Below are 72,089 nucleotides of genomic sequence, written 5' to 3'. Positions count from 1 at the left end.
ATAGCATGGTGGAAATGTTGTCATTTGAAACTGACACTGCTACAGTGCAAAATGGCTTAAATATCTGGTTTAAATATCTATATTATGCAAAGAAAGGCAAAGCACATAATTTTTAGCCTCTGGTATTTATTAGTGCTGTTCAGTGAGGCACTACGTCCTGCACTGTCTGTGCTCTGGGCATGAGTGATACTTCAAATCATTCGGCTTATCGAGGAGACAACTTGGTGTGCTGTTACTTTTCTAAGTAATTTAACTAATATTTTTGCCTGAAAGATGAGAAAATTACAACGTTCGAGAGATCCAGGCCATATCTAGACAAAGATATTGAGTATAACAAGATTGAGCACCGTTATAGGGGTTCTGGCTAGAGGGGATACAGCTACGGCCAAATCTCTCTATGTTGGGTTTGGTGGTAGGATTTAGGGATGGGCACGAGTACTCGGTTGCTCGAGTACTCGAACGTGGCATCGATGATCGATCACGAAAACGATGATCATGTGGGTTTATTTATTCATTTATTTATTTGTGGTTATGGCGGAATTTGGATGTCTGGTTAGCATTACTTGCGCCTGTGGTAGTTAAGACTGGGTGCGTGTTTGACGTTGTGTTGAGCTACAGACCGGCGTATGACATTAGTAACGTAAACATGCATGATTAAAAAACAAACAGATAAAGTCCGCTCACCCAATATTTTTTAAATAAAAATATTTTCATTTTCATCATGCCGTATATGCCCCGCCCCCAGTTAATCGAGTACTCGTTTTTCAGACCTATGGATTAATTGTAATGAAAAAATGACATAAATGCACATCCCTAGTAGGATTAGGATGAAAAACAACCGTTCTGGCTAAATATGATACAGTTATGGCATAAAACCTGTGAAATGTTGGGGTTAGGTTTGGAGGTGGGACTAGGATAAAAACATCCCTCATACGGCAAGATATCATAAGACAGTCCTTCCAGAAAAACATGTTTTTTTGTGATTGTTGCGGGCAAAAATCCTTGATCTTGCTACACTCTTGTAAAAAAATGCAATGGAATATGTGGATATTTATGCAATTTTATGCGCTGAAATTGCGGGAACTTGCAAAAATTGCAGGAACTTGCAAAAACTGTTTGCAGCTTTTGCAGCGTTTCAATGATGTTCACGTCACATAATCACGTCACTTCATAACGTTCCCATGGCAACAGGGGACATGGCTGCGCTTGTGTGAAGTAAATGCAACATTTTTTCTTCTGCTAAGATATATGTGATTTTTGCTATGAAAATGTGGGGATTATGAAATCATGCAAGCCCCGCTTATTTTGCGCGTGGAAATCTGTAATTTATGCTGCAAAAGTGCGGCATATTTGGAAAAATGCGTCCCCCCGCATAAATATGCAGACTTTGGCTGATTATGCGTTGAATTATGCGATCGCATAATCGCATTTTTATGGAGGGACTGATAAGATTTTAGCCGTAGCTGTATCCCTTCTAGCCACAACCCATTATAGACCGTTTCAGCAGTAACAAAATAAACAAGCGGCTGCACGTAGCTTCCGGTAAACTCCGCTAAAAATAAATAACAACAAAGTTCTTTAAACGTAGTTTATTTATATAACAAGCAAAAAAAATCACATAGATTACCTAGGAAACCAAAACATTTGTTCAAGAGATCAGTTTAGCAACTAGATATCAGGTTTAAATGTTAGTGGGAAATATGTTGTTTGGAAATATGTTGCCTTTTTAAGTAGATAGGACTTTAGTCTCGCATGACTGAAATATCTTCCCGGAGGCATTGCAAAGATGGCCGCCTAGTTGGGTGAGTGCCTAAAAGACTTTGATCTAGAGACCAGGTGCCGGTTGCACCAGCTGGGCGTAAACACAGTTGTAAGACTAGTCTGGACGTAAAATGCGCTTAACGTCTGACGTTGCACCCTCGAGGCGTAGCACACGTCTGAGAATAAATCTTACATCTAGCCAAGGGTTCGCTGAGCTTGGCTGCGTCTGGTCGTAGTTTCAGATGGTACAACAGGCGTAAATATTTTTAACAAAGCCATACACTAAGCCGATGCAGAGCTAATACCCAACTGTTTTAAAGCTGGTGCAACCGACCCCAGGAAATATGCTGTGACACATCATAACACCCTAGCAACTAATATCCTGTTCAAATATGGCTGGGTCAGAAATACTTCCCTCTACCCCTAAATAGTGCACCATTTGAGTGACAGCCATATGTAGTGGTGCCCAAAATTATTATGGACGTTATCAAGTGCACTTATTCAATCCCATAATGCATGCAATAATGAGCGTTCAACCAATGTACACTTAACGGCTAGGCGCTATCCCTTCCCTGTGAGTCACGTGCCAAATGAACGACATTTGAGATGAAGCCTGCAGCACTTCCAGTGCTTAGTGTCCGAATTCACTCTCTCGTTTTATTCACACATTCAATTGGACTATAAATGTAGAGAATAGGGAATGATGATATAGGGGACTATTTCGGACACACCCTATGCTTTTAATAAAAATATACTGTATTTGCCTTGTATACAATTTTTATAGCCATTAATGTACAATAGTGTTTTGTGTACGTGTATACAAACAACATGCATGTGGATGGCTTAAATAATAATATATTTCTATTTTACTAGCCGGTCAATGCTAACAACGTGCACATCAATAACAGAATGTCAAACGTTTGTGTCTAAACCACAAAGAATAGAGGAGAAAATAGAGAGCGGATAAAAATTTTATGGCTCATGGATGACAAAAACACAGAGGCCGTAATCATGAACAAAGGTGGAAGAGGCTACTCTAGCCCTGCAAGAGGGAAATCAAGTGAAGATTACATGATTTCAAAAGAGAGGATGATTGTAGAGAACAACAGTAATTTTTTGTTGTAGACATAGCAGGGTGACGGGCACAGGAGTCCTTCATTTTAACTGGGTGTACACTGTATGAGAGTCACATATTGTCAGGAATCCTAAAATCCGACAAAATTGCCAGTCTTGGATTACTTTGTGTGACATGCTCATTGCTGGACGAATAATTGTCTCGGGATGGTAGTGTCATACATTTTGGGGCACAGTGTGACTATTTTTACGACATCCATCAATCAAAGAACCAGTAGGAGCATAGCAACTGAAGACATGTTTACAATTCGTTTATTATTGTACAACCTGTTCTCATTGAAAACAGAGGTGTAAAGTACTCAAGTTTTTTTACTTTACTCAAGTACATTTTTCGAGTCTCTTTCTTTGGCAAAATTTTATTATAGTACATTCCCATGCATAACACTGTATTTTTTACTCTGCTACATTTCAAAAATACAAGTTGTTGTTCTTATCCCTTTGTTCACCCCAATATGAAAAGTTGTTCCAGACCTGTATACATTTATTTGTTCTGCTGAACACAAATGAAGAGAAATCTTAATAACTAAACAGATCTGGGGCACCATTTATTCATAGTATTATTTTTTACTACTGTAGAAGTCAATGGTGTCACAGATCTGCTTGATTAAAAACATTCTTTAACTCTTTCTCCGCCAACTTTTTATAAAAAGTTGCCAGTCAGCGGCAGCATTTTTCATGATTTTCCAAAAGTTTAATGCCTTACAGAAAACGTTTTTAAATATATAACATACAATATATCAAATGAAAGAACAGACCCTCTGTTTTCAAAGAACAACAACAACAAAACATTTAATTCTACCTTCATTAGTTCTCTTTTTATCACTTCTCAAATATGGGTAGGTTTCTTCAAAAACACCTAATTTTAAGCAAAAAGCTGGGATAATCTTCAAAACAGACACGGACATACATCTGTTTGCTCTAGGGTGATACTTCCGGGTTTTATAAGTTGTGGAAGAGCTCCACCTGGTGGATAATAGCGGTTTTACGGATTTCCGGAAATATTCGTCATTGGCAGGGAAGTGTTTTCTCTTAATTGACGAAATAACTCGTCAATAGCGGGGAAAGAGTTAAAGATTGACAGAAAATCTTTGGAGGCACCAGCAGAAACACTAAAGACTTTGACTGTTGCCATCATAAGCTTGATTTTATGTTATGTTTTTTACTCATTCTTGCTTTTAACTGGGAAGTAGAAGGCTGTAGGCCAAACCGGCCGTTCGCTGTAGGCTTTCGCTGAAGAATTCTGCGAAAGAAAATATATCGCCTGGTAGTGAACTTTGAGCTTTATCATTTTGCAGGTATTATTTAGCTCTAACTGCAACATTACACACTAACTAAAGTTTGAAAACTAGGATCAGGAAGAACGGGACCTTTAAATAAACATTCATGTTATATATTTTGGTTGCATTCATGAGTTATTAATGGTTAATTTGGTTATTATTCATGAGAAAAATGTAACTGCTTAACTAGCCTCGATCATACGGAGCCCCTAAGCTAAAGTTTAGTTTCAACGCAATAGTTTCATGCCTGCGCTAAACTATGAAACTAAACTTTAGATTTTTTTTACTCCAATGTCACCTTAGGGGCTTGGTACGATTAATATTAAAAGTATCGAAAAATGTATTGTATCCAATCGTAAATGCATCGAAGAAATGTATGATGTATCGAGAAACATTGCATAGCTGGTGAAGATAATCGACACTGTATTGAATTGCAATGAACGGTCTGATAATGTAGTGAAGTGAAAGAGAAACACTGAAGTACAGACACTTGAATAAAGTAAACATACTTGAATACTTTACACAATTATGGATACATTTGTATGATGTAAATCTTACAAAAATGTACGGTTATTAGAAAAACCAACCATGAAGCTCCACCCCTAAACAAAATCATCACTGGGGCGAAAGCAGATTGTAAAAAGTGTTTGGATGAGTTCAGAGAAAGTTATATGAATTTGCCACCAATTCGTTATAATGTAAAATAGCTTTGAATTGCCATGAGATTGTGTTATAGTACTGTGAAAATTAACTCGAGTTGCCTTTGAGAAAGAGCACAAATTTCTTGCACTCAGTCATGACCCATGAGATTGATTTATGAGATTCATGACTTTGTATCTTGCTTTAAATTCTTTTCTTAAGCAAAACCTTGCCAACAATTTAATATGTAAGCGCAAGACCTTGCCTGGGTTGGTCTGCACTGACAATGTTATCCTAATGTCACATAAGTCAAAAATCGGTTAATCAGTGCGGTCTAAAAGTCGAACACATATATTATAATGGACCGAAGAAGCGATGCACAGTGTACACCAAGATTTAGACTTTAAGCCCGTCTACTGTTTGTACAGCTAGGACAGTGCGCCACTTAACAGCAAATAGCGATTTAAACCAACCCCACATGCATCTTTAGTGTGAAAGATTGCTTTGCTGTTGTTTTTAGATGAAATTTTCAGAGCGCTGGCCCTGTCTTTGCCAGCAATGCGCACTTAATTACTGTCAGCTTTGCTCTTTGTCAGAAGGACCTTTTCCCGCCCGCACAGCAAGAGTTGTTAAAAGCCCCTTTTCAGGCGCTTCTCTCCCAATCTGACGTTAATTACGGTATCAGTACTGTTTGTTAGGTCAGTCTGAAGCTCTGCTTCACAGAGACGAATTGGTCATTATGATGATCTCATTATTCAGAGATGTGCTTCAGTCCTCTATACTATAAGCTTCTTTTCTGTCTCATTTAAACTCAGTTTTCATCTATAAAGGCATATTTTCTTAGGCAATACAGCCTATGGGAAGGTGCAGGCCATTATTGTGGATCATGCATGTGGTCAAGCATGTTGCACATACGGTCGGGGTGGCACGCCACGTAACAATTGATAGCTGCTGGCATTTATACTCATATCCGTGTTGTGGTTTGTGATTTGCAATTTGTGATTTGTTAAGGCATAATAATGGTTGTGACAAAACAACCAGAAAACGGATAGCAATTTCGAGTCTGAAGATAATAAAGAGAAATGTAATATATCTGATTTAACATGGAATGAGGAGAGGAAGAAATTATAATTTTGTTTCCTTTTATAATAGTTTGATTGAAAGACCGCCAAATTGGTCAGAGGACTATTCAAACCCATTTCAATCATGTTGTGCAAATGAATGTGATTCACACAGAAATTAATTTTCCTTGCGTTTCATGATTTAGGCCCAATGTGAGGACAATTCTCTAAATAAAGGTGAAGTTTTCCTCACCTGTTTATTTAGATCATTTATAATATAATGTAAATGACCCATTCTGGCATAATCTAATGTGGTTTGCTACTGTATGTATTTCACTTATTTCAATGATGCAGTTGTAATAAAAAAAATATGGTCCAGCCATTATGGTCTAGAGATGCACCAATTGACCGGCCATAAATCAGAACTGGTCTGTTTTTGCTTCGCAACATGTGATCAGCAACCAGATGGATTTTTGCTTATTTCAGCATATCTGTGTTAAAGGAATACTTCACTTTCATAAAAATCCCAATAATTTACTCACCCTCATTTCATCTAAGATGTTTTTCTTTGTTTAGTCGAGAACAATTACCTTTTGAAAAAAAATCCAGGATTTTTCTCCATATAGTGGACTTCAACAGTTTACAGTTTTAATGCAGTTTCAAAGAGCTCTAAACGTCCCATTCAAGGATATAAACTTTTAGTTTTCTTAAAAAAAACTTCATTTCTTCTCGACTGAACAAAGAAAGACATACTGTAAACATTTTGGATAACATGGGGGTGAGTAAATTATCAGAATTTTTCTTTAATATTCCTTTAAGAACAAGAAGCTGTTATACTGTCTCATGAAAAGTCTCAATCACCCACTAAGGAGTGCGTTTCCCGAAAAACGACCTAACTCACTGCTGAACCACCATAGTAAGATGCATAGTTGGAGAAACTAACTACCCTGTCAAGACACGAAAACATAGTAACTTGGTCGCACATTCGTTGTTTGAACCATGTTGGTTCAACAACATTGATGATGTCACGTGGGAGGTGGACTACTAAGTAATCTGTTTAAATCGATTTAATGTCAGATTATTGCTGTAAATAACGTAAATTACATCGCAAGACTGATTTTGTTATCGTGCTTTAGTCCTCTTTTGTTTTATTTCAAAATATTTCATTAATGCGCACGTTTGCGAAAGCACCCCAACTCCGTTAAAACTTTGTGTCTGAATTGGCTCCCAATACCCTTAAATAGTGCACTGTTTAAGGGGACAGCCATTTTGTAGTGGTTTCCAAAATGATTGTGAACATAATCAAGTGCACTTATTCAATCCCATAATGCACCCCAATAATGAGCGTACAGCCGATGTGCAGTCAACAGCTAGAGTAGCTGCTATCCCTTTACGGTACATTCACACGGGGTAAAAATGTTAACACTTCTCATTTACTGTTAATGTGTGACGTCATGCATTGCCGAACTGAATTGTGGATCCGTCAACGTCGTGTCACTGCCGTTGCTCGTGGAAGAATTTGAACGTTTCTCAACTTTTAATGCGCCAACGTGTGCGTCAGCCAATCAGATTGTCTTATGCAAATAACCTAGTGCTAGCCAGCCAATTACGTTTATGCAAGAATGGAGCATGTGTTGCGGCCACTGTGATTGGCTGCTGGCCACGCTTCAGACAAGCCTTCCGTCAAGCGTTAACGCTTTCGCCCCGTGTGAATGTACCGTCACTGTGAGGCACTTCCCTAATTTGCTGTGACATTAGATGCCGCTCGCAGTGCTTCCAGTGCTTAGTGTCTGAATTTACTCAATCATTTTCATTCACTCTTTCAAGTGGACTGTTAATGTAGGGAATAGGAAATGAGGGTATAGAGGTCTATTTCGGACAGCCTAAGTGAGTGCGGTTGATTTGTTTACAGGGTAACCTTGGTAACAGCTTAATTTCTGCTGTTAAGCACCATTTACTGTTAGAGAGCGAATTTCCTTTTTTATTCAGCCATGTTTTTGTTTTGTGCAGGAGTTTTGTTTTAGTCAGATCACTCCTTAAAAACTTGAAATTTTAGAAAATTTATAAATATGATACATACTGTCATGATCCTGTCAGCCATTTATGTCTTTTTACGTGTTTCATGTGACAGGATCATGGTAGCCCTTATTATTGTTGTCTTGTTTTGTGCAGAGAGTCACGTGGGGCATGTTCAAGTTCAAAACGGTGCGCAACGTTTTGCTACGGTTTTGCAACTGGGTATCTCAAACCCGGTTGCACACCGGGTTGAACATGCTATTCAATCAGTTGTACAACTGGATTTGAGATACGTTTTCTCTTGTTTGGTGGGTGTATCGGAACTGCAGTCCAATCAGAAGTTAAAAATAGATTAAGCTCCCCATTTTGCGGATTCATAGATTTGACAAGTTAATTAATGCTATTAAAGAAGTTTTGGGTATGTTGAAAGAAGTTCATTTAAGCAAATTTCCATCACCTGGATTCCACCTTTTCTGTAGAATGACCCATATACATTATAGGACAATCAAATCTAATTTAAAACAAAACTTTTGATGCCACACATAGGTTGCATTTTTGAATATTGTATGCATTGTTGTCTCTAATTTTAGCTACATATTTTTAAGGCCAATAAAGTCTGTTAACAAGAAAAATTTGTGTACTCTTTCATTCTCTTTTGTCTATTGCTTAAAGATAAAACTGGAAATTCGTATCTGCCCATTTGTTTGTAAAAATCTGCAATTGGAATCTGCCATGAAAAACCATTTGCGTCAATGACAAACAATGCGTAGAAGGTCTCAGACATTGAAAGCCTTCTGCTGTATTGCCAGCATCTTGCATTTCAACTCCTCGTCTTGAGCATTTCAATGCCCGGTAAACCTTGAGTACCTCTGTGCAAATAATAAATAAAACAACTTGACTTGACACTACTTGTACTTGGGAAAACCACTCAAAAAGTCTGAAAACATCCGAGACCTTGATGTGAATTTTAGAACTTGCGGTACCACAACTTACTGTCATCTGAACTGACATTAGGTCAGCGAGAAGATAGCGTCACGACTGAACAGATTACTGATTCAGGTGGCTAACAGATCAAATCTGCATGCACACTGGCTAGAGGAAAAAGAGGAAAAGCATGCATTTAAAATGTTCTGGGGAATGAAATGAGTGTTGTTTCATCTCGTATTTTTATCAGTTAGACTCGTAATGATTGCCTCAAGGGTGGCTGGAGTTTCAGAAAAATAATTCTGCAGCGAAGAAGGGATTGTGTTGAAATATTTATGACCTATTGTTTTACATTTGATTTTCAGATAACATGTTTCACGCATTCAAAGCCTCAAAGTTTAAATATAATATAGTCTTGACTGGATGAAGTTTCTATGCTAAAGGAATATAAGTGTATGCCAACCGCCATGACACCTCATGATGTCACTTTTTACGGTGTTATTAAACCACACCACACATTAATTCTGGAACATGTGCTACCGTGTGAAATACATGGCTTTAAAAAATTTTATGCTGATACATATGTATGTTGTATGTGTTATTAACACTTGTCTAGTGTTACAAAACTGAATCAGGAAGTGCCTCTGGACCAGTGTTGTTTCCAAAATGGTCTATTATGAAGGTTCAGTTAATCAGACCATAGACCCAGAGGTGCCCTGTCCTCTCCAATGGCTCTGAGACACAGACTTTGGCTAATTAGAGTGATTGGAGCAGCTGGTGTGGCCATGGGGGCCAAGGGACACCTTGTGACTCAGTAAAACCTGCCAGTGACACACCTGGATCATACCAGCAGGGTGACATTGAGTGTGAGACAGACACAAAGAGAGAGACAAAAGAAGAAAATATGGCAAAACATGATGGGGAAATGTTTCTTTGGTCAGTTGGTCTGGGAACCAACACAAACTAGCACCAGTTAAGCTCTGAAACTGAAGTTGAGGCCAGCCAGAATTTTAAAAGACCAGGCAGACTCTATGCATGAAAGACAGCAAAACAAAGACAATGAGAAAAAATGTGAGGTTCTTTTAAGCCATGGCTTGGTATCATATGGACAAACCCAATTGCTGAGTTTAAATAAACCTGGGTTGGACATTTTCTAGTTTAATTCAAACCAGCTGTTGGGTTTAACCCAGCAGTTGGAAATAACCCAGCATTTTTTAAAGGGACACTCCACTTTTTTTGAAAATATGCAAATTTTCCAGCTCCCCTAGAGTTAAACATTTGATTCTTACCGTTTTGGAATCCATTCAGCTGATCTCCGGGTATGGCGCTACCACTTTTAGCATAGCTTAGCATAATCCATTGAATTTTATTAGACTATTAGCATCGCGCTCAAAAATAACCAAAGAGTTTCAATATTTTTCCTATTTAAAAGTTGACTCTTCTGTAGTTACATCGTGTAGTAAGACGGACAGAAAATTAAAAGTTGCGATTTACTAGGCAGATATGGTTAGGACTATAATCTCATTCTGGCGTAATAATCAAGGACTTTGCTGCTGTAACATGGCTGCAGAAGGTGCAATGATATTACGCAGCACCTGAAAATAGTCCCCTGCCATTGGAAGTAACCAAGGACCTATTTTCGGGCAGTGCGTAATATCACTACGCCTGCTGCAGCCATGTTACAGCAGCAAAGACCTTGATTATTACGCCAGTTTGAATGTATAGTTCCTAGCCATATCTGTCTAGAAAATCGCAACTTTTAATTTTCTGTCGGTCTTAGTACATGATGTAACTACAGAAGAGTCAGGTTTTAAATGGGAAAAATATAGAAACTCTTTTGTTATTTTTGAGCGCGATGCTAATGGTCTAATCGGATTCAGTGAATTGTGCTAAGCTATTCTAAAAGTGCTAGCGCCAGACCCGGAGATCGACTGAATGGATTCAAAACGGTAAAAATCAAATAGGGGAGCTGGAAAATGAGCATATTTTTTTTAAAATTGAAATGTCCCTTTAAGATTGTAGGTTCTGGAACGGAGCTATAGATTTTGCAGCTGTACATATTACGATCATAACCAAGTTTAAACAAGTCCAACTAAGTATTTGGACAAAACTGACACTTTAAAGCGCCTCAGATAAAAACTGCTATTTTACAGAGTACAAACTGCAGTATAGCGAGCGAAATGGCTTGGCCACAGCATGTGATACAAAGCTAAGAGCCACCTTGATTAGGTGTACTTTGCAAGCACCATATGGCCACAGAGCCTGATGGGCCCAGAATCATGGCTGCCGCGTGAAGAACGATGGTGCCGGCAGAATAATGTCAGAGCCTCACCTCTCCAATGTGTGAAACGCAGTCATATCTGTGATAAATTCCTCACCAACAATAGCCACAAAACGTCTTCAATTTGGCAACGTACCAAATGCTGAAAACATGCCATTTTCAGATGGGAGGAAAACAAGCACAACAGCAGGTGATGTGTTTGCCAACCATCATTATCTACTTGCGTTGCCAGAGCCTCTCAAGCCAAGAGTAATTTCTTTCACAGCTAATACTGCTGGACAAAGTCACATTCCATTCTAGCCGAGGCATAACGCACGTTGGTGGCCGATATTGTCACCATATGCCTGGCGCAAGCAATGCATCACTGTAATCACTGACCCAGTTGTATTGTGCTAGCAAAACAATACTAGATTAAAACATTTACTGAAGGAAACGCGAGTGGTGCCAGGCTGTTTTTGTTACGTGTACGCGAGCATACACGCGCGGTCGAACACACAGCCTTGCAAAGCATAGTTTATTTGATTGTATGTGTAAACAGACCTTCTATGCATGCGCATTGCAACAAAATTCAATGCATCTCCTGGGCTACATACTACCCTCTCCTGTAGGCGCATGTGTGACCTATGTGTATAAAGTACATGAAGTTTAAAAAATCAGACAGTGTGCATACAGCCCATACGGCAAAAATAAAATCAATTTCTCTGATCAAAAATATGATTAAAATATATGCTAAATACACTTTTGTAGAAAGTTTTTATAAAAATGTATAAAGTACAAGTATAAAATATAAAATTATAAGTATATTTTTGCAGTTGAAAATATATTTTAAAAGCTTTTTAAAAAGTTTTCTTCCAATGCGATGTGAATATTATGTATCCCCCTAATGGAACATGGAGCAAAAATTAAATAAAGTTTAGTTTCGCGTGTGCACGTGAAACTATTGCGTGCTCACATGAAACTATTGCGCGGTCACGTGAAACTATCACGCGCTCACGTGAAACTTTCCCGTGCGCGTGTGAAAGTTTCACACGAACATGCGAAACTAAACGTAAAAAAATCTGCACATGAAGGTTTCGCGTGAGCACATCAAACTAAACTTTCGATTTTTTTACTCCAATGTCACCTGGCTTAGGGGCTCAGTAGGATATAAATGCTTTAAAATTTATTTATTTAAAAAATATACAAAAAATGGGCAAAAATATATTTTTGTAAACATATTTCAAAATATATTTTAGCACATACATTTTTGTATATTTTGAAATATATTAAAAATGATATATATTTTTTGGCGTATGGGAGTACATGCGCACTCTTTTGATGACGAAAATTGTGTCAACCTAAGCAAACACAGCTAACTATACAAACAACTCTTGGTGACTCTTTTTTAATGCGTTCGCAAGCGTATCTTTAATGAAGTATACATCATTCAATGCATGCGTATTCAGACAAATAACAGTACCTATCCTAGCCTACATACTCCTGTTTGCACATGTGCGACCTGCGGTTATGTGTAAAAAGTGATGCATACGCAGGCCTTAAACCTTCTTAAAATTAGTTAATCATTTGTCTTTGGGAGCGACTGAAGAAACTGTAGGGTCTTAAGAAAGTCTGACATCTGTATAATGGATTCCCTGCTTTACATTTAGGAGCAGCAGATAAATCTAGTTTCAGTAGTTTACTTAATTTTTAATTAATCAGAGAATCCTGAGAGCTCATGTGATCTTATCAATACGATATCATCAGCTGGCTGCTAATGGACTCTTAATGAGTTTTAACATGTCTTTCTTCTTCAATAAACCCCAATTCAATTGGCTGTTGTTGTGGAAACTTACAAGACAGCGTTTAAACCATGTAATATATATGGCCTGTCTGGCTGACACCGCCTGAATGTGTAATTGTTAATTAATTAGAAGCTTCAGAAACGGCTTTACATTTTTGGCAGCGTTCAACGGGATAATTTCTAAACCCATCTTACTGTACATATTGCTTTCCTCTATCTTTCGCAAACACAACCAAAATGACACTTTCCCCTAACAGAGCAATCAAGTGTACATTTACTTGTGATATGACATCACTCAGCCCGTGTCCTTCCTTCATCTGTTTTGCGTACAACACTGTGCCGTTTGACATTGTCTCCATCACCAAGAAAGTTTTCATCAGTTCTTCTCTGCGTCAGTGGTGCTTTGCGCCGGGTAAACGCCCCTCAGTTGCTTGGCCTTATTGCCCAGTATTTTTGCATCAGTGCTTTTTAATTTCACAAACACGCTTTAGCTCGTCGCAGTCTGATGGTTTCTTTAAACATAACAAGGCCCGTGCGTCTGCGGCAAACCCACTAAATATCAACACTCATATCTTCAAGGGCTTTGCTAGTTACCGCGACAGGTCTGAAGAACTGTGAGATCCAACAAAATATATTAGAAGCTGTGAGAAATTATTATTTGAAGCACAGTGGCATTTTTTGGGGACACAACATGTGATCTGAATTTTGAAACAAAAATAAATATACTGCATAATACAAATATGAAGGTACGTGGTGTGTGTGTCCTTTAGTAATAAAACAAAACAGAAAAACAAACATTTGCATCAAAACTAATACTTGCTGGACATTGATACACTGAAAAAAATATTCATTGAATTTAATCAATTTTTTTAAGGTAAGTGGTTGCAATCAATTTATTTAAGCTACATTTAAACAAAAGTTTTATATTTTATTTTACTTTACTGATCTTTTTTGTTTAAATGTAGCTTAAATAAATTGATTGCAACCACTTACCTTAAAAAAATTTATTAAATTCAATGAATCATTTTTTTCGGTGTACAAGACAGAAATAGAGAGGGAGGTTGATAAGTGTAAAACCATCTCTAAGTTTGTACAATAACAGCAAATCTGTAACAAATTTTCCTGTAGATTTTACAGTAAGTACCTGGCAAAAAGTTGTCAGTAAAATATTGTAACGTCTTGTGAATTTGCTTTTAATAACTGTAAAAATGAATTACAATATAATACTGGATTTCGTTTACAGGTTATTGTTGTACATAAATTACAGCAAAGTATTAGGTTTTTATATTAAAACAACACTTTATTGTAATTAAGTTTACAACATTATCTTGTTTTCTTTTCAAATTACAGATATTACCTGGCAACTTTGCAGATAAGAAAGTGGATGCGGGGTTATGAAGAAGACTTCTTTACTTTTCTGGACTGCTGTGGACAGGCTTGGCTGATGAAAATGCCAAAATTCACGAGTTTGTACTTACATAATCAAATTTAGTTTGATTCCCAAACTGGGATAGGAGGGAGGTGTTAGGGTGTTGGAGGGATGCTGGGAAATTGTCCAGGAACGGAGTAAGTTGGATTTATATATAGGATTCATGTTGAATTGATTATCTGAATCCATCTAAGCATAATTATTTGATTATCTGAACATACTCCTTCCGAACTTTATTATAAAAACATCATAAAGACTTTTTTATCGTGTAGGTGTTGTCATGATGCCCCATAAAATTCTCCAATTTTTGCGAAATAATAATATTTACAAATAATACAATATTGGATGAAAAAATCAGATTCCTGCTGAAAATAGTAAATTTCCAAGTTTGTGCAATAACAGAGTGTTGACACAGAGTGTCAGGTTAACAATAACAAGTTTTTTATTAAAAATGTAACTTTATTATTAAAGATATAATGAATGTCTGGTAACAAAGGCCCTGATGTAAAAATTGCATCATTTGAGTCAAGTACAAAAGTGATACAGAATGATGAGGCACATCAGAGTAAGATGGACAGATCTGATATATTAAAGATGTAAACTGCATGTGACAGGCGTAATTCAGCACGTGTGTTTGCGTTCACAGGGTCCTAATTAAAGCGATAAAGCTGTGATTAAAGGACAGCTGGCTCTTTTTATGGCACATTTGGAGTAGATGTTAGCCATTATCTCTCTATCTCCACTACCCTCTCTTTCTCTGTTTTGTAGTATCAATGCATATCAAGTATCAATATCAATACAAACTTTCATTTTCTTTTGTTTCATGATTAAAGGACGCAGAGGCATCAGATGTTTGAAAAGACCATATATCTCCTGGGACTTCAGAGGAAAAAGATCTGAATCTGTTTGACAAAGTATGGACTCAAACAAGGTCACATCTCCCTCTTTTAGCTAAAGGCATCTCTTATCAACAATGATTTGTTCATTTTAGATGTGTAGAATGCTGCATTGAATGTGAATGTGGGCACAAATTCAGAGTTTGTCATTTATGACTTCTATCGGTACAGATCAATTTGATATACAGTACGCTATACACTAACCTAAAGGATTATTAGGAACACTATACTAATACTGTGTTTGACCCCTTTTCGCCTTCAGAACTGCCTTAATTCTACGTGGCATTGATTCAACAAGGTGCTGAAAGCATTCTTTAGAAATTTTGGCCTATATTGATAGGATAGCATCTTGCAGTTGATTGAGATTTGTGGGATGCACATCCAGGGCACGAAGCTCCCGTTCCACCACATCCCAAAGATGCTCTATTGGGTTGAGATCTGGTGACTGTGGGAGCCATTTTAGTTCAGTGAACTCATTGTCATGTTCAAGAAACCAATTTGAAATGATTCGAGCTTTGTGACATGGTGCATTATCCTGCTGGAAGTAGCCATCAGAGGATGAGTACATGGTGGTCAAAAAGGGATGGACATGGTCAGAAACAATGCTCAGGTAGGCCGTGGCATTTAAACGATGCCCAAGGGGCCTAAAAGTGTGCCAAGAAAACATCCCCCACACCATTACACCATTGCAATAATGAGAAATTGAACAGGTGTTCCTAATAATCCTTTAGGTTAGTGTATGTACAAGATTGCCCAAAGCATTAAAGGGCACATATTATGCCCATTTTGAGACTCAGGTGTGCCCAGTGTGTGAAGTTTCAGCTCAAAATACCCCACAGATCATTTGTTATAGCATGTCCAAATTGCCCTTATTTGGGTGGGAGCAAAAAGCGATGTTTTCATGTGTGTACAAATGCAAATGAGCTACAGCTCCTTACTCCCTTACTAACAGACAGTGAGTGCTTTCTGTCAACAATAGATCTTATTCTTCTGAATACAATTTGAGACAATAGTATCTTTAGCCGCATTAGCGCTACAATGTGCTAACAAACACATTTAAAAAAGCTTTTGGGAAAAAATTTACCAGTCAGTCAGTGGCAGTGGGCAGGGCTTAATCAGTGTGACATCACATTAACGAGAGAATCAAAACAGCACACTCTGGAAAATGCTGCGTTACTTTTAACCCAACGCTCCACTCATCAATGTCAGTTCCCACACGGCTGTCCTATCACAGTGGAGGATGGGCGGGACATTACCACAGCAACCAACCGGCTCACAGCTGAAGTATCAGAGCTACCAAAGCGCTCGGCTAAAGAAAGCTGGCACTCAGCTGGCATTTGACGTCATCCAGGCATTTTCAGCCGCGTTTAAAAGTTTTGGTGTGCACAACCTCTTAAAAAAGGACGAGCCCAGCCTCTTGGGTTGTAATCTAACCTATGCTGGGTTGTTTCAATCCAAAACGCTGGGCTGTTTTAACCCATTGTTGGGTAAAATATAAACATTTTCTGGGTTTATGTAACCCAACAGCTGGGCTCGCCCCTCTTTGACCCAATACTGGGTTGAAAAACCCCAAGCCTTTTTTAAAAATCTAATTAGACTGCTTTGGTTTAAATAGTTTTAAAAGAAAAAAAGTGGAAAGAGTACAAAGAACTCCATACCAAGCTCCATAATTGGATCATGAAATCTATTCATTTACGTCTTATTGTTTATTGAATGGTTAAATATGAAAATCTTTACCAATAACCCACTTACCTGCTGTAGCCCACCAGATTTTTACTTTCTAAAGGACAGGAATTTAGAAAGCTGAAATGAAAATATTTGATCAATATTTGAATATGCAAAATAAGTAAGAAATAATTGACGACAAACAGTCAAATAATTAATAGTAATGCACACATGTTATTATTTTCAAACAATTGAAAGGGCCAGAGTCAATTATTATGATTATACCACAGTTACCACAGACATTGCTAAGACCATATCAAAAAATAATGCATACCCGTGGAACATTTCTGAGCCAATCAGAATAAAGTATTCAACAGCCCTGTGGTATAAGAGGTATTTAGGAAAATAATCTATTGCTATTAACAATACAATCTCAAACCCAGTACAAACACAAGCACATGACTGTAGAAAATATCTTTCACAGTTTACAAATAAAACTTCTAATCTCAATGATGGGTGGTGTTAAAAAACAGACTAAAGGAAATAGGCAGGAAGAAATGCAAATTGCAACATGATCTAAATATTGCACGTGAAGATAACGCCAAGAATTATCATCACCAAAGCAACTAATCACCATCCATACAGAAATGGATTTATGCTTGTTTTTTAATTGCTGCCGAATGTTTTAATGAGTGTCTCGCCAATGAATAAATACATTTTGACAAGAGTAGAAGCAATATTAATTTATGCTTCTTCACCAGGCTCAAATTCATTTAGTCCAAACAGAGACTTGTTGAAGAACCCCTGCTGTTACAGACAGCATGTTGTTAAACTAGATGAGAAACCTTTAATGTTTCGCTGTAACTCACATAAGACAGACTGCACCTATTATGCGCCAAATGTTCACGGGAAATGATCTCGGGAAAAGATTTTGGCTGATGCTGGTGAAATCTTAACAGTACACAAAACCCATTACAGACTTCAGCCCGATAACTTCAGCTTGAATTATGTACTCATACACAAAGAAGTTAACTTTTAATTTTTCTGCTGTTCTGTATATTTTTTACCGGGAATGACACAAACAAACATGGTTATAACTGTTTACATAACAGTAAATAGCTGCTTAAATCAAGGCGTCATATTTGAATGCGTGCAGATTTGGAAAGCTATGGCTTAAAAGACGATTTTAAACAAATGACAATGACTTAAATGCAATATTTTCCTCGCACAAGGCATACAGCTTTAGATGACTTTAAAAATAGTGCACATTGACTACTGTAATTGTACTTTTATGTTTATTTTGTCATTTTTGGAGCTCAAAAGCCACACTCTCTATCACTTTTTTATTACTGTATATTGGATGCAAATCACTTAAAATAAATATAATGTAACATATTAAACCAGTACAATTAATATTTGTCTAAACCATTATTTTGTATAAAGAAAATCAAAATGTGAGTAAACATTTTATTGATGTATGAGATGTTCCTTAAGAAGTTTGAAAACTGATTAAATACAATGTAAAAAAAAAACATAATTATGCAAGTCAATTCAACCTACTATTTTTGTAGTTTTGACTTGTGATAAGTTGACATAACTAAGAAAAAAAGTTAATTTGTTAAGTTAAAATAGCATAAATATGAATATTTTTCAACTACAGTGGTAAAAATAATCATTTAAATGTCATTAAGTGTTAATACTCTGTTAAATAGTTTTATAACAATGTCATGCATATTCTTCAGTTATGTTTAAGAAATAAAATCAATAATCCAATAATAATAATAATATTAATAATTAAAATTGATAAAATTATATTTTATTGCATTTGGAGACAGATTCACCTAAAAATATAGCTGCAAGCAGCAATGCCGGGGTCAAGCCGAAAATGGCACAAAAGGATGTAAAATTGAGATTGGATAAGCAGATTGAAGAACCTAGGTAAACCTAATAATTTTAGATGAAAAAACAAAAAAGTTATCAACAAAAATAATCTATGTTTTTGTCTACTGCAATCGTCCTTCTGTTATTGACAATCATGGAACATTAGAGCACTGAAGGACATGTGAGTGGTGTTTGCAGTGGTCACATCATGTTACAACAAGTTTAATTAGTCAAAAGAGACCATCCCCATGTCTCTACGATGTTCTGATGCAGAGATATAGCTTTTGAAAAAACGGTTGATAAGGTATTCTCAATGGTTGCTAGGGAGTGAATTGGCAACCACCAGTGATTATAGTCAAAGCCATGATAGGAATAATCCATGATGACTCATGGTTTTAGATGTGTTGTTGCAGTAGTTTTAGGCAAAAATACCATATTCCATCTCAAAACCAGTAGGTGGCGCAATGAAAAAATTGTGCATGCAACATCAGGTCATGATTGTGTTACATCTAGCTAGTTTTATGACTATACACTTTAGTTTAGTTAAGAAACAGTTGTATGACCATAGGGCTGGCTTGTTATCAAAGGTTTTGTTCAATTATAAGGCCATCTAGTGGTGCAAGCATACCATTTTTTTTGTGTGGCCTCAGAATGTGCTCATGCATCATCGTATCAAATCTGGTGAAAAAATATATTTTCGTTACAAAGTTACAACCATTTATGTGTAAAAAACACAAAATTTGAAGGTAATTTTTCGTTTTTTGCAATTTTCGGCCATTTCTGATGAAAATTTTAATATAACGCCAATAGAACTTTTTGTTCAGAAGGTAAGGTTAGTTTCTTCCTATGGTGTTTTCGAGTCGATCGGAAAAACGTTCGCGGAGATATTTACACGTGTTTCTTAAGTGCTATTTTGCTGCGCAGGGTTAACCGTAAGGCGAATTCTGGTATGTTTGGTATCGTTGGACTCGGCAACTATTTAGAACTCCAAGGAAACAAGTCCCGTGAAAATACGTCAATCGGAGCCAAAGTTATAGGCGTGTAAAACATAAGTCTGACCACTAGGTGGCGCTGTGACGAAACTCTGCATGCACCCTTAGTTCCTGACTGGCATCACAAATACAAAGTATTGTGTCAATAGGCTTAAGTTTGGCGAAGATACAGCCTCAAATCCATTTTTTTGAGCTCTACGTAAAATTTGTTGACGCGCTATACGACAACGGATTGGTTTATCAAAATTCTTTTAATAACTTTTTGCCTTGAGTGTCTCTAGATGGTGCATACCGATTTTCAAGGCAATCCGGCAAAAGCTCTAGGACGAGTTCGCAAAAGTAGGTTTTATGAATATTTAAAAATGGCGGGAAAATTTTCATGACGGAAAATGACGTCATAAGGTCCAATCGAATCGTCTTGAGCCAAGGAATCAGGATTTTATTTCTAGGACGTACGGGTCAGAAGTTATAAGCAAAAATGTAAGTGCAACTTTGGACTGTTAGTGGTGCTAGCGGGTTTGAGATAGAGACTCCAAATTTGCTGTGGATATTATTTGGACTGTCCTCTATCAGTGTGCCAAATTTCATAACTTTCCTACGTACGGTTCTATGGGCTGCCATAGACCGCAAGGTGACAGGAAGAATAATAAATAAGAAAAATAATAAGAAAACTAACAGATACAATAGGGGTCTTGCCCATTCTGGGCTTGACCCCTAACTAAATGAAAACAGTACAATAATGGGTTTAGCCATGCAGTGTTGTGTCCATATAACCCTCTGTGTGAGGAAGAACAAGTTCTGTTAGTTGTCAGTTTTTTATGTATTGTGACATACATAAAGTTAAGTATAATATTTTGTCGTGTCTGTTGCATTTTGTAAAGGTATTTAAAATCATTTGACAGTATTTACACTTATTGGCATTTAAATGCCAGTTTAATGTAATGTTTACCTATCAAGCTAGGTAGCTTCTTAAGATATTTCAAACAATGCCATCTTTGCATTAAAATTACATAATCGAACAAATGACAGTTGTCATAAATGTGCCTAAAATCTTCTTCATGTTCATGAGTGTTACCAAGAAATTCAGAGAATATTCTCCATTTGTTTAATATTCTGACCTATAACACCCTTTTAGCTCATGTAACTCATGAATATTCTTATACTTCTGAATTTGGAGGCAATAAAATTGATAATTTTTCTGATAATTCTACATTACACATAAAAAATGGAGATATCCCTCATAACGATATTTGCCCAAGGGGACGGCCCTACGTGTGAGTGATGAGTGAGCATTTGCCGCACGTTAAAATGGCTTTTATGCTACAATCTGTGTTTTTAATTGCCCTTGTGCTGAAGACCCCGGGGCCTTGCAGAATCACCCTGACTTTTATCTAATGTCCCATTAGAGCTAATGAACCCGCCGTTAACAAAGAGACGGAGCACACTGTGAAATCGCCTCCACCTCCAACCCCGCAGCTCACGCCTGTAACATCCAGAACATGTGCTTATCTGCCAGCAGACTGGCTGCCCATCTTAGCCTCCGCTAACTGTGTGAATTATAGCCTCCGAGAAGAAAGGCGTGATGGGAAAATACAGTAGGTGGCGAGGCAAAGTTCTTAATGCGTTTCCTTGGTAGGAAGGTTGGTAAAATTAGTTTTTTTCCAATGTACGTAATGTGCATTATGTGCATTTTAAATACGCTTTAATCAACTTATGCACAAAAGTAATTAAGCTGTGGCTTCAGCTGATGTTATAGCACACAGGAGAGCGTGCAGTAGCATTTTATTCTAGGCAAGACATTACTGTTCATTAACACAGTACGTTCTTATGCTTGTGTGATTATATTTGTGGATTATGTGGTAATAAGTAAAATCAGAACTGCACTCTCAAAAATTATTTAATTTAAATGGAAAAAAGACTATACAAGAGTAAACAAAAACATAAAAAGTCCCTAATGAAAATATTCTAATTAGTATAGCTTGTTATTATAGTTAATAAAGTTTGAAATATGGATATTTTAGGAAGGATTGTTCCAGTGCACCCATCAACCCATTGTAGAGGTGGGAGGTGAAACACAAACACCCGACATATGCGGGGCAGCCGCATATGTCGAAATTTTAGTCAAAACCGTTCTATTTCATCATAAACAATCTGGGCTGCGTTTCCCGATAACGTTGACTCTTAGCGCGCTACGAAGACTCTTAAGTTAAACCTTAACTACAGTTATACCTTTTCTAGGCGTGTTTCCCGAACTGTACCTTAGCGGGTTTCTTAAGGTATACTTTCTTACGAACGACGTTACCAGGTGCTGTCCATGGCGATGGTGCTGAATAGGTTGATATCGATCGCTCGACAAACAATTATTCACTTTATGTAATAAGTTTCGCTGCGTTATGAGACAGCGCAGTTATTTATTAAAGAAACATTTCAGAATTAGTTCAAGTTAAATGTATTAGAAATATCTTGTAAAAATATTTAAAATTGCAAACAACGGAATATCCTTTTATTTTATATCAAACCCGTGCAAAGCCCGCAATTCATTTCCAAACGTATTGACTTATCATGCATAAACTGCTCCAATGCATCCGCTATGCCTTCACTTTAAAGGATAATTTATATTAGGGGTTCCCAATAAGTGCGTTGCACAGGGGAATAAGGTGGGTCGTAAAAGTCACCTGCTTGGATGTGCATTAAAATTAAATTATATATAAAAACAAACTGTCATTCATTAGTTCACACGTTTATTGTGCTTGGACACTGGATGCGCAAGCAGCGTGGTTCCAATGCGGATAAGACGCATTTCTGGAGCCGTGCCTGTTAAATATAACATAAAAATATATAATATATATGATTGCATTAGATTTTAGCTTTGATTAGTTTTAATGTGGAAATTTTGTTGACCTTAGGAGACTATACAAGCAGTAATCAAGTGGAGCAGTTTCTTTTGAATGTTTTTAAAGAATATGGCATGCAGTTGCCTCAAAGTTATAAAACATTAAAAAAACTTCGATGCAAAGACGAATTAACATCAATAATAATATTTAGGAAAATCAACAATTATGATTTCGTGATGAATGTGCTCCGGTGGCATGCGATTTTTTACTTGATTTGTTTTATTTGCAGCTAAAATAGCCGGTAAACTAAAGATTTAACGGATATGAAATGCACAAATGAAATAGTAAGATTCGCTGTATAGCTGCCTGCCATAGTTTCACCAACTCCTTCACCCAAAATGTTTTTTTTTTAATAGTTTCTTTAGCCTGTAATAATAGTTCGAAGTTGATGTTCCTTTGGAAAAAAAATATTAAAAATCTAACAACCATCAGTGTATGTCTAATTATGTGAATGTTTTACTTTAAATAAAAAAATGCCTAATTTAATACGGAGTGTTCTTCGACTTTTTTTTTTACAGATATTTAGTTATATAGACTGCAATATACACAAGCTTTTATCACAGTCATGGCCCCTAGCGGAGTCAAGTGGGATAAGGTATAGCTAAGAGTGCTCCAGACCAACCTTCCGAACGAATGACTTACAGAAGGTATACGTAACTAAGAACGTTTCGGGAAACACGTATTAGCTATAAGGTACAGCTTAAGGTACAACTTAAGAACGACGTAGAGCTAAGAAGGTTTCGGGGAACGCAGCCCTGAAAACAGGGCTTTAAGTGTAAAATACCGAACTTGTCCTTTAAATATCGCATACATTTTAAAATATTGCTAATTACCTATAAACCCTTAATGGCCAAGCACCTTTGTATCTTAGAGAACTACTATCAGAATACAATCTATCACGTACACTTCGGTCACAAAATTCTGGTCACTTAAATTATCCCTAGAGTATCAAAAGTATCTGAAGGTGGTCGATCCTTTTCTTACTTAGGCCCTAAGCTCTGGAATGATTTATCAAATAATGTTCGAGTATCAGACACAGTCGATCAATTTAAGTTTAAGACAGACAGACATTTCTCTTTAACAAAGCATTCACATAATTTGTCTAGTAAATGTACTTATCCCGCAATAGTTAGCGTGTCCGGAAAAAAGCATTCACATAACTCGTCTAGGTAATATACTTTTGCCGCAATAGTTGGCCTGTCTGGAACCAAGCGGATATTAAACCACAATACTGTATGACACTTTCATTACATGCAAACAGCCACTACGCTAATAGGATTTTTTCTCTTTCCCTGTCTCGTCCTCATTCCCGAGGACAATGGGACTAACAGACCAGCCCAGTCTCACAAAATTTCGTTATATAGTGACATACATTTTTTATTCTTTTTTCGTATTATTATCACAAATTTTCACGTTTTTCGTGATCGTATAACGAATTTCTGTTTTCGTGTGGTTATAACGTATTGGTTACTCAACTGTTTTGTCCTATTTTCTTACCATTGTCGCTTCGGTTTAGGGTTAGATTTCCATAAAATGACATCCTTAACCAAACCCAACTCTAACCCTAACTCCAGGCGACATATAAAAAATAAATCAGAAAAAATAGTATAAATCAATACATAAAGTGACATTCTAATGCAAGAACCAAATCTTACCCTAAACCGAAGCGACAATGGTTTGAAAATAGAAAAAAAAGAGTTGAGTAACCAATAAGTGATAATCACACAAAAACAGGAATTCGTTATACGATCACAATAAAACGCAGAAATTCATGATAAAAAATAATTATCACGAAACCTTGTGAGACTAGGTAGAACAGACCCAGGGTTTTTCTCCTAGGGTTTGTTCAACCCCTGGGGAGTCTGCTGACATTGGTTTAACTAAGCACCCTCTTACATAGGTTACATTTTTACTACGCTTGCTAATATGGTTAATCTTAACCGCTATATTCTGCTGCTTATGTTTTATGATTTTTCTGTATTTTTTCCTGCATCTATTAATGTAAAGCTGCTTTGATACAATTAAACAAATGTGAAAGCGCTATATAAATAAAATTGAAAATTGAATTGCATTTTTTTGCGCTTCAAAATCCATAGCAGCATTTTCTACCATTATAATGCTTGGAAGAGCCACATTTTCTAATTTAACTCTGATTGTGTTTGTCTGAAAGATATACATCTCGGATGGCTTGAGGGTGAGTACATCATAGGATAATTTAAATTTTTCACCGCTTTAAAGGCTGAAGTATTGTAAGTTTTTTACGCATGGGCGAGGGTCCGCGTACATTGTACGCATAGGTTGTGTATGGGTGTACAAGAGAATGTTGTATGTAGCCCAGGAGATGCATTGCATTTTGTCGCAATGCGCATGCGTTAAACGCCTGTGTGCACGTACGAGTCAATTAAACTATACTTTGAAAGGCAGTGCATTTGACCGTGCGCTTACACTCGCATACCCATAAAAACTGATTATACTATGAAATTAAGTGTCCCGAAATTTAAGAGCCGGGTATACCTGCGTCCGCGCAACTTTCCAAGTATACTCACCGCAGCTATGTGCTAATGGCCGCGTTCGACATGTATGCAATACAAATGATTTCTTATTCAAATTATTACTCTACCTGGCCGTCAGAGCAGCACTGATTCACGACATTTACAGTACGTTAAAAGAAATTAGATGGATGAAGAAAAATAGCCGATCCACCATTGCAAACAAAGTTTGGAACAAACAACAAGGAATCAAACATTATGGTAACGAAAATGCTCCACAGCTTTCTGTTCTTGGAAGAAGTGAATATTAAAGAAGAAAAGACGATGATGTATGTGCAAACGCTGTATATTGCCTTTGTGCAATTGTTTGTAGTGTAGTGTCCGATCTTAAAATTTGTACGCGCATACGCTGTCATACGCGGACTGTCTGCACAGTCAGAGATTTAGGATGGCCGCGGACCCTCCTGATGATCAAAATGACGTCATGTGGAAACACGCATATACTTTCGGCTTTACTTTCTGGTTGTGAATATCGCTGTTGTTTTAGTTGTTACACATTATTTTAAAGTAAACATCCTACAACTGCCTAAACAACAGTTCAGACACAAAGAAAGTACACTGAAAGAATGGAAACACTCATATACACTTGTGCTCTGAAAAACAAAGAAAGACATGAGGGTGAGTAAATAATGATAACATTTTCATTTTGTGCTGAACTATCCCTTTAAGATCTTAAATTCAAAGAGCCTGTATCTCCTATATCTCAAAAGATCTAAAATAAAGTAGCCTACATGAACAAAGCAAGCAGAATTGCATTTATAAGACGTCTGGGCTTGATGTAGAGGTCTTCTCGGGTCCAAAGAAATGTACCCGACCTGAAATAAATAAAAAAACTTGACCCGAGACAAACCCGAGAAAATTAGACCCAAGCAAAAACATTTATTTTAAATTAACCGAGACCCGATGCCGCTATTATTGTAGCCGACCCGTGTCAGAGGCGCATGTGAAACTTTTAGACCCGATCGGGTCTCGGGTCTGACCTCGGGTTTTCGTATCTAAGTGGAGCCGTGAAGACCTCTAGCTTCATGTGCACAAAACAAGTTTTGATTATCTATTTCTATCACATGATGGCTCCATTAGTTATGTCTGTTTTGTAAATTGTAATACGAATGGACAGACCATTTCTGTTTTTTGTGCATGACCCCTAAACACTAATGGATAGCTTTACTAACATGACCTCGACTTTACCTTTGTATTCTCCTAAAACTTTTGCTGTCATTTAAACCCATAAGCTTCCATAAAACCAGCAGTGAAGTCTCGGTTTCCTCTCTAATGAGAAAACTTGCTCTGCTAGTAGCTTAATCCATTAAAAGGCGTCTCTGACCTGAAACTACATCTCCCACGCTCCTTTCCTCTTTTTTGTCTCGCATGGAGGTCAGGGCTGTTTAGATGTTAACGGCACAACAGAAAGGAGAACCAAGCTCGTATAACAAGCACAATTTAATATACTGTAGAGTCTATTGCATTTCTCTGAAAGGGCTGTTGTGTGCTATAAATGTGATATGGACAGTGTTGTTTTGGTGGTTTACAGTAGATGGTTTTGCCGACCTAGGTCAAAATCCCTATAAGACTAGTTTAAATAAGATAATCTTTGTCTGGTTTACCAGTTATACCAGCATAGTCATGTTTGCATACTATAACCCCACCATTCAGAGCATGCTATACAAATTCAGATGTATGGCTTTGATGGAGCTGACGTGTACCAATAACCTTTTCACCGTGTTTGGCCTTGCACCCAGAGAGTATGCATTACAATGGCTAATACCGTGAAAAATGGGCCCGTTCGTGCATTCTCCTGCTGATCCGACACCATGATGAAACCATCACGAAAGTGGAGATTATACACTCGGAGGGGGGGCGAGTGGCTCCCTAGCGCTGTTGGTACACTGCCAGATTAAAACCGCCCAGCAAGGTGCAGCAAAGTCATCTAAAAGGGACGAATCAATACTAATCTCCGCAGACAGTGGCGGGGAAAAGATCGCTTTCAGTTCACTCTCAGCCCCAGGTGAACAGGCTTAGTCCCTTTCAATTGTGGTTATGTGGCTGTAGACAGCATGACGCTGTTTTTTCATCCTATAATAGTGATATCGGCCTGCAATGCGAGGCACAGGGGTAGGGTTTAAAGAGTGAACGAGCCACAGAGATATATGTAAAACCGTGCCTTTTCCACGGGAGAGCTGCGCTTGCCCTTCAATCACAACAGAGGGGCAAATAAAATGGAACAGCCCAAGGCAGGAGTTTCTGGCTTTAATGGCTCGCCTTTCAAACTGGTTTTCGGATGCGCTGCGGCACGCCAGCATTTAGGGGAAATGTCAAGTGGTTGGAAACAAAAACCGACTAGGACTAGCGTACAGGACAAATTTGAAGGAAACAGGTGCCATCGAGGTATTAACGCCTGAATTGGCGTACTTTGCGTATGGAGAGGGCGTTCCTGCACGCAGACATTGCTGAATAATGGTTTAGGTTGGAAGCGGTCAACTATAGAACAGTTCTACCAGAAAGACTCGAAGATAGGTTAAGAATTGATATGAGTTTATTTAACAGTAGTTAGCAACCAAGGCTGGAATATAACAGTATAGTTCTTTGGCGTAGGCCCCGACCATAGTTCAAATCCGAGGGTCACGGATTCTTGCGGTTCCTGTCTGAAGATGAAGACAGGCCAGAATCTAATCCCCCTCGAGTATGGACGGAACCGACCTGGTGATGGTGGTAGGGAGGGTGGGTTGTAAATGCTGGCATCAGTATCTGCGAACGCAAAGACAAGTGAGTACGAGGCTTATATACAATCAGAATCAGGAGTGATTGATTGCGCCTTGTGAAATGAATGACGTAACATTCAAGTTTCCTGGTAGAACTTACGCTACGCTACGCTAAGCTAACATTTCTACCAGAAAGACTCGAAGATAGGTTAAGAATTGATATGAGTTTATTTAACAGTAGTTAGCAACCAAGGCTGGAATATAACACAGTATAGTTCTTTGGCGTAGGCCCCGACCATAGTTCAAATCCGGGGGTCACGGATTCTTGCGGTTCCTGTCTGAAGATGAAGACAGGCCAGAATCTAATCCCCAAAAATTGATCACGATGATCGGTACCCACCAGTGTTTCTTAGAGGTTCCTGAAACAGAGATAAGACAAATTGTTATCTACTGACATTGACGGATGCCGTAAGAGGCCATGGGATTGCTGCTTAAGCCGTAGAAGGCAGCAATATGCCAGAGAGAGATAGGCTGGAGAGATAGGCTGAGAGATAGCCCGCGTAGGCTTTAGAAGGCAACAATATGCCTAGTGGGAAGAGCCGCGTAGGCTTTAGAAGGCAACAATATGCCAGACAGAGATAGGCCGCGTAGGCCATAGAAAGCAACGATATGCCTAGTGAGAAAAGGCCGCGTAGGCCTTTGGAAGGCAACGATATGCCAGAGAAATAGCCGCGTAGGCCATAGAAGGCAACGATATGCCAGATAGAGATAGGCCGCGTAGGCCATAGAAGGCAACGATATGCCAGATAGAGATAGGCCGCGTAGGCCATAGAAGGCAACGATATGCCAGATAGAGATAGGCCGCGTAGGCCATAGAAGGCAACGATATGCCGAGTGGGAAAGGCCGCATAGGCCATAGAAGGCAACGATATGCCGTGTCGAGAGAGGCTGTGTAGGCCATGAAGGGCAAAGATATGCCAGGGTTAGATAGGCCGCGTAGGCCGTAGAAGGCAACGATATGCCTAGTAGGAAAAGCCAACATTTTAGCTTGCAATAAGATTCACCACCACCAGTATTGACAAAAGATACATACCATTAACATGTCTGTAAATGTTGACCGTGACGTCAGCAGTAGAGGATATCCGTAGAAGGCTGGCACGTTAGGCTTGAGAGCATAGAGGCCATGCAGGCCGGAAATTAAAGCCTTGTTAGGCTTGATAGCAGAGAGGCCGCGTAGGCCGCAGAAGGCAACGTTATGCCAGAGTGAGAAATGATATAAATGGTGCAAAGGCCATAATATAGCATGGTTGAATACGCCACCACCACCAGTAATTGTTTAAGACATACCTTGATTATTGCTTGCCATTATTGAATTGAATATCAGTGTTTTCCTGCACACGGTGAAATTAGGAGCGCGGCTTCTGATGAAGAGAGACAATTGATGCATTCATGCTTTTATATTGTCATTATAAAAGTAGGGAGAAGATTAGATGGTTACAAACAAATCTGACTGATGCTAAAGATTGCACGGTGTCACTGTCGTGTCTTGTGTTTCCCCAGTCTTGTACTCTTTATTTGAAGTTCTGTAATGTCATCCATGTCTGTAGTTCTTGTAGTTTGTTGGTCCTTGTTCTAGATTGTTTCCCAGGTGTGTCTTGTTATCTTGGTTACCCACATGAATATATACAGTCCTTGTTTCAGTTGTCCTTTGTCGAGTATAGTTTGCTGTCATCACTTTTAGTCCTGTATTCTGGTCTTCATTCTGGTTCTGCTTTGTGCACTTTTGGGTTTTTAAGAAATAAACCATGCATTTGGATCCGTTGCCTTGTCTTGCCTGCTTCGCCATGACACACAGATGATTATAAATTTCTCCGTTACGATGTAAATTAGACCCCCCAAAAACTGAGGAGCGGTATCAGTAGGTTTGTGCAGTTGATAGATGGACGTACTCCGAAAGTAATAGCCTTCTAGATGAAAGTTTACAGCTTAAACTTTGACCAACCATAATAGCATGATTAAACGTGACAGGTTTGTGCTAACAGTCTTACATGATATGCACTTAAGAAGTTCTGAATTATTTGTTTAATGAAGATCCTCCGCCACACTGGCATTCCAGAAACGATCGATGTCCGCACAACACATGACCGCGGACGTGAAACGTGACAACCTGCGTGCACGCCGTAAGTGCACACGGCCCAATACTAACGAAAGCTTATTTCTTATACATGTAGCAATAATGCATGTTCAAATCCTTGCAGCGTTTGCAATTAGAGTTCCTGGAAGTCGATAAAGAGCCCTGATGGTATTGCAGGCACTGAAAATAAAGCACTTATAGAACTGCATGCCCATAGTCTGTGTAAAAACATGTATATAGTTTTAAAATAGCTTGCCTCATGTATGAATCCGATCCGTGCTGTTATAATGGTTTAAATCCTAGCATCCTGTGTAATGTGGTTATATGGAAAGTTGATGCATGTTTCGCTATTTTCTTGAGGATGCAGAGTAAGTGGATTGTACGCATCTAGTTCCAGACAAAGTTTCTTGTAAAGTTATCATTTAGAATCATAACTGCATGATTTTTTGCTTTCCCAGACGAAAGATTTCCATCGTGAAACAGTCATCATGATTTCTATGATCGTGGCTCTTCGTCGGTGGTACAGTGTCGTACGGTGGGAGAAGTTCAAAGACGGACGTTTTCCTGGTCTTGCGTCCAAGATAGCCTACAAGTTTTCTGACGGTGTCAGAAATTCAGCATGATCACCGCACAATGCGTTTGCTGCTACAAACTTGGAGTGCAAAAATCCTGTGGTGTATTCCAGGCTTTAAACAGAACATAGAATTCAATTAGAAACAAGTTATTTCAGATGCATTCCAATTCTTCAGTCATGTTGGAATTCATTAAAACAGCATATGACGATTAGAATTAAATAGTTGAAACACATAAGATAATCGAACACCACTATATTCGAACATAACACTCGGAGAAATATTTAGACATTATTTCCATTGGGTTCCATGTTAAAACAAGAAGGAAATGTGTTTGTATTCTGTGGTTATATCTGGTGCACCACCATTTCGGGTGAAACATACGTTGCCCACGTTCAACAGCACTTAAAATTTGAATTACGTGCTGTGATTTAAAAGCTAGCAGTCACATTACATCTTCAAACCAGTGTCCAGACATCCGCTGTAGCCTACCCATGCGCATGCTCTGGGTGCATGCGTCGCAAACAAGCACAAAGCGCTTAAATGGTTTAAACTGACGCAACCTGTCGTGTTCTTAAAGAGGCAAGGCGCGCGTTTTTCAACTTTATAAGTGAGGTCTACTGCATAACAAACAAACTCAACATGGGTGTGTACAGGCTCAACTTTTGTTGAGACATCCGCAGAACGCACACCGACCAAAACAACGGCAAGTCCTCAGGAATAATGCAACCTTCACATGCTATCGTAATTATGGTAAATACCAAAATCCCAGAGATAGTGGTATGCTGTTTGACAGAGATAACATTTCAGCTTCCCGGGATCCAAACATGTCTAAATGTCAGTGTTCGCACATTTCTTCAGCTTGTGCTCCAAATACGGTCTTAGAAAAGAGCTTCTTTATTCAAAAAGCTAAAATATGTATAGAAACTTAGCAGCGAAGAAAATCTGAGATGAACTTCTTTCACTTCGCGCTTTATAGATTTATTGAAATGTATCACCTGTCCCCTAAAGCCACTCAGACTCATATTCCTACACAACCGTCAGATACATATCTTCATAAACGTAATAGAGTACAGGGGCCGGGCCCTCAGTGGGGGCGGTGAGCTAAGGGACATTATTCACATGTCACAGCAGGTGAGTTTGTGTGTGTAAATGCGCGTGGAGGGAGGACGGCGACTCCGCTTCAGAAGAGTGCGTGCGTCTCATGTAGATGAGTGTGACTGCTGCAGGAGGGTTTTGAAGTGTTTTGATTTCTTTGCCTCCACATATTTCTCATTTCTGCATAATCTTTCTTCTAAACTATCCATTTGCCACTCACTGAGTCCACATTTGCTTTGTGTAATCAGACTGAAAGCTGTATTGATGGAGTTTAGGTTGGTGGGGCAAACAGTTGATTTCTCAGCTGTCAGTTGAAGGGATTGAAGTTTCGAAGGCTTTGAAAGCCCAGCAACCAGACACCGACGTGCATCACAGGTAAACGTTTAGGTCTATCCAAACCTTTACCAGCTGATTTTAAAGCAGGGGAATTTAGGACTGTTTTACATAATAAAATATATTTTTCAAGAATCACGCCTTAAAGATCCACTAAAGTGCTTTAAAGGTGAAGCTGTGTTTGGTGGATTGACATAATTTCAACTCAAACAGGAAGTCAGTCTGAAATCCACGAAGCTAAAAGGTGCAGTGTGTACATTTTTAGGACAATCTCTTGACAGAAATGCAATATGATATACATAACTATATTTGCAGTGGTGTATAACAACCCATTCTCACTTCCCAAGGCGTCAAAATCTGAAGCATGTTCAAACGCCTTCAGCGTCAGTATAAAGACGCGAAGGGTGCCCCTATGCGTCACTATATCGATGAAATGGGAACTCCGTTGCTTTCATGCTAATCCCTCAGCATCGGATATAGACGAAAGGGAATTCCGGAAGGTGATGTTGTCACGTTATGCGATGATCGGCAGGATCATGCCGCTTCTGGACCAACCCTATATCACGAAATTGCGTGACTATTTCACGCATGGACCAGCGTGACAATGTCACGCTTTGCCGCGTTTGAGCGTGAGCATGTCACGCTTTTCTGTTTGTGTCGCTGTCACGAATTGGTTACTCAACTTTTTTGTCCTATTTTCAAACCATTGTCGCTTCGGTTTAGGGTTAGATTTGGTGCTTGTGTTATATGTCACTTTAAGTATTTGTCACTTTAAGTATTGGTTTATAAAATAAAAAGATACAATACTTATTCTTTTATATTTTCTAAACTTTAACCAATTGTCACCTGACGTTGGGGTTAGAGTTTGTTTAGGTAAGGGTGTCATTTTATGTAAATCTGGCCCTAAACCGAAGCGACAATGGTAAGAAATTAGGACAAAAAAGTTGAGTAACCAATACGTGACAGCGACACAAACAGAAAGCGTGACATGCTCACGCTCAAACGCGGCAAAGCGTGACATTGTCACGCTGGTCCATGCGTGAAATAGTCACGCAATTTCGTGATACTGGGTTGTCTGGACGGTAACTACTCAATTTTTGTTCCACATTTTTTACCATTGTCGCTTGGGGTTGGGGTTAGAACGACTTTCTGTTACATAAAATTACATCCTAACCCAAACCCAACTCTAACCCTAACCCCAAGCAACAATGGTTTAAAAATCAGAAGACAAAAAGTATAAACCAATACAGACATCCTAACCCAAACCTGAACTCTAACCCCAAGCAACAGTGGCTTAAAAATCAGAAGACAAAAAGTATAAACAAACTGGCATCCAAACACCAAATCTAACCTCAACCCCAAGCGACAATGGTTTAAAAATTGGAAAAAAAATTGAGTAGTTACCGTCCAGAAGCGGCATGATCCTGCCGATCGTCGCATAACGTGACAGCATCACCTTCCGGGATTCCCTTTCGTCTATATCCGACGCTGAGGGATTAGCATGAAAGCAACGGAGTTCCCATTTCGTCGATATAGTGACGCATAGGGGCACCCTTCGCGTCTTCATACTGACGCTGAATGCGTTTGAACATGCTTCAGATTTTGACGCCTTGGGAACTGAGAATGTATTGTGTATAAAGACCCTTCATAATGAACTGTATTGTTTTTATTACCTTAGAATAAGACGTCTTTATCTACATACACCGCAGGTCCCCTTACGCTCAAACTGATTTTGCCAAGTGGTTGATGTCCTCAGGGCAACATATTGTGTTGACCCAATGACAACATTTTTCTAAAAAAACCTAAACCCAATAAAAAATTCAATCTTTAATTTAAACATATTAAATGTATATTGTGTGGATGGTAAAGATGCCGAAGTGCCTTAGATCCATCATGAGACAAAATGTAATATTTAGACTTCAGCAGTAACAACATAAACAAACGGCTTTCGTTGAACAAACATCACTTCCTGTAAACTTCGCAAAGAATCGATAACAACAAAGACCTTTAGGTAGAGTAGATGCAAAGTGCATCTGAAGTGCTCTAAGTGCATGTTTTCTTATGTTTAGGTTTAGTATTTTCACTTCAATGGCAATGCAAAGATTGTAAGTCATTATTTCACAAATGTCACTTTAGTCATTTCATTGGTATTTAAAAATGTAACCACACAAATAAGGGGGCGCTGTGATGCATGTGGCTGCAACATTCAGGTCCAAGTACTCCCAAGGTCCCAAGTATGAATGTAATCCACAGTCATTTGATATTCGTCTTCAGTGAACTTTTCTGAAAAATCAACGTGACGTTTAATGAATTCTGCCACCAAAAGGGTATTTCTGAATGGCCTGAGGCCGGGATTAAGCAGATCTGAAGGAAAGGTTTTTGATGAACATATAATATGTGCCATGAACATTTGGTTCATTTTGACAGAGGTGGCATTTAGCGGCTTTTCCATCTGAGCACTTCATACACGTCATCGTGATCTCATGAGAATACGTGTGTATTTTTACATAAAGTATGGTTGTACAGGTACCACGCATACATTTACTTACGTTTTCATACACATTGAAACATATAATATCGATGTGTTGACAGGAATAATACAGTAATTATTTACTTATAAACAGCTTTTTTTATATATAGTTTGTTTCCCATGACACAAAAGGTTTCTATGCAGTCTTCTTTGCAACAATAATTGCACCACAACACAACATAAATTCACAAAATATGTTAATTTTATTAATTCACTGTAATCTACATCTTTAAAATTCATACGATTGCGAGGAACAGATCCGAATTTAGCCCTTTATCCAGCAATCTTGATCCCAATTCTTATTCGCGACCATAAATGTCAACACATTGCTTTACGGCACTGATATCAAATAATCATTGGCTCTTGCGTGCTATGTTATAGATTTGCGACATTGCCATCTTTCAGTCGATGTACTTTTGAAAATTTGACAGAGAGAAGTTGGATTAACGTTTTCGTGGATTAATAACTTTAATACTTCTCTGTACTTAATCAGTCCCTCCATAAAAACGCGATTGCGCGATATATTGCATAATCAGCCAAAGTCCGCATATTTATGCGGGGGTGCATTTTTTCCAAATACGACGCACTTTCGGCGCATTAATTACATATTTCCGCGCACAAAATATGCAGGGCTTGCATGATTTCATAATCTCCGCATTTTCATAGCCAAAAGTCACTGCTATATATTAGCAGAAAGTTGAAAAATGTTGCATTTACTTCCCAAAAGCGCAGCCGTGTACTCTATTGCCATGGGAACGTTATGAAGTAACGTGATTATATGACGTGAACATCATTGCAGTTTTTGCAAGTTTCGCAATTTTCGCAAATTCCCGCAATTCCATCGCATAAATTGCATAAATATCCCGCGTATTCCATCGCATTTTTTAAGAAAACGTGCCGCAAAATCGTGGATTTTTGCCTGCAACAATCACAAAAAAAAACCTCCCCGTTTTTCTGGAAGGACTGCTTAATATACTCCAGAGAGGACCGTGACTGTAGCACATCGGCATTTTAACTACTTTTGGTACTGCTTTTAAAATTTCTCTCTATGTCATCTGTTATGTTTTTTTTTTCTAACAGTACAGTGATTTTAATAAAACTGTTTTGGGTAGGTTTAGGGGTAGGACTGTATTAGCGGCTTAATATATCTTTAAATGCTTATTGTTAATAAACTTTCCTACACATTTATGTCCATTACTTTGCATTAATATTGGGGTAGGGTTAGGATTGTAACATTATCGATAAAATGTTTAAAGGGAAATTATACAGCAATCTTTATGGTAAAAAAATGTGTAAATGTTTTACGTTTTGTAGCTGTAACATATTAATGCTATGATTAAATGTTGCGAATACGTCTACGTTGTACGCTTCAGCATCTATTTAAACATAAAATGTATGTTTTGTATTTTTGAAAGCAACATAATAATACTACGTATTAACAGTGAGACCAGGCTGTACATGTATGGATTCAAGTAAAAAAGTGAATCTGTTAAACCTGAAATGACCTCTGGGAAAATAAGAATACAGATTATTTTTGTTGCTAGATCAAAAAGCAACAAGCTGAATGTTCTGAGAGCCGTGAAATTTCCAATCTGATCGAATGTGATTTGGCCCGATATCAATGCATTATTCATTCCGCAACAACGCTGATAGACTCGTCTGCTATCTCTAGATGATTCCTATCTAAAAAGCTCAAATCAGAGATGCAAATGTGTGAAAGATCCAGCTAGATGCAGAATACATCCTTTCAATTGGAAATTGAAAAGCTTGATTTCGCAGGATAAATGAGTTCATTCACCGCTCTCCTCTGCTACCCGCGGCGAGACTGCCAACGTTCATTTATGCCAATTTCACAATCACAAAAGGCAAGGAATTGTGTGGCCTTTTTAATAAGCCTGTAATTTTGGATAACATCTCTAATGGCTTCCATGGCTCAGGGAAAAAAATTGCTGAATTAAAGGTTGAAATTTGTGCACATCACCACAGCCATGTTTCCTATTATGAGAATTCCAACAGAATGACTGAATCTGCCAGACGAATCTAATGGATGAGCACAATTCACAAAGCGCAAACCACAAGCGAAAACAAGCTGGATTCGGGACGCCGTGGATGTGCTGGAATGCAAAGCATTGTGAAATGGCTCTGATGTGGAAATGTCAGTCGCATAAAGGATAAAAGAAATAAAGGTTTTCTTTCCCAAACATTTTGGACACATGGCCGCACACCCGGTTTCCACTCTTCCGTCTTCCAGGATTTGCAGTCAGGTGCTAAAGCGATGTTGCCATCAGCTGCAAATGACTTGGAAGTTCGGTTTGACCGCAAACAGGATGTGTCCCATAATGCTGCACTGGCATTCATCCTCGGCAGCAGCAGCAGCAGTCATTAGCAAACTGTCAGCTGCACTCATGTTGAGAAACACTGCCTGCTAAACTTTAGTCTGCACACATACATACAATATATACTAGTATATACACTAGATATACATTCCTAGTATGCAAAACAAATTAAACAGGGATCTCAGTGTCCCCATGCGAAGCACTGCTACTTGGGCGGAGTGATTTGCTCGCAGATTATTTTGTCACTTATTGGGAGCAGTATGCTAGCTGGAGCCATTTACTTAAGTCTTTGTGCTAAGCTAGGTTAACGGTGAATAAGCTTAAAGGATTAGTCCATTTTCTTAAAAAAATCCAGATAATTTACTCACCACCATGTCATCCAAAATGTTGATGTCTTTTTTTGTTTCAGTCGAGAAGAAATTATGTTTTTTGAGGAAAACATTCCAGGATTTTTCTCATTTTAATGGACTTTAATGGACCCCAACACGTAACAGTTTTAATGCAGTTTAAAATTGCAGTTTCAAAGAACTCTAAACAATCCCAAACGAGGCATAAAGGTCTTATCTAGCGAAACGATTTTCATTTTTGACAAGAAAAATAAAAAATATGCACTTTTAAACTACAACTTCTCGTCTATCTCCGGTCCTGTGACGTGCCAGCACGATCTCACGTAATACGCCATCACGCCGAAAGGTCACGGATGACGTATACGAAACTGCGACCCAGTGTTTACATGTGTGGAGAAAGAGGACCGCTCTGACGCTGTTGTATGTGAAATTATACTAATTAATGTCTTTGTGTCAGTTTATTGTTTTAAAATGGTCCTCAAATGTGCGTTTCATATATGCAACACGTGACCTTTCTACGTCATTACGCAATTATGTGAGGTTGTGCTGGCGTGTCACACAGCCGGAGGAAGAAGAGAAGTTGTGTTTTAAAAGTGCATATTTTTTATTTGTCTTGCCAAAAATGACAATCGTTTCGCTAGATAAGACCCTTATGCCTTGTTTGGGTTCGTTTAGAGTCCTTTGAAACTGCAATTTTAAACTGCATTAAAACTGTTAAGTGTTGGGGTCCATTAAAATGAGAAAAATCCTGGAATGTTTTCCTCAAAAAACATAATTTCTTCTCGACTGAACAAAGAAAGACATCAACATTTTGGATGACATGGTGGTGAGTAAATGATCTGGATTTTTTTTTAAGAAAATGGACTAATCCTTTAAGTCCCCAAAAGTTGATGTGTTCCTTTAAGTAAACAAGTATTTGCAAAGCACTTTATGGATTCAGTAAGGTTTTACGCTGGTTTCACTCAAAAACATTTCATTATGTTGCATATTTCAACAGAGGCAAATAATAATTTTATTTGTGTTCTAAATGTACTTTCTAGTTAACAAAAAGTTTTACATAAAACAGCATGACCCACAGCATTGTAATAAACAAGCACGTCTTCAACGCACAACTTTATGTGAGATTCCTGTCCGTGTCGAACACCTCTTAAACACAGTCATACATGAATAAACCTGAAAAGCCAATTATTTATTTTCTATAATCAACGCTCGCCGTCCTTCCAGATGACCTGGCTCATTTCCTCATTATTGCTTGTGACAGATATCAGAGTTCAGTCTCCGTCGCATTGCTTCGTGCTCTCCGACCACATGCCAAGTTATAATTGGTAAATGAAAACGGGGCCAACCTTGCTCCTGCGACCTGAAATCTCGTCCCTTCTGCGTTAATGAAAAGCTCTGGCCGAGCGAATGTACCGCAATAATAGCAATTTGCAACCTGCTTATTAATATTATGAAATTTAAGACCCTGTTGACGATCAGTCCCCATTCATTATTATTAGGTTTGTTATGCAAATAACACCGGGACCAATTAAACTGGCTCATTTCCATGAAAATTCTCTCCCGCGCCGCTATAACGGGAGATTGCTGCGGACAAGCCTGAGTAAATACATAACCGCTCCGACAGCTGTCAGAACAGATGAATATGCACTGCTAAAAAATAAGCCCTTGAGGAGGAAAGGGGAATTATAATGACTGAACAGAGAAGTCCACCGAATGTGTTTGGTGCATAGTTTATGTATCCAAATATATATCCGAAACAACATGTAAGCAGTTTATGTGACCTGTGACTGGTTTCTAAAATACATACTATGACTTTGCAAGTATAAGGACACACTATTAAAGGGATAGTTCACCCAAAAATTAAAATTCTGTCATCATTTTCTCATTCTCATGTTCTCATGAATAATTTTTTTCTGATGAGCACAAAAAAATTATATTTTAATAATTAATGGTAAACACACAGCTAATTATAATCATTGATTTCTATAGTAGGAAAAAATATGATGGAATTCAATGGTTACAATCAGCTGTGTGCTTACCATCATTTATCTAAATATCTTTTTTTGTGTTCATCAAAAAAAGAAAGAAATTTACACATGAGGATAAGAAAATGATGACAGAATTTTCCATTTTGGGTGAACTATCCCTTTAACCCAGCCAACACAGTAATTTGTTGTGATTTCACTGGTTTCACTGGTGCGCCTAACTTTTTCCTTTGGTGCACCAGAACAAAAGTTAGGTGCACCCAAATTTTTGACCGCATCGCATTTAACGTAGCAGTTTTACAAGCACTCAACCCTGTTAACCTGCATGAGGACGCTGGCATCCTAAAGGGATCTTTATTTACGTTAATTCAAAGTTATTGTTAGTTTAAATGTACCGTACTTACCTAAAAAAAACTATACGGCATCTAAAAGTGTTAAGACTTTAGAATCAGTTTTTGACCTTTATTTTACTCAGAAAATCCTATAGTGACAGTAATGTCTTCATTTTTATCAGGAGTTATAAATTTGTATTTAATTTTTAAGTATGACCCTCAGTCGCTGTCATTGAGAAAAATCCTCCATGGTTGTCATGAAAGCACTCAACAACTCAATGTTCATTTGGGGGTTTTATATTCAAAGTGTCCATATTTGGAGAAATATTTACTCCATTTTAAATATTTACTTTAAATTTCTGCAGGGATGAGTAATATTTAATTCATATTTATTCCATACACGGCAATGGCTACAGCCATTCACAGTCTGTTTGTCTGTTTTATTCATACATGAAGCTAGAGGGCGCTTGTGACAGACCAGCAGAGATCACCGTTTTATTCAATAAAGGCTGGTACAGACGGTACGACTTTAAAATCGTCGGCCGATTTTCCAACCCTGAGAGACCCCACACACGGCGATAAAACATCGCGGGTCTAACAGTTTTGGTCGTACAGTTAGTGGTGCGCTGCCACATGGCAAAATCAACACATCACACACAAACCGATTTGACTCCCGAGCAGTCCCAGGTCAGACGGGAAATCTCGCATAATCTCTCGCGATCAAACGTGATTTCAGAGTAAACAATCATGGCGGACGAAGAGGATGCAGTGGCGATAGTTTGCAGTTTGTTTTTAACCGAAAATTGCGTTTGCGCGCAATTTCTGTTTTACCCTTGGTCTAGTCCATAGTTGGATGCATTGAGATGCAGTAAATATGACCCGTGACTTCCCGGTACTTCCTCGCTGCTTCGTCACCTCGCTTTCTGATTGGCTACATGTCACAGTCCACATGCTGCGTGCTCGTTTGTCCCTGGGAGACACCACACACGAGAAGAAATCGGGCCAAAAAAATCCAACATGTTGGATATCCCCGATTTGAGATCGGAGCGGTCCCGAGGTCCTTCCGAGTAGACGAGAGCAGTCTAAACACACCACACACGGCAAGAATATCTGATCAGTTTATTTTACGATTATCGGAGCATCCTTAAGATTGTCGGAAGGGGTGAATCGGGGCTAAAATCGGCCTAATTATCCTGCCGTGTGAACCAGCCTTAACAGGCAAATTAAGATGTTGTGATGTTTTAAAGCATGGAGACAATAAACACGATTGAGATGATATATGGTTTATCTGTGTTCTTTACGCTATGTCGGGTATTTTATAACAATACTGTATATTTATCGATCATAAATAGCATAAAATAGTTCTGTAAAAATCTAATTTTTTGATCAGAAGACACCAGATTACACACGGTTGTTTTAAGCACTCGACTTTTGATGTTTTAAAGTAAGTTTTATTATAAATCCCTTTATTTGTCGTGTTTTAATGGTGGGCTTATTTAACTTGTTACTTGCTGTTCTGTATAACATTAATGTTACATGTGCTGTTAACATGCTCTGGAGATATGAGATATGTTTTAGGAATAATTTTGACTGGTAAAGCTTCTTTTTAGGTAACCTTAAGCTTCTTTTTGAAAGAAAGGCGTTTGATACAAAGAAATGCGCACCATTGAGAATTTATGTCGCATGTGCAACCAAAATGGTTGCACTCTCGATCCCTGGATTTACTGATCATGTAAAGAACATTCTGTAAAAATGTAATCTTAATATCTTTAATACTGACTGAGTAAGGTCACAACAAAGATTGAAATCAATGTAACATAAATTATTGAAATCAAACATTGCTTATGATACTTTAGCCTAGACCTCCAGCCTGATCTCATGTAATTTGTACGTATTTTACATGTTAGCTAATTCGTATAGATTTGTATACGAAAAATGTGAATTGTGCAAAAACATATGATTATCATAAAAAACTATAACGAAACCCCGCCCCTCACCCCAACGTCACAGGGGCTAAAGCAAATCTTACAAAAATGTACGAATGTGGTTGTAGAAATTGATACGAATTAGCCAACATGTAAAATACGTATGAATTGCCATGAGCATTTGGATTTTACAGACACACATATAATAAAACGCATTAAAGGTGCAGTGTGTACATTTAGTGGTGAGGTTGCGAATTGCAACCAATGGCTCAGTCCACTGCTCTTCCCTCGCTTTTAAACGCAAAGAAAAGCTATGGTAGCCGCCACCAGAAAAACATGGCGACTTCCACGTAAGGGGACCCTCGTTGTATTTAGACAAAAATGTCTCATTCTAAGGTAATAAAAACATAATGGTTCATTATTAAAAGGTCTTTATACAACCCTGATAATATATTATTTAGCATTTCTGTTTAGAGATCCTTTTAAAAATTACACACTGTACCTTTAAGTAAAACATTACATTTTTTAAAGTATAAACAACAAAGCATATTGATAATCATACATATTACCTTGCCTCATCCACCATCAACTTTTTGAGATTGTCTTCATCACATACCAGAGAACATATTCAATATTCTACCTAAGCATACACACTACTTTCTTACTCTATGCTGAATGAGCCCCTTATACAAGCAATGTCTTTTCACCCCAGTGCTAAAATTGGCCCAGGACAACGAATGCTAAATCACATTACCAAGACATTTCAAATAATTATACCTTAACAGAGACTACAAACTCCCATTACCGGTTACAGTAGCTTCCATTATCTGTTTAGACCATCTCTTAAGCATGACACTACAGAGGTTGCTTGAAGGTCACGAAATGAAAACCTTTTACAAAATAGATTTTCAAAATGACCCGAAGGAAGGCTTGAACTGTGTCCTGTTGAAAGGCAGGGCTGTGGGAAAGGCTTGTGTAATTGGAGTCGAGCATTAGAGTAGGTAGGGGAGATCTCATGTGTTGAAGAGGACACCAGGGCTGATGGCAGAAGAGTGGCCCATTTCTTCCAATCAACCAATTTCACACATGGAGTGAAGCCCGAACTGTCAAGAGCTCTGTTGGCAAATGCATCAAACATGCCAACTCTATGAATAGCCCTTAATGTATCGAGACTTTAGTACACCCTGTTAAAAATGCAACAATACAAAGATAAGTCTCTTTAGTATCTGAGTGTGAGATTCCAGTATGATCTCATGAGATTTCGTACGTTTTACGAGTTGGCTAATTTGAAGTTAATTGTGGAAAAACGTACAAATATCATTAAAAAACTATAACGAAACCCACCCCTAACCCCAACAAAACATGGGTCAAGGCAAATTGTACAAAAATGTACAAATGTGGTTGTACAATTAAATATGAATTAGCCACCTTGTTAAATATGTATGAATTGTCATGAGATTGCAATGGAGATTTAGTGAAAACTGACTTAATCGTCTACTTCTTAAATTTGTTTTCTGATGTCTTGTTTTGAAGATCCAGTTTGAAACTGTGCTGAAATTTAAATCAAAACATAAAGATTTCAATATTAATTCTTACATTTGACTTATTCGTTTGAGTTTATGCTTTCATAAGTAATTTCGGGAGAAACATCTTACAACATATCTTTCCAAACGATAGACAAAATTCTCTTAGACAGTGATGAGATTAAATGGAGAGCAAAAAAAAACCGTTTAGTCTCATTCTCAGATATTTATCTTGAGAAAAAGACCCAATAATCTCACCAATGTTTCATTTTGTGTTTTATTTTAAAAAAAGATCTCAACAATCTCACAAACTGAGCTCAGATTTGCAATCAATAGTCTTAGTATAGAAGATTTTAAAATGAACTGTTGATTTCACATTAAATGTACAAAACCAGATTATTTTAGCTACAGTATATAGTTACAGCTCTATACTTTTCACTTCCCCTAAGCAATTTCAGGAGAAACACTATGACTATGCTCCCAGCAAACACAAAAAGTTTTCACAACGTTGTACAGTAGCAAGAAAAAGTATGTGAACCTTTTGGAATTTTTTCTTAATAAATTTGTCATAAAGTGTGATCTGATCTTCATCTAAGTCAAGGATATTGACAAACATAATGTGTCTAAAAATAGTTACATCAAAAAATTCTGAACTTTCATGTCTTTATTGACAACAGCCAAAAAGCCTCATAGTGCTTGTGGAAAAAATATGTGAACCCTTGAGTTAATGACCCTTAAAATACGTTTAGAGGTGTGGACTTCAGCTACTTTGACAAAAAAAGTAAAAATAAATAAAAGGCCCTCAAACTTTTGGAGTTTGCTCTGCAGAAGTACACGCTTATGTGAGCCACGCCACGTCAAAAAGAGCTTTCAGAGGAGCTACCATCAAGAATTGTTGCTTTACATAAAGCTGGAAAGGGTTACAACGTTATTTCAAAGACTTTAGAAATTCACCAGTCTACAGTTAGGCAAACAATCTACAAAAGAGGAAATGCTTTGGGATTGTTGCTACTTTACCAAGAAGTGGGCGCCCAGTCAAAAGGACACCAAGAGCACAAGGAAGACTCAACAATGAGGTAAAGAAACAACCCTGAATGACAGCCAAAGATTTGAAGGCATCATTGGATCTTGCTAACATGTCTGTTTATGAGTCTACAACACTGAACATGCAGGTTATACACGGCAGAAAAAGACCCAATAATCTCACCAATGTTTCATTTTGTGTTTTATTTTAAAAAAAGATCTCAACAATCTCACAAACTGAGCTCAGATTTGCAATCAATAGTCTTAGTATAGAAGATTTTAAAATGAACTGTTGATTTCACATTAAATGTACAACCCTGAATGACCGCCAAAGATTTGAAGGCATCATTGGATCTTGCTAACATGTCTGTTTATGAGTCTACAACACTGACCATGCAGGTTATACACGGCAGGACACCACAAAGGAAGCCACAGCTTACTAAAAAGAAGATTGTTGCATGCCTGAAGTTTGCAAAAGAGAACACTGACACTCCACAGCGGTATTGGCAAAATGTTTTGTGGACTGATAAAACTTAAATTGAACTATTTGGATAAAACACACAGCGATACATCTGCCGCAGAAAGGGCACTGGATATCATCATGAAAACATCATCCCAACTGTAAAGTATGGTAGGGGAAACATTATGATTTGGGCCTGGCCAGCTTGCAATCATTAGCCCTTTTCACACAGACATTCCGGAAAATACACGTAAAATGGATCCTGGATTTTTCCGGAATCGTTAGATTTTTTGTTCATTCACACTGCCATAATTACCCGGCATCTGATGGTCCCGGAAAGACAGTGACCGGTTGAAAGTCCTGCCCTCTCTTCTACGCACCGTCCGAAGTTTGCAAATTATTTATGTTTTCTCTCTCCAGAAACATCTCGCATGCATTTTTTGTTTATGATAAGACTATAAAGGAGCGCGTGAACGCACAGTTCTATGCTGGTGAATGATCTCAGCTTCAGAGTGGATATTTGACGAGCTCCCTGATCTCTACAGTTTTCAGATATTTCTCATCGTGATTGTTTATATGCATTTAAAACCTGCATTTCGAGGAGCTGAACTATATATTTTGTTGGGATGACGCACGGGTATTTTCGTTTATTATAGCTCAAATGAGCACGTGACGCGATATTCTTTTATGCTGCTGAATGATCTCCGTTTCAACGCAGTAAGTAATGAGCTAACTTACCTGATATCTGCTTCAGTCCAGTTTGCTGACATTTCTCGTCGTGAATGTTGTAAATCCCTCATTTTAAAGAGTTGAACCAACTTCATGTTGCCATGACACGCGCGTCCTCACTACGGCACGTGCGTCATTGTTTATGCGTCTCATTTATAATTTCCTGATAACTTCTTCAATCTAGTTTGCAACATTTCTCGTGGTAAATGTTTATATGCATGTTATCTCTCGTTTTAAGGAGCTGAACCATAACTTTTGTTGTGATGATGACGCGTCCATTACGGCATTGTTTCGGCTTCTTGTTCACACAGAGGGTTTTCCGTGTATCTGACTAGGTCCTCTTTCCGGCAACGATTCCAGAAGATTAACGGGACGAGTTTGTGTTCACACAGACGCTTGTCTGGCAATTTTACGGGTATTTTCTGGGACCAAAGGTCTGTGTGAATGGGGTAATTGAGGGGAAGATGAATTCCCAAGTATATATCAATTATTCAGGATAATGTGAGAATGTCTGAACGTCAGCTGAAACTGTGTAGAAGGTGGGTGACCCTACAGGATGACGCAAAACACCAGAGCAAGTCCACAAGCTTGAGAAAAACAAAATCCACCTTTTTGAGTGGCCAAGAGTTCAGACCTCAACCCAATAGAGATGCTATGGATTGACTTGAAAGCAGTTCTGCCGGGAAAATGAGTTAAAATTACTCATTATCGATGTGCAGGTCTGATCCACAGCTACAGGAAGCGTCTGGTTGAGGTTATTGCTGCCAAGGGGGTCAACCAGTTATTAATTCTAAGGTTCACTTACTTTATCCACTGCCATTTTGAATGTTGAATTAGTTTGTTCAATAAAGACATGAAAGATAAACCTTTTTTGTGTAATTATTTTAGACACATTATGTTTGTCAATACCCTTGACTTAGTTGAGGATCAGATTACATTTTATGACAAATTTATTTAGAAAATTCCAAAAGGTTCACATACTTTTTCTTGCCACTGTATTTTAGTTGTATTTAGGTAATGTTGCAGCACAATGTTTGCAGCACAATGTTTTTAAATAAGTTTAAATGTTTTTAAAGGATGGTAGTAAAAAAAGTAAATATCACATGCAACTTTTTATCTAGGTATTAAAATAGCAGAATCAGAACGTTGTAATAAGACATTAAAGAACGTCATAAAAATACCAAAATACAACCAGGCGTTTATAATGTGAGACTGTATAAAGCACAACCAAGAACTCCATCTAATCTCCTGAGTTATGAAAGAGCAACATCTGAGCAGTAAAAATTATTCTGGGTTATGTCTTTAGTAAGTCTTCTAAGTTTTGAAAGATAAACTTCAGAGCAAAAAAAAAAAAAAAATTGCTGTTTAGTTTCGAGTGAAGCTGTTTGACAAACTGAAAAACTGATATTTATATTCACAAAGAATGACAGCGACTTTAATTTTCACATACATAAATACATCTTGCAAGAGTTGGTGGCAACATAAACTGTGAGTTTATGACTTCATTTCGAATTGATTTATGTAAAGCAGCGATACGTATTTGCAATGAACCCGGAATGACAACAAGCATCTTAATTTGGGGGTGTGAAGTGTGCATGCAGAGTGGGTTGATTAGAAAATGTAAAAAAAGAAACAATATTTTAAGCACTAGCTAACAAATACTGTACATGTATTATGTTCACACATACACATTGTGGCACATGCTCGGCCATATCTGGAGATGCCCCAATATAGATCAGTACAGACACTTGAAATGGGAACTGCACTTCGTATGAACACCTGACTCTGAGCGGCCTTGTGGTCAAAATCAATTTCGGCATGTATGACAGAGATAAAGTCTCTATAGAAAAGTGCCAGGATACAAATGACAAGTGACGAGCAAACTTCTGTCTGGACATGACAGATGACTTAACGGAAAGAGACCTCCGTGACAGCTGCTCTCAAACACGTCAAAGATGGAAAATCTCTGGGGAACGAAATGCTCGAACCCGTGGATATTGAATTGGCCCCTGACAACAAAGACAGACGACAAGCGCTAAAAAGGAATTAAAGAACACAATAATAATGACAAAATCCCTCAAATAAGCAGGTTAGCAGTAAAATGAAAGAAATAGGTGTTAGATTGACTGAACAATCTTAAATTATTTCCCTTGGCAATTTGTTGAGTAAGAAATGCTTTCTTTGACTGCATTTACACTGCTTGTTTGAATTCAATAGACCAGGACAATATGAAACATTACAGATGAGATCCTTTTAATAAATTAGCTGTATGTCATAGACAAGAGATTAAATGGATAACAAATGGAGCTGACCTTTAAAGAAAATCTCAGGAATATCTAATACTGTGCTTAGATTTGTCAAAGTATCTAGATAATGTCTGACAGATTTCATATACATATACTGGAAAAAGTATGCAAATCTTTTGGAATTTTAGCCAATTCTTCCTGTTTCCAAACTGCTTTAGCTCTGTCAAATAGCATCTCTATTGGGTTAATAAAATAGTAAAACAGATAATAAAAAGAAAATCTATACAAAAAAAATCAGTGAACTGCGGTTTGCAGTAAAGTTCAAGTTCAGCTAAATGATTTCACATTGCAAAGCCAGGCCACATGCAAAACAGCAAATCCTTTCAACCATTTCTAAACTCCTCTTCATATTTCATTTGGCCATTCTGAATGATGCACAGTAGCCTCCGCACAGTACGTTTAACTCATTTTATCTGGTACTTTCTCAAAGCTTATAAAGATTAAACTTTCAGCCTCTGGAATGGAATATGTGCACAGTGTTGTAAAGTGGCAATCTGTCTGAAGTACTTTACTGCTGCATCTCTATGTGTTGTTTTCTAGCGTCTTATAGTCTGCGAGAACACAACAGTCCAACCCACAATCTAAAGGGGTCATTATCTTTAATGGCTATATAAGACAACAGCAAAATAGCTGTCCAACAGGTTATCAGGGTCTTACGATGCTTTTTACCAAGAATGCAAAGTTCATAGTTGTTATTTGATAATTTATTAGCATGTGCCTGCCAAAATTATTTATTTAGAGACTGTTATTAGTAAATAACCGTTAATGTAACTGATGTTGGTACTTTCGGTGGCATATGATCTTTTTGTGCTTATCGTAAATATTTTTTTTTAGAAAATGTATTTTGCATAAAATGCAGATGTTGAGAGTATTGGTCGCCTTCAGAGGTCTGGTAAGGCCAGACAATTTGTATGCAAATGTGTAAAGCCGTAGGAGGTGAGAACTTCAACATCAGCATCTATACAGTAGATGGTACTTTTACTTATGCATATAGTTCACTATAAATTAGGGCTGTCAATAGATTAAAAAAATTAATCTAGATTAATCGCATGATTTCATGAGTTAACTGCGATTAATCGCAAATTAATCGCACATTTTTATCCATTCTAAATTTACCCTAATTTAACACTTTTCAGGTTTTTAATATTCTAATCATATATACATATATAGATGCTTTATGCAAATGTATGTTAACAACAGCCTGTTTACATTTTAACAGAATCACCAGCCATTGTTTTGTATATGAATTTTCCTTTCAGAAGATTTTTCTTTCTTCATTTTTGTTTGCTGCTGCATCATTTGTGACCTGTGCTGGCAAGTTGAGTCGGAATTAGCAAATTTTTAAAAAATAGTTGTTCATATTTTGACATTCTCTATTAAAACATAGAACAATGCATGATTTGTTAACAAAATATGACAGAACTACACGTGTTTGAAGTTGAAAGAGTCAAATTACCACAAACATTTCCACATCCATACATTATATTACCACATCAATACCTTAAAATCACTGGTAAAACTAATAGATTTAGCACACACAAAGCAAAAACATCATCAATGTATGTTCAACTTTTTTTCCTTTTGTTTGATTGACATTGAGACAGACTGCTTAAAATCTAAGTGATCTAATATAATGTTACACATCAGATAGTTTTACCCAACAGTTAACCAAACTTAAAACATAACAGATTATAGAGCCTACCTGCGTGAATTCTTATCAAAGCAGATATTTGTAAAACTTTAATTTTGTGTAGATGTCTATATATCCGGGTCGCGCACTCGCGCGTCTGTGTGCACGCGCTTCAGATATCAGTCAGTCAGCGTGAGGGGATCGCTTTTGAGTCTTGTCGCTCTTAATAACTCTTTAACATTAATCAGGTACCGAACTTTATCTCTCTTAATGACTCTTTTAACATCAAGCAAGTCCTGCAGTCTATTTTCTAAGTCATGCATAAAAGCGAAACCAAAATGAATTGAGACACATCTTTGTATTAGATTAAGCATTAGGAGGACGGTAACGTTACACCTCTCAGATGTATAAATAAAGATCATATCAGATGTCCAACGAGCATTTAGAGCATTGGATTTGGTAGACAATTTGCTTAATGTTCTTATTTCTATGAAAACCTTTTACTCATTTAGAGAGAGTCACAAATTAGTGGCGTTAAAATGAATTTGCGTTAACGCGTTATTAACGCGTTAATTTTGACAGCCCTACTATAAATACAATAATAATGTACTGTAATGCACTTTTAACATTATAATGCACTTCTATAATTTGCAAAATATTTAATGTTTTTGATTACTACAAATTTTGAAGCTAACAATTGTGCTTAATTTGTTAGCCAAGTAAAGAAACATTTACAATTATCCAAAGGATTTACAAAGCTAAGGAAAACAGCAAAACAAGTCATCTTATGTAGGGTTCACACCAGACGCGGTAGAGGCGGCAAGCGCGAGTGATTTACATGTTAAGTCAATGCAAAGACACGAATTGAGCGTTGCCGCCGGAAAGTTCTGAACAAAAATCTGAACTTCACCGGATTTTCATGCCGCGTTAACCAATCAGGACTTTGCTGTAGTAGTGACGTGATTACAGGAAGCGAGCAGACTCTTAGCGGAGTCGCAAAATTACGCGGCTTTCACACGCAAATCAAGCGAGTAACCTCAACTACGCGCAAATAGCGCGTTTTTGCCACCTCTACTGTGGCTGGTGTGAATGTACCATTAGGAAAGCAACAATATAAGAACTGCTATACTGTACAAAGTTTCCTTCAGCCTACACAGCTCACACCCAGCTATCAAGTTTAGTTAGAAAGAAAAGATTCGTTTTTATAAACATTGAGAACTTGGTTTATACAGTTTATCACAAATATGTACATGGTAAAAAAAATGCTGTTTGCCATTAACTTACTAGACTTAAATTTATGTAATTGAATGGCAACAGTTTGTTCAAAGTTAAATGAACATTAAACATTAACAAGTCCCTATCTCAACAAAATAAAACCATACAATAACAGCCTCATGCAAAGCACTCTGGGAACCAGAAATCATTTTTATGTTTTTTTCCCTTCAGATTTTGGTTCCCAGAATGTTTTGCATGCGGCTGTTATTTTAGTTTTATTCTGTAAAGATAAAGACTTTAATGTTTAATGTTTATTTAACTTTGAACAAACTGTTTCCAGTAAATAACATAAATATACAGCCCAGTCTCACGAAATTTCGTTGTATAGTCACGTAATTTTTTGATTCTTTTTTCATGATATTATCACGAATTTCCGAGTTTTTCGTGATCGTATAACGAATTCCTGTTTTCGTGTGATTATCACGTATTGGTTACTCAACTGTTTTGTCCTTTTTTCTTACCATTGTCGCTTCGTTTTAGGGTTAGATTTACATAAAATGACATCCCTACCCAAACCCAACTCTAACCCTAACGCCAGGCGACATATAAAAAATATCCGTAAAAATAGTATAAACCAATATATAAAGTGACATTCTAATGCAAGCACCAAATCTAATCTTAAACCGAAGCGACAATGGTTTAAAAATAGGAAAAAGCAGTTGAGTAACCAATATGTGATAATTACATGAAAACAGCATTATACGATTACGAAAAAACGCGGAAATTCGTAATAATATCACGAAAAAAGAATAAAAAAAATGACGTGACTATATCACGAAACCTTGTGAGACTGGGTAGAAATATAAATCTACCAGTGGCGGCCGGTGACTTCTTTATTCAAGGGCGCACAATGTGAAGTTCGTCACAACATGTATGTAGCGCGTCATGTGTGTGGTTCGTCATTTCAAAATATGTGTTCTGTGTGTTGAGAGATGTGTGCATCACGTGTCATGCCAAAATAAGTGCCTGCTGCAGACGCATCTAAAGGGTTAATTATAAAAGAGACGCTCGCATTTGCCAGATACTTGCATAATCTCATGTGTAATCAGAGTTTAGTGCTACTGTAAGTTAGTGTCTTACGTGTATTTTGTGAATGTAAGCGTCTCTTTATCATAAACGGTTTTGACGCGTGTGCAGCAGGCACTTATTTTGACAAAACACGCGATGGACATGGTTCACATGACGCAACAAACACACACTTTGAAAACACGAGCAACACACACGACACTCCGAACACATATTTTGATTTAGCGCCCCTCGGAAAAGCAGTCACGAGCCGCCACTGAAATCTACATTTTAACAAGTTTAAGAAAAAATTTTTTGGTAAATTTGCCAATTTAAAATAGGACCAATGTCTAAAGACGTGTTATTTCAATAGATCAATGATGTCAAAAAATGCAAATAAAAATTTGAATTATGGTTACATTTTAAATCAATATCACTTATTCTCATTTACAGACGCTAGCACATGAGGGCCAATTCAATCTGTCTTTATACAAGAAAGGAGCTGCAGGTGCTTTGGTGCTTCAGTGTTTGTGTGAAAAGTATAATAATCTCTCGGTGTCAGATGCCATTTTGATTCCAGGTTCAGCAAACACACGACTGCAGTTCACCTTAATGGACATAATGCTCCGCTGCTTTGCAAATCCATGAAACTCCATCCCGAGAAAAATTTGATAGACTCACGGGACGCCTTCAGAAAAGAAGTGCTTTTTCTTTTTTATTGCTGTTGCGCTCAGTGCAAAGATGGAGGTCAATGAAAGCGAATATAGCAGATTCACTTTGCATGCTGATTTAGGGGCCTTCCTATCCGCGGGGCCGTGACAGTGCTTTCCCCGTAAAAGATTTCAATTTGTGGAGGGAGAGACGCCAGGGGCCTAAAATAATCACGCTTGTTCCGAACCCCTTAAGCTCATGTTATGACGAAGGCAAACTGTCAACCGCTAAATAGAAAAACATTATAGTCTTTCTTTTCGGAAAATGCACTTGTCATTTTATATAGGGGATACGTGTATCTCCCTGCCGGCCACAAAGCACTTTCTGTCACTTTCGTTTTGCTAGCACATATCTCTTAAAGTATAGAGAAATAAGGCGCTATATTGGCTGCTATTCGGGTCATGGCTCCACGCTGGCAGGGATTCTGTTCAGACTCTCCGACCTCGATTTTTTTCAGCGGGTGCAGGGACGTGTGAACACAATCCGTGATTACTAGGATTAGATTGGTTTAAAACCAGGGGTGCCCAAACACTTTACTCTGAAGGACAGTATACATGCAATTTCGAATCACGCTGGAACACGGGGGACGGGGGGTGGCTTCGAAATAGCGTGCTTGAAAGGAACCCTGGTGTGCTGACGGGGTGAGGGGAAAGTGGCACGGAAGGCGCTGTGATTTCACCGTGAGCACAGCCAAGTCGACTGTGAATAATGTGGTTTAGAGGTCCGGGGTGATGCTCGGTTTTGGAGGGCTGCCGAGAGACCCCGCTCTGCAAGCCCCAGATGAACTTTCCAAAACTCACCAAAGTCAACGATGCATTTCAGCTCTTAATTAAAGGAAAGCACACACTTCTAATTAGTATAATTCTGGGTACTAATTTGAGGGGTCATTAAGGCACAGGACACTAATCTCTATCAAAACCCGGCAGAGTCATTTAGAGCGGCTGGTTACGCACCAGGGCTGAATGCTTATGCGGACGTTGAGCTGACTAAAGGATCGGATTACCACCCTCTCTTATAGATATGACACAGCAACCTGGTATTGTCAAACACAGATGAGCATTTGGCCCAGGCAGCCGGGAATTCATATGCCCGCATCTTTATGAGAGTATGTCTGTGAAAGAAATTTAAATGGATAGAATAAATTCAGGCTCGCTCATGCTTTTTCTAATGATTTTAGTAAAACCTCCAGTTTGTTTAAAGGTGCAGTGTGTAACTTTTATACAATCTCTTGACAAAAATGCAATATAATATACATAACTATATAATCAGTGGTGTATAAAGCCCTCACAAAATAAACTGTTATTTTTTATTACCTTAGAATGAGTATTTTTTATCTACATACATCGCTGATCCCCTTACATGGAAGTTGCCATTTTGTTTCTACAGAAGCCCTTAACAGACAAACTTTTTTTACTAAGTTGTCTCCAACGATGACATGGTTGTCCAGTGGTGGCTACCGTAGCTTCTCTATGCATTTTGGTGAACGGTGGACTAAAACGTTGGTTGCAATTTGCAACCTCACCACTAGATGTACTAAAATTTACACACTGCACCTTTAACCATTCGCACAGAAAAATTCAATTGGCATGTTTGTTTGATAATTGCAATTTAAGCTAAAATTGTGTTAAAACGTATTATAAAATCTGGTGCACTGGTAACAGTTTAAGAAACATTTATGAAAATAAAATGCCATTTTATGTTGACAAAGTGTCTGTTTATCCACCTGTTTCTTGACGTAAATGTGGCCGCCGCCATCTTTGAGCTTTCCTGTTTATGACTTCCGGTGGGCCCTAAGGCTAATGGTAGTCTATTGCGAAGGACACTAGTGTGCCGTTTTAACTGGCTGTTTAATGTTTATTATGAAATCCAGGAAGACCAACATAATTTGTGCAGTTAGGGGTTGCCATAATAGCTAATACAAATGCAGGAAATCTCTACAAAACATTTGTTTTAACCATAATCCATGCACAAGAACTGAATGTGGCGCACTTGCACTCATGATCTGTATTTACAAATCCATCCAGTAAAACCTTTCATAAACATTGCCAGTAAACAATAAATACACAAATTGTTAAAAAACAACTAATATTATGCTGATAAAAATATGCAGATTTAGACGATTTTTTTATTCTGCTAATATATATTATTACAAAAATGTGATTACAGTACAGAATACAACATAATCTGCTTAGTTAATGTTTATAATAGTTCGTAATGTGTTTCTGTCAGGAATCGGAAACGGAGAGAACCCAAATGCAGACATGGATACGAAAACACAATAATAATTTATTAAATACAAAAACAGAAAACAAAACCCACTAGGGCGCAAACAGAACAAGGCAAACAAAAGTCAAACAATACTGCACTAAACCTCAAAATAAACAAACACTAGACATCGACTGGACCATGAACTAACTGGCAAACTTACAGGTAACAAGGCACGATAGATCAGACGAACCCGTAATGGGCAACAAACACAAGGACTCTTATTTAGGGAAAAAATAAATTACATACACCTGGAAATCATTACAAGTAAGGGATCGGGGAAAAAGTGACGAGACCCGGGAAATGCGTGATCAGAATAAACCAATACTAAAACCATGCATCTCCCACATAAAACATTGTACTGTCAGAACCCTGCCATGCAAACCAGATCTAAATACAAACAAGGATCTGGCAGGATCCTGACATTTTCACACAGTACGCGGCAACCGTGAGTGAGACTTGCGGAAAGCGGAATAACGGGGGCGGTTACGATTCCGCTGCTTGCCGTGTACCGTGTGAAACTGGCTTTAGACATCTTTAAAACACAAAATTACATGCAGTGTATATATTAGTTAGTTAAAGAGCTCCTATTTCATTGCTAAATAACAACGTTATGTTGTGTATTTGGTATAATACAATGTGTTTGCGTGGTTTATGGTTAAAAAACACATTCTCTTCCACATACTGTACATTTTTGTATCTCCAGATTTCACTTTCTTCCTGAAACGCACAGATTTGAAAAGCGCTGTGTCCCTGATTGGCCAGTTAATCTGTACGTTGTGATTGGCCTGAATACCGCTGATGTCAGACGAAAATTTGACGCACCTTACCATGTTTGAAAGATTCGCTTACAATGCAATGCTAACAGGAGTTAACTTACAGGCTGTGAGTCCAAAGCGGGAGGAATTATGATAATGTCGGTCTTCTTTACGTCACCAATCTCAGGAAGTAAACTGTTGCCCCTTCAATCAGTGTGTTTGTTATAGTCCAAGAAAAGAGATTTACGCTGGAGATGATAACTCACAACATTGTTTACTTTGGGGTTTTTACATTTTGCATATCGTTAACATGTACTAATACACATTTACACACCAAAGGAAATGTAAAATCATGAATCGGACAATAGGTGCAAATAAAATGTTACCCCTAGTCGTAAAATTTCCCTACTTAAAAAAACTGTCCACACGGTCATCAGACAAATCAGTAAAGGTGTCAAGACAAGAGCCAAAGCAAACACATCTGCCTCTCAGAAGGGCAAAACCCCCCATCAGTACGACCGTCCAGGCTTCGGTTGTGCCTGAAGCTCATCTCTCCACTGGAGCCCCTTGTAATCGTTTTCATTAGCAGGGCTCACCTGTTACGCTTCCCATGCCAACTTTGATTAAGACCCAGCAAGTGGCCGAGAGCATCTGTGAGCGCCAGGGCCGAGGGCATATTCATAACAAATGGGAAGTTTTGGATGGAGATGCGGACATCCAGCATCTCCAACAGACGGGAAGAGACGAACCGGACTTGTGTGCTGTAGAGTTGGGAATGATCCACCCTGTCTGCTGAGCCAATGGACCATGGAAACCAAACCCGGGGAAGCTCTTGAACACATGGACAGAATGGAAAGTGATGAACGGTTTAGGAAAGGTTGTAAATATCAGCAGCTGCTCAGTAGCGTTTTTTATAGCATTTTGTTATATTTGCTTGTTCTTTTATAATAAACCCTTCACGTTTAGCTTGGTGCTAGTCTCAAATGAAACCTCTGATCGTGTTGGTGGCAAGCAGCTGTCAGACTAATAACCAGCCAAACCGTGACTCTCCTGGACTCAAGTAAGCTCGAACATTGACTGTCACCTCAGACAGACAAATCTATTGTTATAATGACAAAGTTATTAAGGAGGTGAAGAAAACCTGGCTGTTTTGCTCTGCACGTTGACAGAAGGACTATGACCATGATAATGAGTTTTTGCATTATTAGGCAGTAATGAATGAGACACAGGGATTTGCTTCTGTGTTAACCTCAGGCAAAACAGCTGGATCTGTCATTCACAGCGATGGGAAGTAAATTGAGGCTTGTAAAAGTATTTCCTCATTTTTTTGTGATTAAGATTTCCAATTTCAAGCAACTGTGAAAAAATGTATTTATTAAAATACCAAACAATAAATAAATAACATGTAGAGTTTTATTTGATGCACACTTTGAATGGAATATAAAAATTATAAGAATGATTTTATTGCCTTTTTTATCCACACATCTTTCTGCTATATTTGTTTTAACACTTGTTAACTATATACGGTTTCAGCAGTAACTACATAAACAAGCAGCTTTCGTGGAACACACGTAACTTCCGGTAAACTCTGCCAAGAATAAAAAACAACAAAGTCCTTTTAAAGTAGTTTATTTATATAACAAGCAAATTAAACAACATATAGCTTACATAGGAAACCAAAACATTTGTTATTTTCGACGAGATATTTCTTCAAGAGTTCAGTTTAGCAACTAGTCAGACCATTAAACAAACAGATATCAGAAGTAAAGTTACGACCAGATGCGTAATCGCGTCACAGCACGTGCATTCAATGAAACCGTCTATATGTAAATTTGGTAACTGGGCAAACACTGCAAAAACATAATTATGCAGGCATGTGTGAATAAATATCTCGCATGTGTACATCGAGTCCTTTTCCAACCCCTTCTCTGTTTGCCAAAAGAGCTTGCAACAACGTGTGGCTGACGGTAAGTTAATTTTCATTAAGACACAACTGACAATCAATTTTAAATGCACATTTTAGCAGTTATCTCAACCCATCCTCACCCCATGTCGTCAATATTTGACGACACTTGACCATTCGTCAATATGTGACGGGGAGGGTATACCTTTCGCGTCATTTTTTGTGACGAACTGGGGACTTCAATACTATTACGTCCGTTGCATTCTCTTTCCTATTTTCTTACCATTTTCGCGTCGGTTTAGGGTTAGATTTACATAATGACATCCCTACCCAAACCTAACTCTAACCCCAACGCCAGGTGACAACTGTCATACCTAACTCTAACCCCAACGCCAGGTGACAACTGTTTAATTTCGTGTACACTGTTTAATTTTGCGTAATCTAACCCTAAACCGACGCGAAAATGGTAAGAAAATAGGAAAGAGAATGCAACGGACGTAATAGTATTGAAGTCCCCAGTTCGTCAAAAAATGACGCGAAAGGTATACCCTCCCCGTCACATATTGACGAATGGTCAAGTGTCATCAAATATTGACGACATGGGGGGAGGATGTGTTGGTTATCTTGGTGTTGTCGTCAGATAACAAATAATAATAAATGCATTGGTCCAAATTGGATGCAAGGCCACTGGGGTTTCTTTTTGTCTGACTCGTGTGTGCGGGGCTGCTGACTACACACACATCGGTGCCGTTTATCGGTTAAAAAAATTGCCACTGGGACGGGTCGGACTCGGGTCTGATTTTTCATGATCGTTAAAAAAATTATTTATGCATGCCGGGTTCAGATAAAAAGTGATTAACATCGCCAACTAGTGGCCAGGTATGTGCAATTTTTGGATTTTTTGCTGATCTATGTGAACAGGAATAATTTTTGACAAGTGTGGATGCGAAATGTAAAAAAAGCAAAGGAAAATATTTCAGTTTTTAGTACAAATCGCTTGTCGTGAAAACATATCCTTAAACAGAATTCACTTTACATCTAGCCTATGTTTACACATACATGGTTATTTTGAAAAAAAAAGAGACATTAGCCTTCGTTTGCGCCCTTCGTTTACACATAAACGTAAATTTCGCCTCTGAAACCGATTCTTTCTAAAAACTTCGGCCAATGTGAATATTTTGAAAACCTTGTTTGCACGCTTGCATGTAAACTGAGACAAACGGATGTTTAGGTGGTCAACGTCACAGCATGCATCAGAGCTCGCATCTACGTCAAAAGTGCGACCTATGTTTACACGTGACTGCTACTCTGAACGCTTCCATGAGCACATTTATGTTCGTGCAAACTCATTTCATGTGTTTGTATTTCAAATACAGCTGCTCCATTATGTCGAGGAGCAGAGACGAGTGCTCGGAGGTCAAAATTTTACACGTGTTCGACTTCATGCGGCGCAGCAAGAACTGACAGGGGGATGATGTCAATTTACCGCGAGAGCGAGTTGAGAAATCACACGTAGAGGTCTAATTTCGAATCGCTCTCTCTGTACTTTGACATCAACGAACATCTACTGCAACAACTCCTCCCTCCAAAATGACGAACCAGTCCGCGTATCACCAGCGCTGCCGGTAATTGGCTTAGGTGGGTTTGAGCTTCTCTTGACGGCATATATGCAGGGGTACGTGTAAATGAACACTTATCTTATCTGAAAACTGACATGTGTGCACAATATTATTTTTGAAACCAGAGAGGTGAAATGTCCGTTTAAACGTAGCATTAGTCATTTAGCAGATGCTATTATCCAAGCGTAGACTTCAACATGATAACCAATTTAACCAGACAAAAAGCATGGAATATGAAATGTACAGAGAAAGATGACGTTCCCTTTCAGTCGGTCACTACGACGTCACGTCGTGACCGACGAATTGGGAACCGCTTCGCGGGTGACCTGTCTACTTCGAGAGCTATCGGGGGCGCCGGTGAGCTTGGCATGCAGGTGTTTGCGTGGTGCCGGCGCCGCCCCGCCAGGTGCGTGTGTGGGGCGCGGGTGCATAATACCAAATCAGCTTTATTGCTTCGAAGCCGGCAGACATCTGCTCACGAGAAGCTATTCTAAAACTGATCTTCGTAGATCCTGTTCTGGGAAGAAAAGTCTCAGCTTGCTGAAGTTGGTTGGGCAAAGACACCTCAGCGGAGGCTCGCAGTGTTTCTCCACCCTTTCTCTCTCTCTCTGTCTCTTTTTTTAGGACTTGAGTTCGAGTGAGTGCGTTTGCCTCTCCCTGTGTGTTTCACCAGCTCGCACAAAAGAGTGATTTCCCTAAAAGAGCAGCACGTTTGAGCTTTGTGTCTTTTTAAAGACAGCCACTCATTCGTGTCACGGTCGGGGTCGTCTTTTTAAAGATGGATTTCCGTCCGTGCTCCGTTTCTGGATGCGGTGTGTTCATCGCCCCCCAGGATGGCCACAAGCGTTGTCTCTCATGTCTGGGGCTCCAGCACGCAGAGGCAGCGTTGCGTGATAGCTCATGCCCCGTCTGCGAGGGCATGACTATAGCGGATTTGCGGAGACGGGTGTCGTTCCTCCGGCAACGGCCCCCGCCTTCCCAGTCTGGTGCTGCTAAGGGCGCAGCTACCAGATTGGCGAAGGATGACCTCCGTATAACGGTGCTGGGTCGGTCTGCTGGTTCGTCCAGTAGCTCCCAGCGCCCTGATCCGTTGCCAGCGGAGGTCCCGATGGAGACGAGCGGCCCGTGTTCTACGGTGTCCTCGCGCTCTGTCGAGCCTCCACCTGACGCGATGTCCACCGTAACGTCGGAGGGGGGGTTGTCAGCCTCGGACGTCGATCCGGATCCGCTCCCGCCTTCGGGCCAGGTTGCGGCTTCTGCGTTCGACCCTGAGATGGCAGCCATGCTCGCTCGGGCGGCGGAGGCGGTCGGCTTGGAGTGGACTAAACCTCCCCCACCTGAACCGTCCCGCCTCGATGATTGGTTCTTCGGGGGTGCCAGGGCTTCTCAGTCCTCGCCCCCGGTGCCTTTCTTCCCCGAGGTGCATGAAGAGCTGACGCGGTCGTGGAAAACCCCGTTTTCCGCCCGGAACCGGCCGTATCAGCCTTCACCTCTCACCTTTCTCGAGGGTGGAGATGCCAAGGGGTACACTGGTATCCCGTCAGTGGAGCGCCCGGTCGCGATGCAGTTGTGTCCGGCCGGTGTCGCTTCCTCCTGGCGGGACCAGCCTACTCTCCCCTCACGGGCCTGTAAGCAGTCTTCGGCGCTGTCCGGTGCTGCTTACAAGGCTTGTGGGGAGGCAGCCTCTGCCCTGCATGCCATGGCATTGCTGCAGGTTCATCAGGCTAAGGCTCTGAGGGATCTGCACGCGGGAGGTCACGACTCGGCGGAGTTCTCCGAACTACGTGCGGCTACAGATCTGGCGCTTCGTGCGACCAAGGTCACCGCACGCGCCGTCGGGCGTGCGATGTCTACCCTGGTAGTCCAGGAACGCCATCTCTGGCTGTGTCTGGCGGACATGAAGGACGCTGATAAAACCCGGCTCCTGAATGCTCCGGTTTCCCAGACCGGCCTGTTCGGCGAGACGGTCGAGGAGTTTGCGCAGCAATTCTCCGCGGCCAAGAAGCAGACTGAGGCCATCGCTCAGATCATGCCACGTCGGAAGCGTCCTGCGCCTGCCCCATCCACGTCGGCGCCTCAGCCTGCTCCTCGCCGAGGGCGTCCTGCGGCGGCCGCCTCCGTTCCTCCCCGGGGCTCTTCTAAGAAGCGAGGAACCGGTCGTCAGCAGCCCGCCCCGCCCGCTCAGCCCGCTTCAAAGGGTGGTAAAAGAAGATCAACGCGGCCCTGAGACGGGCGACCTAGAGATGGAGGGGATCGCTCTTCGGGAGATGGTGAAGGCACCACTCCCCCCACCGGAGGAGGGCCGGTTGGGGAATCTTTTGTTTCATTTTTCTGTTCCGCCGACTTTTCAGTCGGCACCCACAAATCCACAAAAAGAGCGAATTCCACTTCCATCTCTAGGTCTTCAGATGAGCTCCGGAGATACGAGCGGGCTCATAACCCCCCCTCGTTCTCCGACTCATCAGAGGAGAACGAGAGCGACGCACGGGCTCATAACCCCACCGCGCTCTCAGCCGGTAGGAGACAGCTACGGGCTCATAACCCATCGTCTCCCTCCTCCTTCGCCAGAGGGTGCATCGAGTGGTGTGAGGTGTCTTCAGCAGAGCCTCCCTTACTCAACCACCCAGCAACGGACTCAGGTGAGTGTTATCACACACAACACTGCTGTCGGTGCGGCCGTTACGCACACACCGGCGATCACCTCCGTTGCGCCTGCCGCGGGTACACCGATCGTGCCTTTAGTCCCTCTCGCACGGTATCTGGGGGCGTGGGAACAGCTTCCCAGCCCGTCGTGTTGGCTTTTACGCACGATTCGTCTCGGCTATGCGATCCAATTTGCCCGGCGTCCCCCCAAATTCTCCGGCGTTCGTTTCACTACGGTGAGAGCTGCCGATGCGCACGTCCTCCGTGCGGAGATCGCTGTCTTATTGGCGAAAGACGCGATCCAGCCGGTCCCTCCAGCCGAGATGAGGTCGGGGTTTTACAGCCCTTACTTTATTGTACCCAAGAAAAGCGGCGGCTTGCGACCGATCCTGGACCTGCGTTCGCTGAACCGTGCACTTCACAGAATGCCGTTCAAAATGCTGACGCCCAAACGCATATTTCCATGCATTCGTCCAAACGATTGGTTCGCATCTATCGACCTGAAGGACGCGTACTTTCACGTATCGATTCTCCCCCGACACAGGCCGTTTCTCCGCTTTGCGTTCGAGGGGCGAGCATACCAGTACAAAGTCCTCCCATTCGGGCTCTCTCTGTCGCCCCGTGTATTCACCAAAGTAGTGGAGGGGGCTTTAAAACCCCTGAGAGAGAGAGGTGTGCGCATTCTCGCGTATCTGGACGATTGGCTAATAATAGCTCAAACACGTCAGACGCTGTGCGATCACAGAGATTTAACTTTAAAACACCTCGCTCGTTTGGGTCTTCGGGTCAACTGGGAAAAGAGCAAGCTTTGCCCCGTGCAGAGAATCTCTTTTCTCGGGATGGAACTGGACTCGGTCGATTTGACAGCTCGTCTAACAGATGCGCGTGTACAGTCGATTCTGACTTGCCTGAATACATTCAAGAGCAAGAGCGCGGTCCCGCTGAAACAATTTCAGAAGCTTTTGGGGCATATGGCAGCAGCCGCAGCTGTGACACAGCTCGGGCTGCTTCATATGCGACCGCTTCAACATTGACTTCACGATCGAGTCCCGAGGAGAGCGTGGCTGCGCGGCATTCACCGTGTTATCATTACACCGGCGTGACGTCGCACTTTCACTCCGTGGTCAGACCGTGCGTTTCTCCGAGCCGGTGTGCCTCTGAGACAGGTCTCCAGGCATGCGATAGTATGCACAGATGCGTCAGACACGGGGTGGGGGGCCACGTACGATGGGCTTGCGGCTTCGGGGGTCTGGACGACACCCCAGCTGCATTGGCACATAAACTGCCGGGAAATGTGGGCTGTATATCTTGCGCTCGTCCGTTTCAGCAACGAGTTACGGGGCAAAGATGTATTAGTTCGTACAGACAACACTGCGACCGTGGCGTACATCAATCGTCAAGGCGGTTTACGCTCGCGTCACCTGTCGCATCTCGCCCGTCACCTCCTCACTTGGAGTCAGAAGAATTTGAGGTCTCTTCGTGCCATTTACATCCCGGGCACGCTCAATGTAGAGGCGGATGCGCTCTCTCGGGCTGCGCGTCCCGGCGAATGGCGACTCCACCCCATTGCGGTTCAGCAAATTTGGAGACGTTTCGGCAAAGCGCAGATAGATCTGTTTGCTTCCCCAGAGACGACCCATTGTCGCCTGTTCTATTCACTAGCCGACGACTCGCTCGGCGTGGATGCATTGGCACACAGCTGGCCGCGAAACATGCGCAAATACGCGTTCCCTCCGGTGAGCCTCATTGCGCAAACCTTATGCAAAATCCGGGAGGACGAGGAGAGCGTGCTGTTGGTGGCACCGTATTGGACAACCAGGAGTTGGTTTCCAGAACTCTCTCTCCTCGCGACAGCCCCTCCGTGGAAGATTCCCCTGAGGAAGGACCTTCTTTCTCAACAAGAGGGCACATTATGGCACCCGCGCCCCGACCTGTGGAACCTCCATGTGTGGTCTCTGGACGGGGCACGGAGGATATGAGTGATTTACCGCAAGAGGTATCTAACACTATTGCTGCTGCGCGAGCGCCGTCTACGAGACAGGCTTACGCGCTTAAATGGAACCTGTTTGTCGACTGGTGTTCTTCCCGAAGTGAAAACCCCCGAGAATGCCCGATTAGTGTTGTGCTTTTATATCTCCAGCGTCGTTTGGAGAATAGGCTGTCACCATCCACTATTAAAGTCGATATCGCTGCGATATCAGCTCACCATTCACCCGTAAACGGTAGAACAGTGGGTCAGCACGACCTAGTCATTAGATTTCTCAGAGGCGCTCGAAGACTGAATCCTTCGCGTCCCCCCTCTATTCCTCCTTGGGACCTGTCCTTGGTGCTGAAATCACTCCAGGAAGCCCCATTCGAGCCTCTGCATAGTGTGAGTGTTAAATTTCTTACAATGAAAACTTTAACTCTCCTTGCTTTGGCTTCTGTTAAGAGGATAGGGGATATTCATGCATTTTCGGTCGATGAATCGTGCCTTCAGTTCGGGCCGGCTGCATCCAGCGTAACACTGAGACCCCGGCCCGGCTTTGTGCCCAAAGTTCCCACCACTCCTTTTAGAGATCAAGTGGTGAATCTCCAAGCACTGCCTTTGGAGGAGGCAGAACCAGCCATGGCTTTGTTATGTCCTGTTCGTGCACTACGTGTGTATATAGACAGGACGCAAAGTTTTAGGACCTCAGATCAGCTCTATGTTTGTTACGGTGGTCAGCAGAAAGGAAAAGCTGTCACCAAGCAGAGGATGTCCCATTGGATTGTGGATACTATAGCCCTTGCATATCAAAAGCAGAATGTGCCTTGTCCATTTAATTTACGTGCCCACTCTACACGCAGTGTGGCATCATCTTGGGCACTGGCTCGCGGTTCCTCGCTAACAGATATTTGTAGAGCTGCAGGCTGGGCGACACCTAATACGTTCACAAGATTCTATAGTGTTCGTGTCGAACCGGTTTCCACTCGGGTTCTTTCTACTAACTAGTTAAGAATGCCGAGGGTCGGCTCGTGTGTCGGCTTGGAGCCTCTATTTTGGTGCTGCACATTTGCACCATTATGGAAGGCCATCGGGGCAAAAACGTCTAAAAAACTGTTTTTGCCTCTCCTCCACCGCCCTGATAGCTGGTGTTGCGGAGCATCCGCTGTCAACCTATCACTGATGTATTCTCTGTAAACCTGTGTAGGCTAGGCGTCCACATTTGTCCCCTACGTGGGGTTCATTTGTGTGTATAGTCCGTGGGGTTCTAATCCTCCACGTTTTTCCTTAGCAGAGCCTGCTCTGCATCTCTCAACATACCATGTATTGTTCAGAGACTTTATTTTGAGCAACCTGTCGGTTGTTTCATATATTTTTATGTCATCCATTTAACCTTCTTAGGGGATGGCTTCCGCAGTGTTCTAGCTCCGCTCAGTTTAGACGCTTCTCCCAGTTCGCTGCTTCACTATCGTGGGTTAAGGAACAGGTAGTGACCGGCCTTCTGCATTTCGCCTTAGGTTCCGCCCCTTTATGTGGAGGGCGGAGGGCTTTTGCAGGCACTGGAAGGGTTCAGCTGCAGTGGCGTTTTGGTAGGGATTCCCAATTCGTCGGTCACGACGTGACGTCGTAGTGACCGACTGAAAGGGAACGTCTCGGTTACGTATGTAACCCTCGTTCCCTGAAGGAAGGGAACGGAGACGTCACGTCCCGTCGCCACAGTTTGCTGTTCCATTGCTGTTCAGGCCGGGCACTGTTGCTCGGCTTCTCAGCAATAATATAGCTGATTTGGTATTATGCACCTGCGCCTTATATACGCACCTGGCGGGGCGGCGCCGGCATTATGCAAATACCTGCATGCCAAGTTCATTGGCGTTTCTGATAGTTCTCGAAGTAGATAGGTCACCCGCGAAGCGGTTCCCAATTCGTCGGTCACGACGTGACGTCTCCGTTCCCTTCCTTCAGGGAACGAGGGTTACATACGTAACCGAGACGTTTTGCATCTCTTGATGAACTACATTGCATGTTGTTGGTGAATCACCAACGCAAAGAAACTTTTAGTGAATTCAGTCTTTATTGTTATTGTCATGTGAGGTCTAAAAAACAACGAAAAAGCAAAAAATCTGAACTTAGTTCAAAAGCTCTTTACACAGGTTTTATTTGATCTCCCTAAAAAACTGTGTGGAGCTTGAGTCTGTACATTGTGCCCTTGTCTCTGAGTTCTTGCATCATACTAAGACATCAATCATTTGCACTCCCCCCTTCAGATTCCCCTCTTTCTCTATCTCGCTCCTGAGCAGCGACTACCAGACATCAAACGAAGAGAGCGCTAATCACAGAGAGAACCGCAGGGTAAAGCAAACAGCTGAGGGCGACAGCATATGGATGGAGGGGTGTCAAACGTGACTAGAAAGGTACAGCTGAGGTCTTTCTTTCTTCTTGCTTGGCATCAAGGGGCGAGGCTTATTGACCCCCGAAATATCACCCATCTGACACCCTGACCTAAATCTGTCCTGAACGCCTTTATCTCGACAGAGCTCTTGTAGGTTTTGACGTGCAATGTGACACATATCAACGATCGGGACACTGATATGACTGATAATACAACACGTGTCCCTGTCTTCAGCTAAGCTTCCTTTACACTTACAGCAGACTGCAGGAATGCTGCTTAAACACTGTACTTGTGTTTACTTTGAGTTTAGTAGCTCTATGTGTGTGCACACAGACCCTCTGTTTGAGCCTGTACAGATTTTGAGGAATAATCAATTATTCTGAGATTGAAAATAAACATTTTTGAGTGATATGTTTGTGTTTTTTCAGTATGGACCTGAAAAACGTAACTACAAAGTGAATAGTAGAACTTAAGCCTTTACGCTAGCATATAGCATTAACTAGCCTATAGCGCTAACTCAGCAGTTTTTAGCATTGTAGACATTACAATAAATTTAATGTTGGGGTGTACATCATTGTAGACATTACAATAAATTTAATGTTGGGGTGTATTTGCAAATTTACACTTGGTATTAAGATGTGTTTTCATCGATCGGATCACGAGAGAGACACATTACGTTTACACCTGGTATTTAAATCCGTCTCTTTTGTCCACTTTCGACCGCTTCTGTGCTGAATACTGTGAGGGGGGGTTTGTGAGACGGTGGGCGAGTCTCTCTGCTGTCATTCAAACATGAGCGGGAGTAATTATGAGTTTATATGCACGCAAACTAATATTATGTCAGAGGCCACTGCTTGTTTAGCAAGTAAACATGCTGCACAGTGTTTTGTACGTGTGTATGTAAGAGCTTTCTCTGAATTTTCGGCGCAATTGATGAAATAGGAACTTTCACACGCTTTCAAAACGAAACTACGGAGATCAGCCGCTTTAGTTTTATGAATGAAAGGCTAAAAATAGCGCTATTCACCGTGTGTTCACGCCAGAAGTCAAAAAAAAAGATGTAAAACTTGTGTTTAATACCTCAGATTAGATAAATGGGCGAAGAGAAGGCGGTCACGTGTGGCTGTTCGAACACATTCAACCACATGTGCGTTCCGCAACTCCAAAGCGATCTGATCGAAAGTGGTTTCGACCGCCTCTGGATGTGGTTGAGGGTGGTCGGGGGTGGACGAGCTCAGGGCGTTTTGGGCGCTGTTTGCACCTGGCGTTGACGTCGTCCACTTGTGATCCGATCGACGAAAACGCATGTTAATGCCAAGTGTAAACAACAGCCTCCCAGTGTTATGTTGAGATTGCCCGGTCTTTTGCATGCATGAGGTTAACATTAAAAGGAAACAATCGTGTTTGAAGCTCATGATATATGTCATTACCATGTACAGAACTCTTATTATTTAAATAAATACAGTTTTACATTCTATGGCACTTTTAAATCCTAAACGCATATTAAAGTGACAGCTCTAAATCAATGTGTCTTCACAATTGTCACTAGCTGGAGGAGCTGTCAAGAGACGTCTTTGACACCGGGGTGAGCTTTATTTTGGCAGTGTGTTTATTTGTGAAGTTCAGTTTGAATCTTCCTTTAGGTCATGTTTTTTGGCTGCCTTAATGAAGGCAATTTGCCAGATGTTTCCTCTTCCTGTCGTTGAAGATGAGGCCTCATTTGCATTGCATGATACTTTGAGAAATTACAGGTTGACAAAAAATGCATCCGCGTAACATCACACTTGTCATGAGGGTCAGACACAAACATCCACTTATGCTAACATAAAAATAAAGTGGTACTGGATCTGCATAGGTATTGTAAACATACATAAAAATCCTACTTCACAAGTAAGTTCAATTTAGGACAGAATTACACGGGGAGTTCATCAAAAAATTAAGCTTTTCACCTTCATGTTGTTTAAACACTCCATGGCTTTCTTTGTTTTTCTGAATTTTTTATTTCTTGTTTTTGTTTGCGGTAGGAGTGAATTGTTACCACCTTATGAAGTTAAAATAGTTGCAGATCTTGTAGATTGAATTGCAAAATAAATTTTTATAGATTCTCTACTGAAAAACATTTGATTTTTGTGACGATTTTGATGGAGTGGGTCAAACTGACCCTAATTGCATTCCCTAAATATCACATTATGAACAAACACTTTAAAAGTATGATTTTTAAAAATGCATTTAACCACAATTTTAACAAATATAAAAGTAAAGTTTTATGTCTTTTTTACATAAGTATGTTTAAACCATCCTAAATAAAAATGTAATATTGCTGTGAAATAAAATTAAGCATGTTTTTTCCTAAACAGGTCCCTCTTTTATTCTTGAGGCTCAGTGTACAAATTCAAGACATCACTGTTGACGTGATGTGCACACATCAAGCATGTGCTTTCTGCCTTTTTGCATTATACACAAATGGTGTTTGTTTTGATATTATGTTTTGTGGGTCATGTTCACCTCTGGTTTTCTGTGGGTCTGAATTCATCTGCTTTACACAGTATTTCATATACATTGAAAATAGAAATGATAGTTCACTTTTACTTTTCTGTGTTTTTATCAGTACTGAAAACAGTTAGAAAAGCTCACTGTTTCCTTTCCAGGGTAGTAAAACACCAACATATACACAAAAATATAATACAAAAATGTGTCAGATTGACCCGCAAACAACAAAATTGTAAAAGAAAAAAAATTGTGTTAAAAGAACCTTTTTCAAAACATATCAGTGTATCCTCACATTGCATGCATGTTCATGGCCCTAAATCAGAAAAAGTGACAAAATATCTGGAATAAAAAGATAAAATAAGTAGTATTTCATATACATTGTAAATAGAAATGATAGCTCACTATTACCATGTGTCTGTAAAAGTCTTTTTCAGTACTTAGAAGAGTGAGGAGAAACATTTTTACCCTATTTTAGGATATTAAAATGCCAATAAAGCAACATACACTGGAGAAATATATTTAATTTGGGTCTGTACAGTTGCTTTGAAACAAATCGTTACAATGTTTTGCATACACTTTAAAACATATCAGTTTATCCTAACTTTGCATGCACACTCATGGCCATAAATGAGAAAACTTAACTTTTTTCCGACAGCTGAGGGTCAAATTGACCCGGAACATTAATATAAGGGTTAAGCTACTTTTCTGGTTTTAGTTTGTTTAAGGTGGCGGTAGAAGGTTTAAAGGTCACATTCTTTCTGATCCCATTTTTTAAACCCTAGCTAGTGTGTAATAGTGCTATAATAGCATAAATAATACCTGTAATATTTTCTTTAACAGAATTCCTCTTTCAAAGTCTACAGCGAACGGCCGGTTTGGACTACAGCCCTCTATTTTCTGCTTTAATGACGTCACTAGAACAGTTTTTTGACTAAACTCCGCCCACAGGAATACGTCAGTCGCCAGCTAAGCTAACGGCAAGCAAAGCTGCTGTCGAATCACAACACACTAAACAAACTACACAATCAGAACTAGTTACGTATTTCTAAAGGAGGGACTTCATAGAACAAGGAAGACATCAGCCCATTTTTAGGACAGTGAAAACAGCGCTATACAGATAACTAATTTGCGTGAAAAATACCACGTTTTTTACACGTGAAACATGAACACATGTTATATTGCGCACTGTAAACACAATCAAAGCTTCAAAAAACACTGATAGAACGGATCCTTTAAGCTGGTCCTCACAGCCTGGCAAAGTTGGTCAGGCTGGTGGTGGGTCATCACAGGTATGAGGCACTTTTTTTGTACAGACAGGTAATATCGCAATTATAGTACCCACTATACTTATGAAACATTGGCTTGCATTTCATGATGTATCATCTAGTTTAATGAAGGAATGTGTTTTTCACATTCAGATACATTTAACATTTCAAACAGTTGACTGTTTGAAATGTTCTTCATCTGTTGGTCCTTCATAACCTTTGAAACAAATGAAACCAGATGAAACAAATGGGCTAGCCCTGCTAACGCTAGCATTACTCCCCTCAATTGCGTGTGCTAATAATAACAACATAACAAATTTGCTCTTCTCACTCGAGGAGGTAAGAACCCAGATGAGGAAGTGCAATGTTTTTCACCGCCCTGGTGTCAAGCAGCCTGGTTCCTTATGCAAACATCATTTATATCAGCGAGTCATTAGCATTTATCCATCTCATAATATCAACACATTCAGTTTTTGTTGCATCAAAAAGCAGATTGCGAGGGAACCTAATCTGTTTGACGCGAGGTTGGATGATGGCGGCTGCCACCGAATCAGCCCATTAAGAAGCCTGTTTTGACCGTGCCACATCCTCTGATCGGGAAAACAGAGCTGTCGCTTCCACTCAAAGCAATTATCGCAAGTTGTGCATTTACGTATCTGTCGCCGAAGCAATTTTTGCCTTTTTCCCTCCTGATGCTTTGTCCTTCCCCTTGTTTTTGCTGCTAGGATCACTTCAAAGCACACAGAGTAAATTCAGTCAGTATAACCTGTGAAACTAAGGCTCAAATACTGTCGTTTTCAAGGTATCAGATCCGTAAGAGAAAAGGCCTTGTCACCAAAATGAATTATAAAAACATTTTACAGAGAGTGATGTCTTTTTTCGGTGTGTGTGTGTGTGTGTGTGTGTGTGTGTGTGTGTGTGTGTCTGTGTGTGAGAGCATAAACATTTTTTTTCCCAGGATGACTTGCCTCTGGAAAGTGTTTGACAGCTATGAATAATATCCCGGCACACAGCTGAGTATGAAAACATTTCCATCCACAAGAGAAGCTAAATGAATGAAATGTATCTTGAATGCTAATGTTTAACCATTACTTGCTTTCACCTCACTGACGATCACATTTACTTCACAGAATGTCTTTTATTTACTGCATTTTTTAAACCACAGAAAGTTTTGATGTCATAAATGCATATACGGCTTCATACAGTAGGCCTATGTTCAATCTCATGCACAGCTCCACAATAGTTGATTATGCATGATTATTTAAGCATTTTTACTTAATATTGATCTTCTCTGGTTTTGGGTCCTTGAGGAATAAGTTGAGTTACGTTTAATTACTCCAATGGCATTATAAAACAATGCAATTAGAAATAAAACATTTTCACATGCAAAGTTACTTCATGTTCACATCAGCAACTTTGTTTAATTAAACATTTACATGCTTTGAACTGTTGCAGCCTTCTCCCTTGGGACACTAAAACATTTCATAATCACATTTCTTTGCATCACACCACCTTCTATTATTTTTTTTTTTCAAACTATTGTTGTGCATGTAGGATATTGATTATTTTTAACATTTTTATATTTAAACATATACCAACAGTGGCAGTTCTAGACAAATTTCACTAGGGGGGCCAATGAGGGGCCAGTGTTTTACCAGAGGGGCACATTAAAAAATGGCAAGAAATGATATTTAAAGATTATAGGGGTGGTTACAGGAACTAGTTTAAGACAGGACTATGCCTTAGGCTATGTCCACACGAAGCCGGTGCATTCCCTATCCGATCATTTTTTTCCTTGCTCTAAAAAAAAATCCGTAAACACGAAACCACTGAAACCGACTGAAAGCGGTGTAGTATATATGCCGGACCAGTATGGGGCGCTGTAATTCTGCCACAGATATACACTATACACGGAGAAGAAGACTTTGAGCATGCGCATAACCAACGTATGATGTTGTCCATTATCGCTTGTTGCTTACCACAATTGCATAGAAGCAATAGATTTTGCTGTAATAAAGCTAGTAGGCTTTAGTAGCTTCTGTAGCACGAACACAATCACGTAGTCTGCCGTTATTGTTGTTGCTGTTACGTGTGACGCTTCCGACACGTGATGTGATGACGTTTTCGCTTCACAAAATATACGGATTGGCTGTACAGACAAAACCGCAAGGGTGTCGGTTTCAGATTTATCCACATTAGGACCCGGTTTCAAAAAATAGCAGATTCAGTCTCCCAAAACGCCGGATCCGTGTGGATGAAACACCAATACGATAACAAATTTATATGTATACAGTGATACGCGTCTCCGTGTGGACAGCCCCTTAGTTTAATTAGGAAATATAACTAGTTAACAAACATGCCTTACTAAAAACATTACTTGTGTGCATTTTGAAGCAAAACAAAGGAAACTGATGTATTTTAAGATATGGCATTGCTAGTTTTTTTGAGGTTGTACAGCTCTTACATTTATTTTAGTCTAGGACTAGTCTAATCCCTGTACGGGAAACCACCCCTTCAACTTTATTTTACTTTACAATCATATACATATTTATTTAATACAAGAGTGAGTGGAGGTGCAAAAGAGGAGCTGGGGTCTCATCAGCTCCCTTGTTCAGTAGTCAGGGCACTGTGGTTAGGTAGTCTGCCATTATGCCAAACG

The 72,089-nt window shown here is 39.6% G+C and overlaps 2 long non-coding RNA genes across 3 annotated transcripts; one reads left to right on the top strand and one right to left on the bottom strand.

Moving 5' to 3' along the window:
- Positions 1–14,135: 14,135 nt before the first annotated feature.
- On the top strand, positions 14,136–66,084 carry LOC129428003 (uncharacterized). Of its 2 annotated transcripts, none has more exons than XR_012373160.1 (3): positions 14,136–14,439; positions 15,136–15,233; positions 65,551–66,084. It is a non-coding gene; the product is annotated as an uncharacterized lncRNA (long non-coding RNA). The 2 variants fall into 2 exon arrangements; XR_012373159.1 differs by having other exon boundaries at positions 14,140–14,439; positions 15,136–15,216.
- On the bottom strand, positions 28,088–31,295 carry LOC141369453 (uncharacterized). The gene is made up of 2 exons (XR_012373158.1): positions 29,226–31,295; positions 28,088–28,297 (listed from the first exon to the last, which is right to left on the bottom strand). It is a non-coding gene; the product is annotated as an uncharacterized lncRNA (long non-coding RNA).
- Positions 66,085–72,089: the final 6,005 nt, after the last annotated feature.

This window comes from Misgurnus anguillicaudatus, chromosome 14 (genome assembly GCF_027580225.2).
Source record: "Misgurnus anguillicaudatus chromosome 14, ASM2758022v2, whole genome shotgun sequence".
Classification (NCBI taxonomy): Eukaryota; Metazoa; Chordata; class Actinopteri; order Cypriniformes; family Cobitidae; genus Misgurnus; species Misgurnus anguillicaudatus.
The sequence above is the reverse complement of the archived record's forward strand: the minus strand, read 5'-3'. Positions and strand labels throughout refer to the sequence as shown.